Consider the following 70,376-nt stretch of genomic DNA (forward strand, 5'->3'; position numbering starts at 1 on the left):
CTGCTCTGGGCTGTTGTGGGCTGAACCGTCCCTTCCCCCAGCCCTTCACTCATCCGGCCACTCAGCCACGTCTCGCTGCTTCCCCACCCCTGATGACATATGCCAAGTCCAATACAGCTTCTTCTACGAAATTCAAACAAACTCTATGAATTTGACCTTTTCTAGGCCAAAAAAAACACCAACCCCGGAATAGACAGTCCCTGGTCTGTTGAGAGAAGCAGTATTCACAGACAAAATAGATGTGGTAAAGCAGAATAGAGTTGGCTGGACACCTTTTGACACAGTGATTTCATCCAAAAAAATGCTATTCTGTGAAAATCTTCCAGAGGAAGATGTGAATTTGGGTATAATCTCACTCCAGAAGAAAGAAACACATACCCTACAAAGCTCCCCATCTCCCTGTTTGTCCCTTTTAGAGCGGAGTGTTTTCCTCCTTCTCGGTGGCGTTCCCTTTATACTTTAGCAAACCCCAGTACAAGCAGGCAAAAAACCCCATTGTGCAAACTGGTGGGGGCTGGAGGGGGAGCGGGTGTGCCTGCGAAGGAGGCAGGATAAAGCAGGGCAGGAGAATCCGCAGAGGGCTCGGGAAGAAATGGAGGTCTGGGGTCCAGAGCATCCCCCAGCCATGCCCAGAAGCCCTCATGGGCTCTCCATAATCCCCAAATTTCCCAAGCAGGGAACATTCAGGCACATCCCAGCCTCTTGTCTCCTTCATTCTTGGGTGGGATGGCGCGGAGGATGGATGGGTGGTGCGATCTGGACTTCTCTAAGGCTAAAATTGAGCTTTCGGGGCCTGAGCTTAGGTGGGACACTGTCAAATATCTAATTAGGGTCAAAATTCAGATTTCTGCTTTCTAAATGAAATCTATCTCTGTGTACTTTGCCAAATCTTTGACTCATTTTTTTTTCCCCAGAGGCTTTTCTGGGGGGAAACCATGTAAAAATACAAACTATATTCTGTTTCATTCCAGTTTCACAAAGTTTGACTGATGCAAAATGACTTTTTTTTGGGGGGTGGAGGAGGGAAGGGCAATGATTTGCTTCATTCCCCCATATTGCTGACAAAATCCAAGTTATTTCTATTGGATGCAGACCAAAATGAGTTTCGCCTGGATTTTTCAGAAAACCCCTCTGCAGGTCAAGCCTTCCTTGCTTGAGTTTCCCATCACCGTGTGCTGCTCAGCTCCCTGATAAAGAATTGCAGGAGGCTGGGCATCTAGCTGTAGAAATCGATAGGAAATTCATCTTTGCAGGCAACTCTTCCCTGACATGGAGTGCACAACCTCTGCAACACCATCCCACCTCCCGACCCCACGGGGGCAAAATAAACCTGGAAGAAGCCTCACCCGGGACTGTCCTGCCCCAAAATAGCCCACGTCGGCTATTTTGCTGCAGATTATTTTGTCAGAAATCACCTGGTGCTGGGGTCGGATGGGCATGACACCAGGGGGATGGGCTGGGGGTGGGGGGTGAGGTGACCAGCAGCCCAGCAGCCAGCCTGAGCACCCCATCCAGCACACCCGATTTGGAGGTTTTTATAGTTTTTCCCCTTTCTGATGGATCGCTGGGTGATTTTTCTTTCCTTTGGAACGAGATGCAGAAAGCTTGACGAATGGCGAGGAGAAAAATTTCTCCCGCCAGAATAATTCCATTTTATTGTAATTCTTTGCCTCTTGCCACATTCCCCCGAACTTGCTGGGATGAAAATCACTTGACGGAGAGTATAACATGCGGAAAGCCTCTGAAAGCTCTCTGGAGGTGGCTGTGTTCTCATCCTCCCCTGCTCCCAGCTCCGACTGCACCCTCAGGGTGGGAAACGCAAAGGCAAAGGGGCTCTGGGTGGCATGAGGTTGGTGTCTGCTCCCTAAAATCCTGGGCCGGGTGCTGGACCCCAAAGGGAGCCCCACACCTTTCCGACACGTGTGTGGTTTCCTGGGCAAACTCCTCACTCTACAGCTCCAGCCATGGAGCTTCTGTGCAACAGCATTTTCTTCTTCAAATTTCTGCTGGAATTTCTGGCAAAGGAAAAAATTTCCCAGTCCTCCCAGTTTGGGCTCTAGCATTTTTTTTTTTTCATTTTATTTTTTTTACCTTGGGCAGTTTATCACTAGAACATCCCAGGGAACGCTCCAGGCAATCAGAGAAGGATAAAAACTGCTTGGAAAGAGAAGCCAGCCCACCGTTTACCTCGTGTGATTATTTTCATCCCTTTGGACCTAAAAATCAATGCTGGAGTGCGGAGGACGATGGCGTGTGAGCTGAGCAGAGGCACCCCCAGTTCGTGGGGATGCTGTGTCCCCCCGAGGGCTCCTGGTGTTGGGGACAGCAGACCACCTCTGGGGTGCCCCACAACCCATCCTGGCTCCCCAGGGCCAGCTGGCATCGCCCACGCGTAGCTCTGCCCCACGGGGCTTCTCCTTTCGGAAGGGATTTGGCATCTCTCACTTTTTTTTTTGGAAAGAAGAGGCGCCGGTGCCCGCTTGCTGCAGGGGACTTGTCTCTTTGAAGGTCTCTCCGTGCCGCTGCGCTTTTAAGAGCCTTATGGGTTTATGCCGCTGGAGACGAGGAGAAGGAGCGGGGAGGATAAATTAGAGCCGTGAAATTGGAAGCACCTGGGAGAGCTTCATTAGCAGGACTTGCACAAAGACGGGCAGGAGGGACGGGTGGTGGGACGGGCAGCAAGGAACAGGAGAGCACGAGAGCTCTCCTTCAGTGCCCTGGAGCGAAGACGTGGCCCCGTCCACTCGAGCATCCCTGCGTGTGTGTGCCAGGGCCTGTGCGTGCCTGCAGGACTGCTCCTGGCTGCAGGGCATCGCTGCCTGCCCACGCCGTGGGACAGCCCGGAGGCCTCCCCGGTCGATGGCGGCAGCCATGGGTGATGGCAATTCCCAGCCCAGCCAATTTTTCTGCCTTTTAACTTACGCTTTATTGATGTTAGGCAGCGCTACTTTTTTTAAAATCGAAATGTCACGTAATGCTCAAATCAAGTGCCTTACAAAAACTTGAAAGGCTAAATACAGTTGATTTGCACAGTAACCTTCGCCCGCCAAGGCAATGTAAGCCGGCAGGAGAGCCACAGCCACAACTTCGCTTGACAGGCAAGATGGATTTTTGGCTCCTTGATGTATAAAGTCATTCACAGAGCTGGGAGCGGCCAGAGAAACCAGGGGGCAGTTTGGCAGGAGGTGGCCAGTACGGGCAGTCCCCAGCTGGGACAGTGGGTACCACGGATGCTGCGCAGTTTTGGAAGGATGCAGGCTGCATCGGGTCAGCTGGCCGGGGGGAGAAGAGACCATCAGGCTTGCCGGTGTGCCGAGGTGTGCGGGAAGGTGATGCTGCCCTTCCCTGCCTGTCACAGCTGGATGCTGTCTTGCCTCAGGCCATTCGCAGCAGTCCCTTCCCTTTCCACTAATAGGATTTGGGAGCTTAGCTACTTTTGTGCGATAATGACAGCTCACCCCAGAGCCTTTCAGGCATGGCTGCTTGGCTGCCTAAAAGCCTGGAAAAGTGCTAATGAAAACTAATTCTTGCCTGGAACCGCAGCACCCGGCGCACCTTGGGAGGGTGGTTCGGCTGCAGGTGCCATCACCCCTTCTGCTGCCCGGGGAGCGTGGGGTCCTTTGGGGACATCCCCCTTCCCACTCCACCTGTCCTGCTCCTCAAGGCTCTCCAGCGCAGCCCTCCAGGGAGCCGCAGAAGAGCAGGAGCACCCGTTACTGCTGCAGAACCCTGGCAAGGAGGGCATTTCTAGCAGCGGGGTGTGGTGTGTGGGGGTCTTAATCTCACAGAAAAGGCTTAACAAAATCCAGGGGCCAGGACATTAGCTGGACTCAGTACTGGAGCGCTGCATCCAGTTCTGGGCTCCCCAGTTCAAGGACAGGGAACTGCTGGAGAGGGGACAGCAAAGGGCTACCAAGATGATGAGGGGACTGGAACACCTCTCTCATGAAGAAAGGCTGAGGGATTTGGGTCTCTTCAGTCTGGGAAAAAGACGACTGAGGGGGGATCTTATCCATGCTTATCAATACTGAAAGGGTGGGTGTCAGGAGGATGGGGCCAGGCTCTTCTCAGTGGTGCCTGGCAACAGGACAAGGGGTAACGGGCACAAACTTGACCATAGGAAGTTCCATCTCAACGTGAGGAGGAACTTCTTTCCTTTGAGGGTGGCAGAGCCCTGGCACAGGCTGCCCAGAGAGGTGGTGGAGTCTCCGTCTCTGGAGACATTCCAAACCCGCCTGGACGCGTTCCTGTGCCACCTGCTCTGGGTGACCCTGCTCTGGCAGGGGCTTGGACGAGATGATCTCCAGAGGTCCCTTTGAACCCCCACCATTCTGTGATTCTGTGATATTTCTGTCTGGAAATGAGGAAGATGTGTGGGTGAAAAAGCCTTTGGCTTTCCTACACCCAGGGCCTGGCATCCATCCTGACCTCCTTGCAGATGCCCACAGAAAAGCTCATGTTTTGTTTAGCCTTCTTGGCTGGCTGAAGCAGTACATCCTCCCCCCGTCCCCAGCTCCCTTCCCACCTGGCTATTTCCCATCCCTCCACACAGCCCGGCGCTTCCCCCAGCCCCTGCCCTCAGTACACAGTCCCTCTGCCACAGGGACGCAGTGCTACGGACAGCCTGCCTCTGCCCTGCAAGTGCTGCTGAGTCTAGAGAACAGGGTGGGTTTTTTTTTATTTTTTTGCCAAAAGAGAAGATGAACTACGCAATTATTATCCTAATGGATGCGACATGTTCTCCACGTACTGACACATAACATATGGCGCAAGATTACATCCCTCTGAATGATTCATGCAGTTCATCACCACCGCGATTATCTGCTCCTTTCCAGAGCACTGTCTTCCATTGCAGCTACAATTCACGACCCTCCCCTCCTTTGGCTCTAGCTGCTGGGGGATTTGGGGAGGAATACAAAATTCTCCAGCTGCTGTGGCATTTTCAGTCTCAGGTGGATGCTGGGCAGCTTTTCCCGTCCTACAGGTTGTCTCCAGCCCAGCTATTTGTGCGATGCAGCCATCCCGCAGAGCATGGACAGCTTGTTTTCATTCCTCACCTTTTAATAGCATCCCTTCGGCCAGGCCAGAGTTTCCCTGCCAGTCCCTTCGCGATGAGGCCGCGAGGGTCGGGGACGCACATCCCGCCGGTGAGACAGTTGGAGCAGTTTACCCAGGGGAAGACTTTATTACTCCTACAGTGGAAAAATTCCTGCGAGGGAAAAGCATTCACGGAGATGCAAATTCACCATCCTCTCTGCCGAAAATAAACCTGTTTTCCCTGCACAAAGCTCCAGCAACCTATTTGTAAGAGCACCGCTCGACAGCGATATCTCCAGCTCCCTGGGAAAATTAGCACACATTAGCATGGAGCGGTGTATGGGAACAGAGAGCAGCATCCTGGGCTTGCTCATCCTTGGGACATTCGTGAAAGGATTAATACAATCTAACTTTTCTAATTCAGGCATTTTGCTGGGGAGCTTTAAATGGGTTTTTAATATAGAAGCCTGGTCTGCGGCATGTGAATCGAGAGAATCCTCTTGGGGCATTTACCAACCAACCCGCTCTTAATAGAAAAACCGAACCACGGTGACAGGCAAAGCCTTGCGTTAGGGGAGGCAAGGTAATGATGCTATATGCTTCTCACTTATAACCAAGAGCTAATTATCCAAAGAATTCTGTGGGAATGGAACTGATACCGAATTATTTAAGATACTACGGACAAAAAGCCCTGTTAGAAAAAAACAACAAAACATTGCTCAGGCGGCAAGTTAAGTACTCAAATGTCGGGAAAGGCCAGATTTGTGGCTCCTGCGCAACTTTAATTTTGCTCCATGTGCACTGGAATGAGAGAAAAGCCCCAGGAGGAAGGAGTAAGTGATCGTTTAACTAAACACTGCATCGTAATGTAAATGGGGGCAGAAGGAAGGTCAAACCACCTACCATAAAGCTAGCCTTGCCTAATTTCTGAAGCTGGGGCTTGCAGCCTTTTAACGGAGACTTTGGCTTTTTCTTTTTGGTTTGTTTTTTTTTTTAAGATTTTCTAATGGCTAAAATAAAACCCCCAGGGAATGATGTGCAGAGCCTTCCTGTGCCTTCGCCTCGCCAAGCTGGCTGACTGGCGGGGCGAGAAGCAAGGCCAGCAGCTCTGGTCCTTGATTGACTTGACAGTTTTCAGCTGGGGTTTTGGATTAATAAACCTCAGTTGATAGATCTACCTCATCAGACACAAGTTCTTGTTATCCAAATTGCTCCTCTGCAGCTCTGGGCCCGAATTATTTGTCTCTTTCTAAAACGCATTGAAAGGCCATCCGTTGCCTCCAAAGCCATTTCTGGGCGGTTCATCCTCCTGGGGCCGTGCTGCTGCCTGCCCACTGCCCTGCCTCCGATGGAGTACTGGAATCTTTACGGGCTGTGCGAGTCCCCCTTGCCCTGCCCTTCCTCCCACCTTGGGACCTCTCCTCTTCACTAAGCAAAGCAACCAGCATCACCCCAACTTCTCCTGAAAGGCCCAACAAAAGTCCTGCAAAGAGCCCTAGATGTACCCTGGGCTTTGTTCAGCCTTTGTTCAGTTGGGGTTGTTCAGCCTGGAGAAGAGAAAGCTCCGGGGAGACCTTAGAGCCCCTTCCAGTACCTGAAGGGGCTACAGGAGAGATGGGGAGGGGCTGTTTGCAAGGGCATATAGCGATAGGACGAGGGGCAATGGTTTGAAACTAGAGCAGGGCAGGTTTAGATGAGACATTAGGAAGAAGTTCTTTACACTGAGGGTGGTGAGACACTGGCCCAGGTTGCCCAGAGAGGTGGTGGAGGCCCCATCCCTGGAGACATTCAAGGCCAGGCTGGATGAGGCTCTGAACAACCTGATCTAGTTGAAGATGTCCCTGCTCACTGCAGGGGCGTTGGACTAGATGGCCTTTAGAGGTCCCTTCCAACCCAACACAGTCTATGATTCTGTGATTCTACCTCAACTGTACCCTTGTTAGCTCTTGGTCTGAAATCCTCCCAGAAATCAAACAGGAACCTTCAAAGCATTTGAAATTAAATATAAGCCAACTTTGCAGCTGCCTGGGCTTCTGCGGTAGCTGTTATCTCACCCGCGTGGCCTCCAGCTGGGCATTCCCTGTACAGCCATTCCGTCCCCAACCATAAATTGCACAGTGAGACCATGGCCTCGTCTCAGCTTTAGGTCTGAGGGAGTATTTCAGGGTATCACCGGCCTCTGGCAAGCCAAAGCACTCACCAGAAGCCTGTCCAGGCCCTCTCATTTAAAAATATTTATCCCTAGTAAATATTGTTTAACATCCTTAACATCAGTTAAAAATGAACTGGGAAGTATTTCTCCCCCCCTGCCCCGCCCCACAGAGGAGCAAGAAGAGTAATTGGCAATAAAAAGCAAAACCGACCAACAACCAGAGTGGGAAAACAGACAGCAATCAATGTGAAACGCGGCAAATTGATCTGGGAAGCAAAAGCGATGAGCAGAACAAATCCCTGGTCCAAGGGGGCAAGAAAACAGCACCGGGGATTTTTCAAGCTCTGTGGGAAGCGGAGTGATGGGGAGCTGGGGACCGCAACACAGAGCCATGCTGATGTGGAAAAGGCAGATTCCTGGTTTTCCTATGGAGCCTAGCCAGCCAGGCACTCAGGCATGCCCTGGCCCCGGCAGGAGCAGCCTTGCCCCCCCAGCCCCCCATGAGCTCCCAGACCCCCATCCCACCGCTTCCCACGGGTGACCATTCCAGCACAGCCAGCAGCCTGCCAGCTCCTCTACACCAGCTCCCTATAATTGCTCTTGCAGCTATAAATAATCTTTATCTCCCTCTCCTCTCTTCCCGTGACGTTCCCTGGGATGCAGAGGCATCACTTCCCTGTGACTCAGCCCCTCGGCGATGCTCAGCCCCTGCCACCGGGACTCTGCCTGTCCCTGGGGTGCTGGCACGTCTCTGGCAGGTGGCCGAGTGGCCAGGACAGGCTGGGGACGACAGGGAGGTGGCTTTACCCTGTCTCTGCAGCTGTGCAGAGCTGTGTATGGGCCACAAGCCACATCTGCAGGGATGCATTTGGAGGAGGGGGAAGGAATTTCAGGGGGAGGGAGGCTCTTTTTTTTTACTGAGTTTTGTTTGCAAAGGGAAGAAAAGAAAGAAATAAAGGAGAAAAAGAAGACCAATGAGCATTTTCTTTTCCCTCCTACTGATGGAAGCCAGGAGGGCTGGCGGTGATTTGTCTCCACGTTTTGCTTGTCTGGAAGGCAAGAGCTAAGGAACTGCTGTGTTTTCACCAAATGCTTCCCTCTGCCCCCGCTCCCTTTCCCGTAAGAAGACGCCACTTGACTCAAATGGCTAGTGTCCCTCTGAGGGCAGTGCCTGCCCTCCCCTGTCACCAGCAGCAGCAGGAGACACCGTGGTGGGGGGTGTCCGGGGGGGCGAGCAGAGGAAGGTGCCCGGCGAGGGAGGCAGCAAGCGATGCCTCCTGGCAGCAGGAGCTGGGCACCATCCCTGCACTCCTTTTCCCAAGGCATGCCAGGTCTTGGCATCTCGGGGGCATTTCTCGGCCATGGCCAGGAGGAAGGTGTGTCACCATCATGAGCTCGGCCACCTCCTCGCCCCAGCCCTTGCCTGGGGCAGATTTGGGCAGGGATGCACCCCAGGAAGCCTGCAGGGACAGGCAGCCGCTCGCAGGCATGAAGAAACCTCTCAGTGGAAACATTGCCCTCTGGAGAACCACTTTTTTCAGCAGCAGCTGTGAGCTTCAGAGTCATTTTTTTCCCCTTCCATTTAAGGAGATACCAATAAAACACAGGCACAAAACCACATTGTGGTCCCATTTTTCAGTTTATAGGAAGGAGGGAATTACACCATTTTCTAGGAAAGTCACAATCCAAATGCCCAGGCTTTGAAAAAGAATTTTTGCCCTGAAAACAACCACTTTCGTCTTTATCAACTGGGGAAAAAAACCCACAAGGCTTTCCACAGGCAATTTCCTGGCTCTTTGGGAGCATCAGCCCCCGTTGGCTGCCCAAAGGTGCTCGGTGTCACCCCACTCGAGGACACTGCCCGGTGTGCCCTCTCCCTGGGCACCCAGCCCTGGCCACCGCCCACCCACCAAGAGCAGCCCAAAACGTTTGGTAATTGGGAGCTAATTGAATCCGTTCGCAATTACCTTTTCCCTGCTTCTGTTTCCACCCTGGAAGGCTGTGCTGCTTCGGGTTGAGAGCAGCATCTGAAATGATCAGGGCTAATTCCCTATGGCTCCGTTTATTAGGCCAGAGGACTTCCCCAGGGTAATCAAACCCAGCCAGAAATCGCATTAAACCCACAAAACAAACACTGGTGTTTGCAGCACAAAGCCCTTCCTGTCTCATTAAGATCAATTAGGTTGTCTTGAGCAAACTTTCCCCCTTCTTTCTTCGAAGCCTGGACCATTAAGCCCATCCTCCACCTAAACAAGCTCAACAGCAAACCTGAAGGTGAAAAAATACCCGTGCATCGCGGCTGTGCATCACCGCCACTGCTTCCAGGCAGGCTGTCTCCAAAGCTGGTTGCAAAGATAATGGCACGGAGGTAAGGTGGGTATCTGGGATGTCCCTCTCACTGCCCGTTTTTCCCCATGAAGGGATGTGCGCACATGAAACATCTCCTCTCCGTTGCTCCGAGGACCATCCTGGCTCACCCAAGCCAGGCACAGGCTGCAGGAGCCCCGTGGGGTGGCAGGCAGCTCTGCGTGGGCTAACGCCATGCCGCCCTGGGCTAGCGCCGCATGGTATTTATTGGAGGCTGTTATGGTTTGAGAAAACCTGTAACTGTTTATTGTCATTTAGACAATTATTCTGTCACCCCATGACCCCCTCCCCACCTGGAAAGGGGAATCAGGGAAAGCAGGGAAACACAAGGGTTGAAATATAAATAGATTTAGTAGGATAAGACTAATTAATTAACAAAAATACTAAAGAACCAGTATTAATCCCGATTACTAATATAAGATATACAAGAACTATACTCAGCCGATTATATCAGTAGGAAGCCGTGCACTCCCAGCAGGGGACAGCAAATGTGGGACACTGCGAGCCCTGCGGCTTCGGGAGGAAGGGGAGGGCTCAGGGGTCCGGCACCGGGGCAAGGAGTTCTCTGGACCACCACCATCAACGGAGAGAGAGACTACGCAGCAAACTTTCCCATTTATATCGAATGTGACGTTCACGGTATGAAATAATCCTGTTGGCCAGCCTGGGTCAAATGCCCAGGCCTCGCTCCTCCTCATCCCTGCACCTGGCAAGGCTCGGAAACACTGAGACCTTGAATCCCACACAGCCCAGCTGGCTATAAAGTAAATATTTTCACAAATTCAGACACTAGAGTCTCCCGAAAGTGGAGTTTTCCCCAGCATTAGAAGGGAAATTAGTCCTGTGTCGCTCAGCCCAGGACATAGGCCATGATGGAGCCTTCCAGGGCCAAAAGCCCCAGCTGGTGTAGAGCAGCACGGCTCATCTGCGGCGCTGATTTACACGGAGCATCTGCTACAAGGAGAAGGGAGGAATACATTAAAGCACCGTAAATTCAGGTGGCGGAGCAGTGCTGGCAGCCCCAGCTCCCCAGCAGCCAGGTTTAGCCCTCCCTGGCGGCATGCAGAGTCCCGGAGAGAGGGACAGAAGGAAGAAGAAGGGGTGTCGGATGGCTGCCCGGCACCAGCTGTGAGTGGCCTGGAAGAGCTGCCATCCCGGGCTGCATCCTGACCCTCATGGGCCGCACGCACCAACAGCGATGCCGCAGCCCGGGGCGGGGGGATGCTCCGAGGCACCGGGGGGTCCCAGACCCAGAGGACCGCTCATATTCCCTCACTCTGGGCCGTAAGGACCCCGTGCAAATTCCCAGCCTGGCGTCAGTGACCGGCAGCCAGAGGTAAGCACCCAAAGCGGGGAATGCCACTGCAAACCCTTGGATCTGCAGCCTCCCGTCCCCCACCTCCCCGCTGTGCGACAAGCCCCCTTTCTCGCAGGCGTGAGCATCACGCAGAGCAGAGCAGAGCAGAGCGGAGCAGAGGTGGCTTTCGCTGAGAGCCAGCTAGAAGAGGAAAGACATAATTAAACTCCTGACTCTGGCAACGAACATTGCATAATGAAATTAGCCCTCTGGTCCCAGGCTGCGAACTTCCTGCAGAGCCGGGGAACGCAGAAAGTGGCGGCGGCAGCTCTCCCAGGCTACAGCAGCAGCGCCAGCTCACGTTCGGGGGCATTCACTGGCTCCACACAAGGCTGGGCACCCTCTGAGATCTCCACAAAATCACTCGAGGCTTGCGGATGCCGGCACAAACTCGTGGGGTTCCCACAGGGAGGGAGTTCTCTGCACTCGAACAGGGACATCAGGCTCATGCGCTCAGACAAGTGTCCTATTTCCATTAAACTTAAACACAGTAGGACTTCCATAGGGGTTTCTGAATCACCTCAGGTTCAACTGGAAGAGGATATTCTCATTCCCAAATGAGAGCAGCCTGACACGTGCCAGGCAGCTCCTGGATCCTGCTGCTCCGTGTCCCCAGCCACAAAGAGAACAAATTTGCGACTGCCTGTGAGCCCGGGAAGTCACTCAGAGGATGCTGCAGGGCAAAGATGTTGTTAATTCAAGGGGGGAGGGTGCCTGTGTGTTGCTTGGGGGTGGAAAAGGAGGAGGGAGGGGAGCTGCCCCTGCCAGATCGGGGAACCACAGGAGAATCTGACAGGATTTCTGCTAGAAGGCAAACAACATCAACCAGCCTCCAGAGATTGTTTGTTTTCTCAGAAATCTTAACATGCAAGAACTGGAAAATAAATAGCAGTCCTATAGAAACCCCAAGGTATCTTTTTTCCTTTTCTTTTTTTTTTTTTTTGGGAACCCAGAGGAGGTGGCTGTGCTTTCTGCATGAGGTGCTGCAAGGGATGCCTGCGAAGGGAGGACCAGGAGTCGTACAGATGCAGGAAAAAACAGACAGGCTTATGCAGCCTGCTTAAAGGTTTAAACTTAAAACCAGAATCGGAGCCTGGTTCTTGGCATGTCTGGAAGCTGGCGTGGGATATTCCTCCTCCGCTGTGCTCTGCTCCGTCCCTTCACCAGCCCCGCCATGCAGAAAGGGGCAGCATCTCCACCCTGAAGGCTGGATGCACAGGTGCCTTTATGGGACTAAACAAACATAGCAAAGTTGTCACCTGAAAATAGTCAGGAGCAGATGGTGTCCCGCACATACGCGCTTGCATTTTGCCCTTCCACCAGCAAACCGCTAAACACCTTAGTGCCGCATGGAGGATCTGTGCGGAATCCTACTTGGAAAGTTCGGTGCAACCCAGAGGGCTGCAAGGACACCGGGAGGAAGGGGAAGCTTTGCGATGCGAGGATGAAGGAGAAAAGAGCTCCTGCCAGTGGCACATGGAACCATGGATGGTGCAGAAGAGCCATGGTGAAGGGCTCAGGCCCCTGCGCCGGGACCAGGAGAAATCCGTGGGGAGCCACGCTGGGAGGCGAGAAGCATGAGGCACATTTGCAAACGGACAAAGCCACCGGATGAAAAATGGAGTGTTTGCAACTAATTATTTTCAGTAACTGACCAGCTTTATGGATGGTTGAGTAATATTCGTCAGATAAATTATTCATGATTTCTTTCCACTGATCAGCAAATCAATTAGCCACAAACCTCTCTTCAATTATTCATCCAGCTCCGGCAGGATAAATGGGGAGATTTATGACACAGACAACCAACTAACATGTATTTCCAAACAGGGACCCTTAAAATCCTTAAACCTTGTTCTGAACTGGCTCAAATGACCCAGTGCTTCGACTCACAGTTAACCTCTCCCAGCTCGTGTCCTGTATGCTGCCCGCTCCGTAATGTCTCCTGCCCCCCAGCACACCTGGGAGGTAAGGCAGCGTGGACCTGCAGGCACAGGACACGGGGAGACACAGTTTCAGGAGGTTCAGGAGGGCTCACGAGTGATCTGGAAACACAGACGTGCTCCAACGCTGAAGAAAGGGGTAGATACAGCCAAGGCAAATACGAGGACTGGTGCCAAAGTAGCTGGGTAAGCAGCCTGCGGTGTGCGTGAGGCCAGGTGCGATGGCGTACAAATCTCTGCGGCGATAAACTCCATGGATACGGGCCTGTTGGAGAGTTGTGTTTCTGCAAATTAACCTCTACTGTTATAATTCACTGTAAAAGCACTCTCACACCGAAATTAAGGAGTGTTGACAATATTAAGCTGCACAGTAAATGCAAGGAACAGTTATTAAACTAACAAATAGCCACATTAGCATAAGAGCTGGCTTTGCCTCACTGGAGTAGCAACCTTAGAGGTTGTGTAAGTGAAGCATAATTCAGCATAAATGTGATAAGTGGCCAGGAATACACAGAGAGATCTCTAAATCGCCCTGCTTTTCAAGGCTTCACATCCCAACTATGTTATTGGTGGTCCGACTCCAAGCGAGGCCATCCTGCCGTACCTGGCACGGCCACAGGTCCCTCATAGCAATCTACGGTATTGCTCGTTAATATAGTTGGAAATTAGGGTCATGGCTGGCCTGCATAGATAAAGCAGGTCCAGATGCAGGAGGGCAGCTGCTGAGCTTGTCTTCCTGCAGCCATGTAGAACAGGCACAGGAGCAGCAAGGCACTCCAGGGGAAAAGCATCACTTGCAGCTTTGATTGATCTGGTGAGTGGATTAAGCTCATATTCATATAAACACACTCACTGCCTTAATCTGCTTCCATTCAGCTGCCAGAGAGGGCCCCCCTCTCACGCAGTCCCATCCGTAATTGCCGAGTGTTCGTTCATTTGGAGCGGCTTTGGCTAAAGGCAAGAGGCTGTGAAGACACCCCGCCTCTGCTGGCACTCACAGCCCCCCCCGGGGATGCATGCCCAGCCCGGCATTCCAGAGCAGCCTCCAGCCTTTTCCTTGAGAAGCTGTTGGCCACGGGTTCGATAATTTTCCAGTAGTTAGCATCCCAGTGTGGAGGAATGGTAGCCACATCAGGGAGCTGAGCCAGTCAGCCCTGTCAGGGGTAACTGCTGCTTGAGAGGCAGCGGGAGACTCTGGGCCAGCCAATTCTGCATCTCACAAGGGTCCCCCATTCATGCCACAAAGGGACAGCAATTTCCTTTGCAAAGAGTGCGATGGTTCCCTCTTGGCAAAGCGCTGCAAGCCTGTGGGTAGGAGGGGTGTGAGCAGGGCCGCAGGCTGGCCTCCCTCTGCCCTTCACCTTTCGGTGCTGAACATCCTCAGTGACAAAGACAAACTCACCGAGGAGCCACTTCTCCTGGGCCACTGGTTCTGCAGCCCAGGAAACACGCAAACTGAGGCTGGATGTCTAGGAAAGGGCTCAGCGCACCTAAGCCGCTGCTGTTAAAAGTCTGTGGAGTGAGAGAGATTTCTTGTGTCATCAGTTCCCATCCCTGTCACCCACCCACGAACACAAAGCCCACCTATGGCAGGGTGCCGTTGGGGTCAGAGCTGCCACAGCAATTCCCCCGCTGAAGCATCGTGTCCGTGGCTGGGCAGGGCTGGAGAGGTAGGAAGGCATGGCAGGGGCAGGAGCGGGACTGGGAAAGTGACACTGAGGGCACACGCCTGGCCTGGGCTCCCCATGGCATGGTGTAGGACCTCTGCTACGGGGGACAGGCCACAGGGTGGGGGAAAAGACTGGACAGCCCCCTCCCCATTTTCCAGGGGAGCAGGTGAGCCACCTTGGGCTCACAGCCAGAAGAAGGGCTTGAGGACAGTGTTCCGGACTCTGGGACTCGTCACAGCTCCCCAGGATGGTCACAGGGAGTCCTGGGCTCTGGCACTGAGACCAGATCCAAGGGCTGGGGCTGAGGACTCCTAGGACCCCAGGCTCCAGGACCTCCTAGGCTGGGGACCACAACCCCCAGGGATGGGGATGGAGATGGGGCGGGGGGGCGATGGAGGCAGAGGTTCTGGTGGACTCTGGTGTTTCTCTTAGGTCCCAGGGCCGGGGACAGGCGTCCCGAGCTCTGCGACCAGTCCCAGCCCCCCGCGGCATATAGGGACGGGATCCCGGATGACGGGTCGCTCTCGGCTGCCAGGAACGGAGATGGGGGTCCCGCACCGCAGGATGGCGGTGGAGGAAACCCCAGTCCCGGGGAGGGGGGGGTCCCGGGGGACGGGACTGCGCCCGGCTCCTGCAGAGAGGGTGGCGGGCTCGGGGGAGGGGGGGGGGTCGCAGATGTCCCCCTCCCGGCGGCGCGGGGCGGAGGGGGCGGTGGGCACGGCCCCCCCCCTCCTCTCCCCGCCGCACCGTCGCGCCGCCCCGCCGCCCGCCCCCAGCGCGCCTCCCGCGGACGGCGGAGCGAGGCGCGGGGCCGCGGGGCCGGCGGCGAGCGGCGGCGGCGGCGGCGAGCGGCGAGCGGCGGCGGTGGCGGGGCGGCCCGCAGCCCCCGACGGCAGCGGCGGCGATGCGGACAGGCGGGGCGGCGGGCGGGCAGGAGGGGCGGCGGGGGCGCCGGGCGCCGCGGGGCTGAGCGGCGGGGGCGGACGGGGCTCCGCGGCCCCGGGGCGGCGGCGGCGGGGCGGGGGGGGGGGCGGGGGGGGCGGGGTGGGGGGCACCCGCCCGCCTGCCCGCCCGCCCGGCGCCGCACCCGGCACACGGATTTACGGCGCGGACTGCAGCCCCCGGAGAGCCCCCCGCAGGTAAGGCATCGCCGGCAGCACCGGGAGTCCCTCGCCGCCCCGGCGGCGCCGCTCCGGCGGCGCCGCTCCGAGCATCCCCCCCCTCCCCCCCCCCCCCTCCCCCCCCCCCGCCTCCTGCCGGGCTCTGGACGCGGCACAAGTTTACCCCGTTGCGATCCCACCGGGCACCGTCTTCCCCTCCCTCCCCCCCCCCCCCCGCCGCTCCGCCATCGGATGCTGCAGGGATGGGGCTGCCCCCCCTCACCCCCCCCTTCGCCAGCCGCTCGCCCTCCGCTCCCCGCTGTGCCGCCGGCTCCCCCGAGCCCCCTCCCCGGCGGGGGAACGGCATCGGCCGGGGTCCCCTCGGGCAGCGCCGCGCAGCGTCCGTCCGCAGCGGGGGGGATGCCGGGGGGCTGCGGCCAACGCGCCCCCCCCCCCCCCGCCAGAAGGAGGGTCGGCGGGGGGAGAGCGGAGCCGGCTGCTTGGGCTGACGCGGGAGAAGCCTCTGTTGCTTTTGAACCAAAGTTGGCTGCGGGAAAACGAAGGCTCAGCCCGGGAGCCCCGGGGTGGGACCCGCGGGACAGGGGGGGGTCCTCGCAGGGCTGGGGGCGCCGGGTGCCTCGCCTCGGCGGGTGGCCATCCCGGTCTCAGGGATGCTCTCCGGGATGCTCTCCGGTTAGGCCTCAGCTGGAGGATGCGAGAGCCGCGGTTGATCTCCGTCCTCTCCAGGGAACGTGAACTCCCTCCAGCCCTCCTCGCAGCGGGGCTGAGTGCCGGGGGGGGGCTCACCTTGCGGGTAGGGGATGCTCCCGGTGTCCGCACTACCCCTTCCCCTTTGTGGTAGACCTCGGAAAGCCAGCGTGGGAGAGGTGGCAGAAGAGGTGGCAGAGTCCGTGGGAGAGGTGGCAGAGTCCGTGGGAGAGGTGACACAGCCCGGGGGAGAGGTGGCACAGCCCGGCGTGTCACCCCAGGGCACGGGGAGGGGGGTCAACCCTCCTCTGGGGTGGTGAACGCGTTCTGAGTGGGACCTTCCCCTCTCCTACCCGGCTAGCAGAGGTGCTGCCCACCCGCAGACCTGATGTGCACGGGAGGACGTGGGTGCTGCCGGGGCTCCTGCCTTGCTGGCACTGTGGGGCGTGGATTTTACTTGGTGGGTGGGTGGGGGGAAGCTTTCCCGTGCCTGGAAGATCCCCGTTTGCAGCCTTTCCCCCCTCTTTCCTGCGCGGTGGCAGACTGTCACCATCCAGCGGGCAGACGGGCTGTGCAGCTGAGCCGTGACTTCCCGTGGGTGCGGGGTATCGATCCCCGCGGAAGTTGTGCTCAGCCCGGCGTGTCGTCTGGGGAGCCTCATCTGATGCTCCTGAGCCAGAGGGGGGGTCAGATCCAGAGTCCTCACTCCAGACACTCCGCTGTCATACTACTCGTCAGGCAGCAGGGCCGCTGGCACGAGGGTTTAGGTGTCCCATGGTGGTTTTTGCTAGGAATCTGGATGCCTCTTTAGCTGTGAGCCGCCATCACCTGAGCCCACCCTAATGCCCAGTCCCGCTACCATCCCCTCCCCATCTCCCCAGCCTGCTGAGCCCTGTGGGTCCTGGGTAGCTGCTTGATCCACCGTTGTGCCAGGCTCCATTCAGGCTGCGGGATATCCACCCCCCGCAGCCACACATTGCAGGTGGCACTCGTCCTCTCCCCCAGGTGCCTGTCGGGTGCAGAGGTTCACCTGCAGGACTGGAAGTGAGTGCAGAGAGTCTGATCGCTGCATGCAGAATCCTGCTCCAGAAATCCTCTTCTCCTGAGCATCACCAATGTAAGGTGAAATAAGCACGGATCCTGCAGTTTTAGGGCTCTCTACAGGTTTTGCTGCAACCAACAGTAGCCCAGGCTGAATATAAAATGGTTTTTTTCTCTGGTTCCCGATGCAAAGCTTTTGCCGTCAGAATGAAAACAGATGCTTGGCTGCCTGTTTAAGCCAGTTTTACAGAAAATCGCCTCTGGTTAAGACACTAGCAGTACTAGGAGCTCCAGCCCTGTCCCGTTTACCTCTGTGGCTTCAAAGGCTGCCTGAGCATAACTGTTCTTAAACTCCCCTGGACCTGGCAGAGCCAGGGTTGCTGCCAGAGAGCAGTATCCCCCGGCTCCCTTTAAAAAAATAATAAGGGAAATAAATACAAAGCACCGTGCAAATGCTGGAGGAGGGTTTCAGAGTGGTGAGCTGGGGAAGCCAGCATGGTTTGGCACAGCGTTGCAGTTTGGAGCTCCAGTCTGGAGCTGGAGTCCCTGCTGCCGCGTCCCCGTGTCCCCACCTGGCTGCAGGCGCCCTGCTGCGTGCTGCAGGCACTCCGAGCAGCTCTTCAAAGAAAACCCAGCAGAGCATCTGGGCCCTGGCTCCTCTGCCGCCTCGCCGTGGAAAGGCAGCGGCATCAGTGGGATGTCCCCCAGGAGTGCCGTGTACAGGCACACACCGACCCAGGAGACAGCCCTGCGTATTTAGCACAGAGATCCAGAGAGAGAGGGTTTTCCTGCGCCTGTTTCACTGCTTTAACAAATTCATAGGTTGCCACTGGTATTTCACTATGGGCCGCATAAAAAGCACAGCCCAGGCGCTGTGGTGGAGCTCATCGTCTGGCTGGGTTTCATTCGGTGACTGGGACGGCGGCAGGAGGGAGGTGTGGGTCCTGCCGCAGGCTCGGGGTGTCCCGCTTTGTGCATAGGGGGGACCGGAGCTTGCTCGTGCTGGCCCCGAAAGCCACGGCTGGGCTCTGCTGGACCACGGCTACCTGGGGGGCTACCTCTGCCTCTCACTTTGCTGGTGCTGTGAGAAGTAGCTTTGTGTATAAATAGGGATTTCTTCAAACTCCTGGGAGGAGCAGCTGGCAACGGAATAGCTCTGTGGCAAAAATGTGTGTGTGTGTGTGAACTCCAGTCTAAAAGGGAGAGGGAAAACATCCAGAGTTACGGAACTAATGCAAATGGAGTTGGCTTTCATCTCTCCCTGCAGCATCCTTTGTGGAAGGCATTTGCATTTCCCCTAAGTCAGTTCCTCCCTACCTGTCCCTCAAGCAAATCCAGAGCTGTAGAGCAGAGGGAAGCCTTTTCACAAGGTGAGGGGTGGCTCCCCAGATCTGGAGAGGGAGGTGAACTCAAAATATTTGGGAAGGAAAGCTCTTCTTTTAAGGCAGCAACTCTAGCCACGGCAACGGATTGCACCATTCCTGAGCTCCCACCAGGCACCACATGCGGGTGACCCATCTTGGGCGGCAGGGTGGGGACAGGGTGGGTTACACATACCACTGTCCTCACCCTGGCACAACTCCGGGATGCCACCAGGACGTGCTCCTGCGAGCGGGTGCTCGGAGCGGTCCGGCATCCCCCCCATTTAGATGTGCTGGGAGATCCCTGTGGCTCCCATCTAACAGCCACCACCCTGGGGGACCCAGGTGTCCTCTTCCCCCACCCCCAGTGGGGGCTGCTGGGGCTGGGGGCGGCAGGCAGCTCCAGGTTGGACTGCTGCCTCCAGCTCAGCAGAGACACAAACAAACCAGGATTTCCTGAGCACTCTAGCAACAGCTATTAGCTATGCTAAAAGGATTAACAGCTCTGCAGGACTCATCAAGTGTTTAAAACATAACTCGAGCATCAAAGGCGGCTCTTATGGGCTCGCATTTTCACATCAAGTAATTCTGAAAATTCCTATCCAACTTAATTAAAACATCCGCTAGGCTCGTTAAAAGCGAAAAAAAAAATAACCAACACAAAGGCCTTTTTTTCCTTAAGCACCAAGCCATTTTGAAGAGAGGAGTTTACAGAAAAGTATGCAGACTTCTTTGTTAAAGAATCACCTTTGTGAAAGTCTCCTTTTCCCAGACCACTGTGTCTGATTAATCTCGAGCTTTCCAAAAAGGAAATAAATATGGGTTTTTGTTGTTGTTTTTTTTTTTTTTTTTTCCCCTCTGGCTAGGGACCACAGAAGAAAGATGAAAAAGTGAGAAAAGCTTTGTAGAGAAAGTTAGATAAGAGGGTGGGGGAGTGTCAAAACCAGACCTATAATAGGAAACAAGCCACTGAAGTGCTGGTGAAAGTACCTTTCATCTTTAAGGCTCCAAAGTGCTGTGCGGCGCATGAATACACCCAAGGGCTGGAAGATAATTGGTGACAACAAGCGTCATGAGATGAAGTCACCACCTTGGCTGGCGGCAGAGTCATCACAGGCAGGTTCGCCGGCCATCAGTCCCCGACTGCCTCTCTGCCCGCTGGGTTTGTCACCGGTGGTGTGAGCTGGCTCACCCAGCCAAGCTGTTCTGCAAGAGCCCAGGCCAAAGTTTTAGGTGCCACACTTGTGTGACGCTTACACGAGGACGCGTGGTCACGAGCTGGCCCGGCATGGCCAAGGCGTGATGGTACTAATGAGCCCCTTCCCAAGCTCCTTCCCCCCTTTGGGTGCTTGGTCCTGGGCAGCATCGCCATCATCTCCCGTAGGCCTGTGATTTAATTCTCCTTCCCTGTGGTATGCCCAGTCGCGGTGATGTTGGGTCATCCCCAGGCTTCAGCGTTATGTCCTCCCCGACCGGTCTCACCATCCTCTGTCTGCCTCAAAGGCCTTAGTTATTTCGCGTGCCCTGGAGGGACTTAAATTGGGAAGAGAGGCTCCCGCTGTACAAGGTACAGCTGGGGTGGTGCCACTGGAGCGATGGCTGCATTGAACACAATATTTAAACTTTTTTGACGTCCGTAGAGGCCTTGAATGTTTTAGGATTCCATCCCATTATGTTAATTTTGTTGGTTTTGATCAATAACAATTTAGCGTCCTCCAAAAAGAAAAAAGGATTAAATAGCTCCTCTCTTTCCTCTTGTTTACGGGTGAGTTTGATTTCTTCCTCTTCACGCTGCCCTGTGTGGTCAGAGGGTGCCTGGCAGGGCAGTGCTGAGAAATGCCACCCGGAGCAGAGCTGCTCCTGCTGCATCTCCTGGAGAAGGTTTGCAGCACGCTCTTTGCTTCCCACGTGGCAGTTTGCTTGAGGCAGATTGCAGGACTTGAGCGAACGGCCCCCTGCCCCTGGGGACCCCCTGGGCTGCCCCTGGGGACCTGCCATGCTCCGATGCCGGGGACAACAGGCTGCAGTTCTGGTGGCACAGGAACCAGTCTGCGAGCACAGACTTTACACCCCTGCACTTGGTGCACGGTCGGGATGTGAAATGCAGGAATTAGGAGGTAGACAGGGTTTTAACGTCAAGTGTTTATAGCGCCTTCCTCGCTTTGTGTCTAGACATAGCTATAAATGAGGGAGAGGGCTATTACCTAGGAATAAAACTACCGAAACCAGCCCTGGAGAGCTTGTTGCTGTATTTCCAAGGAATGGGGAGATTCCTTATGATTAATGTAACAATATCGAAGGCTATAAACTCGCCGCAGTTGGGTACTGAGTCCAGGGACACACTTACAACGTACCTGCCACTTGCAGCTTAGACTAAGCATTAACTATGGGCTCTCACCAGCCCGTGGCCATTCCTGGGGCTGCCGCTTGCTTACAGATCCTGGGTTCGGTTCGACGGACTCCACCAACTGCAATGGCCTCATAAAACAGCCCAGCGATCGCTGAGGTGTAATTTCTCATTGCGGTGTGGACCGGCGGTGGAGTGGAGCCGAGCAGGGGTTGCGGGCAGAGCCCGGACTGCGCAGCTCACTGGGAAGCTCTGCTTTCATGCCAGGGAAAAGGCAGGGAAAAGCAGGAGCACATGTGTGGACAGCCCGTGCCACCGCTGAGCGCTCTGAGCGGTGCCGCGGTAGTGTGGTTGGGGGCATCAAGCGCCGGCGCGGATGGGGAACGCCTGGGATCTAAACCCAGAAACCCATCCCAGGCCTGACTTGCAAGATCATGCCCGGTAAATACTGGTGGGAGAAGTTAGGCTGCAGGGATCTCATTTTCTTGAATGCAAATTCTTCTCTCTGATCTCTGCTTCTGCCACGTCCAGCACAGTGGGGTCTCGGTCTCTGCCTAAGGCTTTTTGCAATACTATTACAGCATCAGCAAAAGTAATGAAGAAGAGAATGGATTCCCTGGAAAAATACCATGAAGCAAACCACTGACGTGCTCTTGACAGTCTCCACAGCTGGAGCACAAAGATTTATTTTTTCATGTAAGAGGAACCTACCTACGCTGGGTCTGAATGATGGAGCGGAGTGGCAGGGGATGTCTCTTCTGAGACCTGGGTCAATGGGCTGTCATTAGAGGGTGAAAAAGGGGATGGAAAGGGTCACGCGGCAGTTGGGACCTGCCGTCTGCGGGGGGAAGGATGGGAAGGAGCAGCAGCGCGAGCGGTGGGGAATTTGGGTCAGCACCTTTTGTGCCTGCAGGAGATGCTCCCCAAATTAGGTTTCCTCCCCCAGGTTACATTTCCTCCTCCAAATTAGGTTTCCTTCCCAGACTGTGGGACCGAGTCCAGGCTTTGTCATCCCCAGGAGTTTTCTTGTGCCACGCATTCAAGATTAGGAGGCGCTTGGGTAATACAGGCCTCCTAAGTACCCAAAATCGATTAAAAGCTGCTCTCATTTGCCTCCATAAAGGATGCCATTGGGAATACAGCGACGCTTCTTGGATGTGAGTAAATATTGGCCTTGAATGAAGTCGCTGATAATGGGAGATAAGTTATCAACAGCTGTTTAACCTAATATTACTTCCATACAAGATAACAGTGAGCTTTTGCAAGAGGTTAATAACTAGATGCAGAATCCATCACCGCATACAAAACCACCTGACAAACTGCAGCCTTAATTTTCCCCCTGGAGCTTTATTAGAGCTGAAGGAACACGTAGCAGGGAAACGTGCTGGTGGGTCAGGCCCAGCTCCGGCAGCAGCCGAAGGTGAAACTGTTGAGTACGTGGCTCTGTGCAGTGACCAGGGGAATAAACGTGTTTCCCTGGGGGTGTAGCTCCTCCGGATCAGAGGGGCCGGGATGGCATCGTTATAAGGTTATTTTAGCAGAGGTTTTGCTGCTGCTCATCAGGCTTGATTCCTTGTGCCGGGCGATGCCTGCATCGCACATGGAGCACAGTGGCCATGGAGCAAAGAGTGAAGGAAGGCAGGTTATACCTGGCATTGATACAAATACTTGGGAAGCAGTGTTGAAACACAAAGCGATGGGGCCAGGCTCTTCTCAGTGGTGCCCAGGGACAGGACAAGGGGTAACGGGCACAAACTTGACCATAGGGAGTTCCATCTCAACGTGAGGAGGAACTTCTTTCCTGTGAGGGTGGCAGAGCCCTGGCAGAGGCTGCCCAGAGAGGTGCTGGAGTCTCCGTCTCTGGAGACATTCCAAACCCGCCTGGACGCGTTCCTGTGCCACCTGCTCTGGGTGACCCTGCTCTGGCAGGGGGGTTGGACGAGGTGATCTCCAGAGGTCCCTTCCAATCCTATGGTTCCATGATTCTATGATCCCCACAAAAGGGAATGTGGCTGATCCTAGATAAGATTTTCGCCCACAGTTACACGTATATTTTCCACATTGTCTTAGACAGCTACTGGTATGCCTGTTACAGTCTGCTGTTGAACCTGCAATTCCACCAGGTTTTTAGAAAGAAGAGGTTGGCAAGGGCCAGGAGCACTCGTGGAGATGGGGAGGGCTCTGCTAGCAAGTGGCGCTGGGCTCTGCAGCCAGCGGCACACACTGGACTTCCCCAGAGAGGGGCTTCTCCCCCAGCGTTACCCAAAGCCCAGAGCTGAAGCTGAGGAGATTTTTCCAGACACCTCCCCAGCGCCGCAATGTAGGACTACGCCGGCTATTTTAATTAGGTTCCTCTCACTCGATCCTGGCCACAGGTACTGTAGCCTTTCGGCGTTCAGCTTCACAAGTCCGAGCCATCTGCTAAGGGAAGGTCCAGGGGTGGGATGCGGAGGGTGCAGACCACCACCTGGCCTCCTCCCCCTGCAGGCTTCTCCATGCTTTCCCTGAGCATCAGACGGAGACGAGGTCACCGGTGTTAATGCCCGGCTGGGACATGCCTTGGATGTCTCCAAAGACACTGCTCAGCTCAACCGAGCCCTTGGCGGAGGCTGCCGGTAGGAGCTGGGCCGGCTTTCAGTGCTCCTGGCTCCCAGTCCCTTCTTTCTCCAGCAGACCACACTGCTGCTCAGCAAAGCTGGCTGCAGATGCTAGGACGGCAGCTGCAGTCCTATTGATCCCTGTGGGGATGATGAGCCCAAATGAAGACCCTTGGGAAATCAGCAGAGAATATAAAAATCTGGCTGCAAAGCAGCGGCTGGGGCTGTGACAGCTCTGCGGATAAACCCGTGTGAGAGCCCAGCTGTGCGGGGCATCCAAGAGAGCCTGCTTTGAAAGGCGGGTTTGGTGCTCAAGGATACGTAGGGAAATCTTCATCCCTTCCCATGAGCCTATCGCACCTCTCCCTTCTCCCGTAGGAAGCGGATCCAGGTCCCTGCAGCCACAGAGGGGACGAGTCCTCGGTTCCCCTGGGGCCAAGCGGTTCTTCCTCAGGTTGTGAGGCTGAAGGGAGCAAACAGACGAGCGCCGTGGAAACATGCTCTCTCCAAACCTCCCATGCTCTCAGGGCTGGGAGGGTCTGAGAAACACTGCGGCCCCCCCCAAGTGAAAGGAATCTCCATTTCCTACCACTGCAGCAGCTGTTGCACAATTGTCGGGGGGGAGATGTGCATTTGCAGGCCCTGCTGCACTCCTGGCATTTAAATCTTGTCTCCTGAAGTAGCTGGGCACGCGTGGGGTGCTGTGTGTGCCTGAGGGCGCTTTGGCCTTGCTCAGGTGGGTGGTAGAAAGCTGCTACGCTGCCCCAGCACGTTGGCAGCTCTGGGCAGTCGTTGTTGGGCTAGCCCCATTAAACGGCTCGTAGCGCTACCTGCGTAGGCAAGCGCATCTCTGGGGACTTGCTAGTGACTCCGGTTAAGAAGAAAACCGCTATTAATCCCTGTGTGTGGCTGCTTTTTCCCCAACTCAGGTATTTCAGCTGAGCTTTCCTATAGCCACCCCCTGCCCTTGCCCGCCATTTACACTGCGAGGTTGAAGCGTAGTCTGGTGGAAACGTAATTATTAAAGATCCCAAGTTCTTGCGTTATTAAAGCCGGGACAGCCCGGGTTGACCCCTGTGGACTTGTATTGCCTGTGTTTAAAAAGGACAAGAAATTCCTGTCGATCTGCTGGCAGCACGTAAGCGAGTTCCTCGCGCAGAGGCTCAGCAGGTTCTGCATCCAAGCAGCTGCTGCTGTTTGCAACCTTGCCATTCTCTTCCAGAGCTGGATTTTAAGCTCCTGCTGCCGATTCCCTCTGCGAGCAAGATGCTGGCTGGTGGTGGCTCTCCTGCATTTCCAGAAGAACCTGCTACACAGAAGTTCTGCCCATCAACACCTCCCCTTGCTCCACCCATTTCGGCTTCCCAATGTGCTGGTACCGCACACCAGTGGGGCTAATGAAGCTTTCATTGCGGCCACACATCCTTTTCCTGGGCAGCTTCCACGTAATTAATTTACCTGTGGAGCCATTGGCTCCTATTCTAAGGCTTTCTTTTAATCCCTGTGCAAAATACCCAGCTTCTGGTTTGCTGCTGTTGGAATTCCCCTGATGGATCTTAAATTCCAGTGAGCGTGACTGTACGGCTCCACGGGAAGGGGACCCTCTTCCTTCCGCCCTTCCCCATCCCTTCTGCAGTTACAGCAGTACACTCACTGCTTTCTTCAGTTCTTATTTCCCTGGTAGAACTCAATCTCGTGTTTTCTTTGGTTTCTCCTTCGATTTCGTAGCTTTTCCAATCTTCCCGCATTTTCTGTGGCTACGCAGCTCATCCCACCTCATAGCCAGCAGGATTTTTTCGCCTTGCGTCACATCGCGTGCCCTTAGACTTTGGGCAGCGCTTGTGCCTCCGGTGGAGGTCACGGTAGGGCTTAATCACCACTTAATTAATTCCGCTCTGCCCTCCTGTGTAACCAGGCTTTGGCAGCAAAGCCTCACGGTCCCACACGGATCTTGCCTCAAATTCACAGGAAGCAAGGAGCGTGGCTTTGAACCCCCTCTTCCCACCCAAACCTAGCAAGGGGAGCATAGGACATTTATAGTTGCGAAAGATCTTTGGGAAGCTGTTGCCGCGCTCGATTTTCTTTGGCAAAAGGCAAAATAAAGCCATCCGGGGGAGAGGGAAGAAAGAGTAGAGGAAAACGCAGCAGACGTCAAAGGAGAAAACGCTGAAGGGGAAGGGAGAACCAGCACCCTTAATGTGAATTTGGGGGGAATTTATAAAGCTGAAGTCAAATACTTGCAGAGCTCGCGTAGTTTAGATCGCATTATTGAGACTCATTGCTTTTCATTAACTTTCCAGCCACCCGGGTTCAGGTGTCAGCTCAACATCAAACCCGCAGCCGATCAAAACTTTTCTCCGTTTGAAAAATTGCTGGAAAAATCGGGTTCTCAGGTGAATGACTGATTTTATGAGGCACCTGCCTTCCTCGATGCTGTTAAATCATTCAAGATCAAAAAATCTGAAAACGGATATTTGGGCCTGAAATCCAGTACTGAGCTGCAGCTGGAAAAAGCAGAAAAAATGGTGTTGCATTTATTTATAAGTGAGGGGCCTGTATTTCCCCCCTCCCAGGTGCTATGGGGTCTTCCTTCTCCCTGCCTCTCCGAAGAGGTGGGGCAGGATCCAGGGCACTGCCTTCCCCAGAGAACAACACAGAAAGCAATTTTGATTATTTCCACGATGAATAACATCATTTCTCAGCTCTCCCTGCCAAGGATGCTCTCCCCTGGCTTGGCAGGACAGGAAAAGATGCTGTCGAGCTGGGAAGGACAGCTGGCTCAAGCAGCTCCAGGATGAGGGTTGTCCATCACTGCTGTTGATTTTGTCGGGAGGAAAAGTGGAAGTGGGTCTAGGGAGTGAAAGAGGCTTTCCCAGAATAGCTAGGATTTACTGGGGGCTGAGACACACACGTCGCGGAAGCTCCGGGTCTGCTGTTTTATTTCTGCCTCACCCCTCTGAAATATAGGGATTACTGCCGGAATGACAGAGATATCGGGTGAAAACGGCCAAGTGAGATGTTACTTATGGTGGGTGCTGTGTGAGGAGTGCACGTCTTGGAAGATGTGGTGGAAGCCCAGGTGAGCAGCCCGGCTGCAGGCAAAGGGACCGAATTTGGATCGGCAGTGGGTACCGATGCCACCGAGGCACCCCCGATCAAGGGTTTTTAGTTCCACAGGGGCCTCCTACAAAATTCAAAGCCGCTGTAAAGCTCGGGGTGTCTGACCACACTTTTGCACTACATTCACAGCAGAGCGACCTCCTCAGCTTGAGTTGTAGCCAAAACGTCTGCAATCCGGTGTGGGATGTTATTGTAGCATCCCAGAAACTCTCTGGGACCCTGTAACGGAATGCATGCCCCACGCACCCAGCGGGGAAGTTCAGGATCCCTCATAAAACTTACTTGGGAGTTCAGGATCCCTCATAAAAACACAGCCTGGTGCTTCTCGGCGTGGAACATGGTGAGCTCTGCCTGCCTCCTGCAGCATGGTGGTCCTTTAGTTGCTGTCTCCAGTGGTATCAGCAAGCACATGTGCGAAATCCCACTGGTAGCTTCTACTGGTCTTCTGCATCACATCGTCAGGTTTAATGCAAAGTGTCTGCAAGCCGTCGCTGGGCAGGAATTCATCGTCAGCCGGCTGTCAAGCTTAATTGGGTTGTCCTGTAAAATATCTTGCATATAAGTAAATCAAAAAGAGTGGGGCCCATGAAAGGGCCAGCGTGTAGCACATTCATGTTATTTATAGGCTCCTCTGTGATGCTCATCACCATGAAAGCTATGAAGGTCAATGCTGACAGTTGTAAAGAAATGCCATGTGTGTTTAAAAAAAATAATAAAAAAGCAGCACATGTATGAAATAAAGCGGGGTTAACAGGTTCCAGTGGAGCTGGGAGGGAAGAGTGCAGTGTCCTGCAGGGAGCCCTTGGCCCCACAACAGCAAGATGCATGGGGAAGGCAATAGTAGGTCTGTAGGACTTCTAAGGCTATAGAGACCAGAACCCTGGTGCCCCAGGTCCTGCCATCTCCTTGGAAAAATTGGGAATAAACCCCGACTCCCATTCTCGGTGTCCTCTGCACCAGGGCTGGCCCAAAGCTCCATACTTCCTTCTTCCAGCCCAAGTTGATCCATCGCCAGTTTATCCTCTTCTGTTCCTGCGACAACCCAGTCCTTTGGCTTAAATAGCAGCCGTCCTGGTGCTTGCGGCCCCGCTGCATTCATCTGCACTGCCTCTGCCTTGCCAGGCTGGTTGGGAGGGTTTGTGCCAGGTGGGCACCCCGTGCAGCGTGTCACGGCATGGGACAGTGGCTCTGCAACCCCAGCCAGGTCCATTCCTGACCTGGATGGGGCTGCCAACAGCCCCTGCTGAAGCTGAGGCCAAACAACCCAAAAGTACCCACATGGAGGAGGCTGGAGATCCCTTCAACCAGTTTCTCCTCTTCAGGATGGAGCCCTCATTTACCAGCCCATTTTTCATACCTTTCTGTTTTAATTACACTGAAGCCAGTGGCAATTGCTCACCCCAAGCTTACTTTCTCTAGCTGGCTCTTTTATAGTGTTCTTTCTACTTCCAAAGCCAACAAAAGCAACATCTCCTCATGTCGGTTCTGTAATTGGCAGGTAAAAGGCCTGCTCCAGCCACATCCAAACAGAATTGGTTTGAGCACCTGCACCTCAGTCTCTGCCTGGAAAGTATTGCAAAACAGTATCAGACCCAGCAGCACTACTCCAAAATGACTCCCAGGGAGAGGTATAGCAAACCCTCGCCGTGTTCCTTTTAATTCTAAAACTACCTGGCCTCTCAGCAGGTGCCAATGATCCTAATTCCTCCATGTAGCTTGGTCAGGTTCTTTCTCTCAGTGGATACACCTGCATCTTCTTGCTTGTGTCAGGTTGTGTCTTTCCCTCAGAGTGTCACATCTCAGTTTTGACCCTAGAAACCCAGGTCCTTCATGCATCTCTCTCTCTCTCCTTGTGAGAAAACCTTTCCATAAACCCAAATCTTCCTTCTCCTTAGCTAGCTGTGGCTCTTCCATCTCTTGTCAGGAGTTTTTTTCTCTAAGGACCGGTGGAGGTCTCTTGAACAAGGCTGTTTCTCAGCAGCTTCCCTGGTGCGTGCAGTGCCTTTCCCGTCATCCTTGCTTCTCTGCAGCAGAAATCAACCCCTGGTTTTCCCTCACATGGGGATAAGTGGGTGCTTTTTCCCCTTGTGTTTGTGTCTCCTCTCCTCGCTCTCCGCGGGCAGTCTTAGTTCCTTGGCTCCTGTTGATGACAGGCCTTTTGTTTCCATGAAATAAATGCCATATTCCCACGACAGCCACCCCTGGACTCAAGTAACTGCTCCCAGCCCTGCACCTGAGCCGCAGCGAGGACACGTTCCTCACCGTGTCGGGAAAGCTCCAGGGGACATAAAAGTCGTTATTAAAATCACTATTTCTGCCTGTTGATGGTAACCATATTTCCATTCCTGCATGAGCGTGGGGGTTCACACATATATGTTCGTAAGGGTTCAATTTATGCTTTCTTAATAACAGTGAAGCGCCTTTGCCAAAGGCATTTGGTTAAAGAACTGAAGTAAATAAATGAACTGGGAATTTGGTCTGGGGAAAGGGAAGTCAGGGGCTGTCCCAGAGTTTATACACGTGCTCCACTAACATTTACTGCCCTGTCACCCACTGTTAGTCCCATGGACACGATGGGTCCTGCTCTTAGAAACGAGCCCACGTGGGTAATGAATGCTGCGCAGCTGGTGTAACGCTTCCTATGGCTCCTGCAGCTCCGTTCAAGAGCTCTTCTTGCAGAGCAAATACACAGGGGCTTTTTTTGCTCTAAGACTTACATGCTTATTAAGCTTTTTGCGGCAGAAAGGATTGCAAGGCAATTCAGCTTGCGAGCTCCGTCATGAATCCACGTATATGTTATGAGTGGCAACGATATGCATGTGCCCTGGGCTTTACCCAATCATATCAAGCAGTAATACAAGTCAGGGTGAAAATAAATCTTAACACTAACTGCCCTACATGAGGCGAATACTTGCTTTACATAAAACCTAATTTTAGAACGGCAAGACTGCGTCCGATCCACTTTGTCTCACCATGACTTAGCATAATGACATACATATAGATAAGCGTATATATAAAAATATATATATATGTAAATGCGCTCTTTTTTTCCCCTATTTTTGTGATGAATGTACGTGCCCCAAGAGCTGGCACTTGCTCTCCCGGTGGGGAATCTCTTGCACGCTGGCAATCCTTCTGGTCCTGGCCTGGGCACGGGGAAGGCAGCGCGGGCTCCCAGCCCTGCCGCGTTAACACGCAGTCAGCGTGATTTCTTTGGGCAGCAGCAGCTGGGGAATGCCAAAGCGTGGCTTGAACGCTGACTTCCAGCATCGCTGGGCTCAACACATCACCCTGGGGAAAAGGAAACGCTGACGGCGAGGGGGGGTGTCAGGCCCTGGGGATGCTGGCAGGGGATGCTGCCTGCAGCCCTGCCTCCCTTGCCTGCCGCAGCTGGCCTCCGCCGTGGTGGTTTCAGCGCCGGCAAAACAGCGGTGTCAAAACGCGCTGTAGTGTGGGATTAAATGGTTTGCATGCCCTTTGCCTGATAGCCATGGAGGGCGTTCAGGGAATGCCAGAGGTTTCCAGGGAATGCCCCGAGGGAGTCAGGATGTGCTCAGGTTTTCAAGTGCTCTGGAAAAAGCAGAGAGCTTTGCTTTTCAGAAAAAAAAAAAAAAAAGCACTTTTCAGCATTATGCTTTCCTGCCTCCTCCCTGTGCCGAGTGTCTGAGTTCATTTATGCAGCTATATTAACTTTCACTTCACCTTTCAGTCATCTTTCCTTCCCCTGCGCGCTTTTTCCCTACGCACAGCCCAGCCACCTCCAACAGGGCTGGGTTTATAGGAAAGGTTTGGATGTTTCCGCTCTGGTGAGACCCCACCTGGAGTACTGCATCCAGCTCTGGAGCCCTCAGCACAAGAAGGACATGGACCTGTTGGAGCGGGGCCAGAGGAGGCCACGAAGTGATCCGAGGGCTGGAGCCCCTCTGCCGTGAGGACAGGCTGAGAGAGTTGGGGGTGTTCAGCCTGGAGAAGAGAAGGCTCCGGGGAGACCTTAGAGACCCTTCCAGGGGGGCTACAGGAAGGATGGGGGAAGGTGCTGTCCTACGTCTCCGCTGGAGGAGCAGAGCAGGTACAGGAGATTAAATGACCTGCCGCTCTCTGCTCCTTAAAAGAAAATGGTGTTTCCTGGCAGCACTACAGACCTGCCATCGTGATCCATTGAAACGCTCTCAAGATATCAATCAGGAGGCAGCGATCGGAGCCTCCGGGCACCGGGAGAAGTTCTCCTCCCTCCCGCTGCCCTCCCCCAGGGTGGGAGAGCCCCGGTGCCCCACGGTGGGGTGGGTGAGGACAGGGGCTCCCACCACGGCATCAGTTTGTGGGGAGGTTTGGCTGGGCGATGCATCGCTGAGCCCGTCCCTCCTGGCTCAGCCCGGGCAGGTCTGGAAGGAGAAACTGATTGTGATTTAAAGATGTCAGAACAAGGGAATCCATCATGTCCCTCGCTCATCTGCTGCTGTGATTAATTACCCTCACCATTAATGGCCCATTGCAAATAATACACCTTATTTTGAGCTGAGATTAGTCCCTGGGCATGGCAGCGCCGCACGATGATGCATGGAGGAGCGTGGAGGGGCTGAGAGTGCCACGGACACCCACTGCCACCCGTGCACGGCCACTGCCAGCACACGCGGGCCAGCAGCAGGGGGGACAGGAGTCCCGCCCCCGTGACAGGCACCCCCAGAGTGGCTCTTCGAGGGGGATGGGAGCCTGCCGAAGGGCTCGGGGGTGTTGCAGGGGAGGAGGGGGACCGGGAGTGGTACCCTGCCCCAGCCCCCCACGGGAGCATCCTTGGGACCCGCTCACGGGGTAGTATATCACGTCCCTGTCCCCTTCCCTCGCAGAAGGATCCTCTAGCAAAGGCGCAGGAAGAGCCTTGTTCTGGTTCTGAACTAAATTTTGCAGTAAATTAAGCCTGATCGGCATGAAGTTTCCCCTGCACGTACGTTGCAGGGTGAACCTGGAAACAGGTTCTATCCAAATTCTCCTGTCTTTTGTGTTTAATTTAAAAAGTTTGAATCTCCTGTAATTGCCTCTGTGCTCGTGGAGAATTGGGGAATACTAAGAAACCCTCCTGTGGCTAATTGAATGCCTTATAAATGTTCCGACTGTAAGCAAAGTTCTCTGTCTTACATTATAAAGATATTTAGGTCCAATTCTGGGCTAGGGTGATAATTTTATGAGGGATTTTCATATCTTTTGGACGCAATATGGAATGGATCATTACCTTTTTTTTTTTACACTTAATTGCTTTTATCATCCAAGAAGTATTCCGCATTTAATGATAATAAAGCACTTCTGCTAAGGAGGCCAAACACCGTATGCATTATTGCTTCATGGCGCTATAGTGCGCAGCTCCTGGGGATGGCATTTCTGTGTGGCATCCTCCCCCCTTGGAGGAGGGGGATGCTGAGGCCAGGGGAGCAGCAGCTCACCCCAAATCACCCTTTGGCCGGCAGGGAAGAGCATTTTGACGTCCAGAGGCATCATAAAATCGGGAATTTTCTCCTTGGTTTTCCTAGCATCCGTGTTTCCTGGCTTCCTGGTGCCTGCCTCGTGGCTGCCAGCGTGTGGAGGATGCTCCTGCAGCTGCTGGGGACGAGGTGGCATCCCGCTGCCCAGCTCAAAGAGGGGATCAGGGCTGGTCTGCCTTGCTCCAGCCCGTGGCGGGCACAGAGTTTCTCTTGAGTCAGCTGGATTGCCTTGAACAAAGGAGATTTGCTGCTTTTTGGGGAGCCGGGTTGCCCACCGGGCTGGGCTGACAGCTCTCCGCCAGCTTTGCTGCTCGGAGGCAGGGATTCAAACCCAAGTACGGATGTTTGCTCACTGTGTCGCCCATAGCTTTCCAAGAATGCGTTTTTCCCGTGGCCTTCTACAGCTCTTAATTAAGAGCACTCGCATCATTTATTAATTATTTATTAACTCTTTATAGATGCGACCAGCCCATTGCAGACATCAGTGGAGTCCTACCGCTGCTTATAAGCTCATCAGCAGACATTGTAATTGATGGCTATAAGCAGTCTGCTGACCTGTTGGGCCCTGCAACAATTGATTAACTCTTCATTAAAACATCTAGAAATCACTTATGAACCTTTTATAAACTGTTTATAAGTGAGCAGGGACAGATTTATTCGTTACTGTTCATGGGCTTTAGAGCGGAGGGACGAAGGGAGCGGCGAGCCGAGGCTCTGGACTGCACTATGTCCGCAGGAAACACGCCCAATGTCACACAAAAGCCTTCATCTCTCCATCCATTTTCCCAAATTACACTGGCTTCCTGTGAGCCCGAAGGGTCAAGTTCCCTGATGAATGTGGGTCATTCTCCCAAGGATCAGAAATGGCACAGAACGGAGAATTTTCTGCTATTTTGCAGAGTCAGGTAGTTTAGCTAAGTAGGGGCTGGCGAGAATCCAGCGGCAGCTCTTTAATACGCTGTTGGGCTAAACGTAGAGAAGAGGACGAGCGGGCTGGTGCGTTGCTTTGCTTCTAGCGGGATGGGATTAAATTACCCATCCCGTTTTCCTTCCTGTTAGTCTGCAGGGGTGAAGTGAGCCAAAGGCAGCAGCTGCCAGCAAAACCCCGCTGGCTGCTGGGCGCGCTCAGGCGATGAGCTGATTCCTGGTTAAATTGGGGATGGAGCACGAGGCTCAGGATCAGGGCTGGCGTTCAAGCATGAGCCTAGCATGGATAATTCAGTTTCGGGTTTTTTGTTGGTTTTTTTTTTCCCCCAACTAGATGAATTTCTAAGCGGATAACGAAAAAAAAAAAAAAAACTGCTTTCTACTACGTTCAGTGCAGTAGGGGAAGGGAAGGTGGGATGGCCTCGCTCAGCTTAGGCTTCACAAATCTTTTCCATGTTCCTGATATGTAGCATTTGCACCCAAAAAATGTAGATTTTCCCAGGGATTTTCCCTGGTGAGCACTGCCCAAACCAAACAGTGCTAACCCAAAACACTTACTGCCGCGATGGCTTGTCTCCAGCCCATGGAAACGTGTATCGCCTGACACCGAGGAGCCTCCTCGTCTCTGGGAGCTCACCATCACCGACCAGAAGTTGCAGTTATAAACTCCCCATGTGTTGACAGAAGAAATGACGCCTGTAATGGGATCTTAGCATCTACTATCACTTCCAACAGTCCATCTATAATCTCGCCTGCAGTGGATGCTGTCTGGCAAGACAGGGGGATAAGTGATGACTTCCTAGGAGCTGCTGTTCGGTGTAGCGTGTCTGTCCGCTAGCAGAGAGGGGACAGATGTGCCCTGTGTTTGTTTGAAGAGGTTCGTTCTTTTCCTTCCTCCTTACCCGTGTTGTTTTCTTACCGAAGATGCTCAGCCGAGCACTGTAGGCCAAACTGCGCGTGAACCGGAGGGATGGCTCCTTGCTCAACGGAGAAGGGGACGCCAGCATCAGTGGCAGATTTGTATGGCGACGAATTGTTAATTGTGTTTCAAGACCTTGTTTAAATTTCCAAAAGGGGTGTGTATATATATGTACATGTAACCCATTCACTGGAAAGCAGTGTGTAGTTATTATTTAGTCATAAATCCTACCAATTCAGGATTTGCACTGGGTGTGCCCTAATTCGTTTCAAGCTGACCTGAGGTCAAATTAGTGCGAGCCTGAATCCAGCTGGGCTCTCCCAGTCCTGCCCCTGCTCAGGGCCAGCGGCTCATAGGGTGTGCTGGAGGCTGTAGCTCACATAACCATCGTGCAGAATGGCACTCGTATTCCAGCTCAGGGGAAAGAAAAGCCAGCTCTCCACAGTCTCTCCCACAAGTACACTCGAGCTATTTTGGAGTACGGCGCAAAGAAATCAGCTTTCCATGGGAAGGGAACACAAAGACGCACCCGAAAAGCCACAGATGGCTCAGCAGACACTCAGATTGGTGTGCTCCTCATCCAGCTCTGTCCCAGGACCAGGGGAGGTTTGGAGGGTGAGAGGACCTGCCACCCCAGCCGGGAGGCAGGGCTGAGCACACAGGAGGTGTTGCACCCCCCCAGCTCACACTGCCGCCTGGAGATGCCCTTATTTCGGGGGGATGGCGGGGGGGAGGGGGCAAAGAAGTACAGGAGTTGAGGAGCATGTCCTGCCCGGGCCAGCTCGCTCCATTCCTGCAACAGGACATCAGGGTTTAGCTGCGTGGTTAGAAACACCTGACTGTCACTAAAGGCGAGGTGGCCAGCCCCAGCATGTCACACAGGATTAGGGTGATGGCTGTGACACGCCAAAGGGGGCTGGGAAGAGGGGTTTGCAGAGAAGGGAGGTCACAGAAGGGCTGTGGGGCTCCCGAGGTGGGAAGAACCCGCCCCCCCCAAAACTGACCTAAAGTAAGATGCTGGGGGAAACAGCCCAAAGAGCATCTCACAGAAGCAGGGATACATCCCTGCTGGCCAAGAGCTCCTCTGAGTGATGTGATGTCCCCTCCCTGGGCCAGCACTCATCAGGGAGAGCAGCAGAGCGGGACAGAGCTAATGGCGCTAATGGCTGTCCCCAGGGAAGGAAGCACGAGTGCTGCGGTGTCAGCCAAGAGCAGCCAGTCCCTCCTTTGGCAGGAGCCCACAGCTGAGTAAGCAGAAAGCTGAGCTAAGTGATGAACAGCTCAAGCCATGCTCTTACCCGGTGTGGGTCGAGGCTCTGTAGGACGCAGCACAAGGTGAACGGAGGGTCCCACCATCTCCCGTGTCCTACAACAACGTGCTGGTGGTGGGTGCTGCTTGTCTGGGCGGCTCCATCCCAAAAGCACAGCTCCCCTTGGCAGAGCACCCAAGCCCCAGCCGTGGCAGGGAAGGTGGCTCCCCCCAGCACCCCAGAAGGGAGCACCGTCACCCCCAGACCAGCGTGCCCTCCCAGTGCGCTGCAGGAGCAAACACAGCCCAGCGTCTTGCACTCACTTCGTTCACCAAAGCCTGAAATAGCAGAAATGGGATTGAAATCAGCCCCCAGAGTGCTAGAGGTGCTCCATGCCTAGAGAGAGTGGGAAGCTGCTGCTGTTTCCCCTGGAAAAGCTCAGCTGCAGTGGCTTTTATGTCTGAAAGCCATCCCCAGCTGCACAGACTCGGGTCCTTAGTGCCTTATATTGTCATAGGATCATAGAATGTGTTGGGTTGGAAGGGACCTCTAAAGGCCATCTAGTCCAACCGCCCTGCAGTGAGCAGGGACATCTTCAACTAGATCAGGTCGCTCAGAACCTCATCAAGCCTGGCCTTGAATGTCTCCAGGGATGGGGCCTCCACCACCTCTCTGGGCAACCTGGGCCAGTGTCTCACCACCTTCACCGTAAAGAATTTCTTCCTAATGTCTAAATCTCCCCTCTTTCAGTTTAAAACTGTTACCCCTTGTCCTATCGCTTCACTTCCTGATAAAGAGTCTCTCCCATCTTTCCTGTAGCCCCCTTTAGGGACTGGAAGGGGCTCTAATGTCTCCCTGGAGCCTTCTCTTCTCCAGGCTGTTTACAGCCCCAGCTCTCTCAGCCTGTCCTCATAGGAGAGATGCTCCAGCCCTCTGAGCATCTTCATGGCCTCCTCTGGACCTGTTCCAACAGGTCCATGTCCTTCTTGTGCTGAGGGCTTCAGAGCTGGACACATTTTCAGGGTGGGAAGGCTTTGCCACTGGTTTTGTGCTGAGCTAAGTCTTTGCCTGGTGCTCTGATCCCTTCCACCCTGCCTTGGGTTGCAGTGGCAGAGGGTCCCCTCAGTCCCCCTGCACTGGGCTGCCAGGAATCTTAATGAGAAATGGCTGCCTAATGAGGCAAATCAGGCAGGAGGGGTCCTCAGGGGACCCTGTGGGAGGGTGGTGGTGTGCCCAGCTGGAGGGTGGCCAAGGGTAAAGCTGAGCAAAGGTGGGAGAGGGAAAATGGTGGTGCAAAAATCAGTGCGAAGTGTTCACGCAGGGCTTAGGGAGGCGGGGAGGGCCTCCAGAAGCAGGTTTCAGAATGCAAATTAAAACAAAAGCTGATGCCAAGTACAGCCACAGCAACCCCCCCCAGTCTCAGGTCTTCATCGTCGCCTCTTTTGTACCAGAAGGATGCCTGTTGCTCTGCGAACACCAATTTCCCCATGCCTCTTACGGTTGAAAATTCAGTGAGAAATACCTGCCAGAAAGACATTTACTACATTTTATGTACTTTCTCTGAAAAACTGGGAAACATCTGATCCATTTCACACTTTATTACTGCTTCCCCAGGGATGAGCTTCCCTCCCGCCGGGTGGAAAAGGGAGGCAAAGATGCGTCAGTGATGGCTCTGTGGCCATTAGTGGATAGAAAGAGGTTTTATTGCTCTTCCTTTGACAAACTTGGGAATGGGGTTTGAATCCTCTTCCCCTGGAACTGTGTTTTCAAGCAAACCACACAACGTGGTGTTTATCTGCCTGAAAAATCCAGAGAGTTTGCTACTTTAAAGTCAATCTAAAGTTAGAGGAGGGGAGGAGGAGGAGACGGGTAAAATAACCCCAGAGAGAAAGGACATCTTTCTGGGGCTGAACAAAGCATCTCACGTTGGCTCCTAACCATTCTTTGCACTTTTTCTTATTTTTCTCAAAAACCCGAGTGAAAAATAATTAAATGGCGGTCAGACAGAAATAATTTATATTGGGTTTTCAGCCTGTCCGCTGCACCAAAACCGACTTGTCATTCAGACACCCTTAACGGAGATGTGGCCCCGAGGAGGAGAGCTGCTCTCCCTGCCCTGGGGATGCCCCGCATCCCACCCACGCTCCCCTGCCTCCATCTTCCCCGGTGGGACACCGCCATCTGCAGCTGCCACAGTTTTTGGGTGCTTTGGGACTGCGTGGGATGGGGAGAGCCACACTCCCGAGCACGGCAAGCCTGGCAGTGATTGCGTGATGGTGACTCACGGCTGTGACCCTCTGAGGTCAATGTTGTGACGTGGAGCTGCTCGACGGAGTCCCTGCCATGGGCGGATGTGGTTGTCCCCATGGCCCACGGACGAGATGTGGCGTTAGCCGCCGCATGTTCGCTTGGCCGCGATCAGCAGCCAGAGAGCCCTCCGTACGCATTGTGATTTAAAGTGTGAGAAAAGAGAATGAAAAATTAGTCGGGTCTGAGCACAGTTAGAAAGAAGCGACTGCTGGCAAGCCCTAGCCCACGGCCAGCTGGCCCGTGGGACACCACTGACACTCTCAGGTGGGGGTTACTTAAGCCCTAGCAAGGTGTAAGGGCAATGCAGGGGCTGCTTCCAGGGATGCTGCGCCCGAGTGCTTCAGCCTGCTTTCTTCCCATGTCCAAGCACAGGCTTTTAAGCCTACCAGCCCCCCGCCCCCCCCCCCCCGCTTCTGCAGGGGACCCAACCCGGCCGTGTTCCTCCTGGCAGGAGCTAAATTGCTCGTTTTACGATAGCGATTAACTCCAGTCGCCTCCTCTGGTTGCCCTGTCCCATGTGTGGCGTGGCTGGGAATGCCAGCCCCATGGATGGCACCCTCCACTGCTGGGCAAGCCACGGCCTCAGCCTGGGGGCCTTTAATGCCAGCGCAGGTGTCGGCCACACAGGCCACGCGGACCCAGCAAGTCATTTCTGTGGCCAAAGCACATTCATCGTGTACCCTCTCCCCTCCTTCCCTCCCTCCGCGGAGATGCCCGAATACCAAGAGGCTGCTTTTGAGGTTGGAAGTCAGGTTTAGAATTTTAATGATATCCTGTATCCCACAGCCTTTCATTTGGGGACAAACTGCTCTAAATGACCCATTTTTCTTAGTATAATGATAATCATTACCAAGAGGAAAATGAGCGCTGAAGCTGGGGACAAATGCAGGCACACAGTAGATGGGGTGGCTGATTCCGACTGGCAAAACGTTACATGGAGAAATAAACCTTTTGTAGTTAGAAGGAATGTAAAGATGTCTTTAAACATGCATGTGAATTTGTAACAAAGAAGTCACCGTGGCTTGAAACGGGAAGCAAGAGAGAGCAGCCATAAATATTTTATCTCCTTGGCAATGAGCTCCAGCACAGCAAATTGCCACATCCTCCTGGGGGAGAGGACGCCTGCTCGCGCTGTCGGACGGGGAAGCCACAGCCTCTCCTGATTTCCCTGCAGCCTCCGCGCCGTGCGCCCTCCTCACCTGGAACCCGGCAGCCGGGAGCTTCCCACCGCCAGGGATGGGGCTCCTGCCCCTTCCCCGCTCACACTGCTCCATGGGCCAGTGTGACACACGTGTCTTTCCGAGCATGGATCCTCAACAAGGATCAACGACTCGGCTATTTTTTTTTCTTTCTTTTTTTTTCATGAATTTTTTTTTTTCAGGGGTGGAAGAATTTCATTAGTGAAGAAAGCCTGAAAAACCAACGGCTCGTGCAAACGAACTGCTCAATCCAAACAGGCCCCCGGCCAAACAAGCAGCATGGACCTCCTGCATGATGGGGTGCTGCCTGACCTGCAGCTCGGACCCCCGCAGGGGCACCACGCGGGTGTTTTGGCTGGGACGCTGGTGGTCTGAGGTGGACAAGGCATATGGAAGTGTCCCCAGATGGCTGAGGTCGCAGGAGGGATGCAAAGGCGAGGGTACCAGAGACCCTGACCAAGAGATACAGGTTATTACTTCAGTTCCCCCGGTACCTGTCTGTCCTGGCCACCTCGACCCCTTCCCGGCTGATGTCCGTGCACGGGGCTGCAGCAGCTCCCAGCACATCGCGGGTCTGGCTCCCGGGTGGCTTGGAGCGATGGAGCATCGCTGTGTTGCTGCCTGGGAGGCAGGTGGAGGACCTTCGTCAGGGCAGCACTGCGGAAACACAAATCCTTCCCACTGGGAGCTGTGCAGTAGGTCATTAGCAGTATGTGACCCAGCACAGGTGATCCTCCTTGTGAAGATGATGAGACGAAAAGCCTTTGTGGGTCACGTTCCTGGGAGCTCAGGAGAGTGCAGATGGGTCTGTCTGAGCATTGGCTGCCTCTGTGCTCATTGTCCCAGGAGCAGAAAGTGCCTCTCTCAGAGGAGGCAAAGCCTCCAAAGATCAGGTCAGGGCATTTGCAGCTCTGGCTCTGTGAACCTCCCAAGTTCTCCTGGAATGTGAGCCTGTGGCCACCGGGGCCATGGACCAGAAGATGCTCCATGGAGCAGAGCCACCTTCCTGCCCCCATGCTTCCAGATGCTGGAGCAAGTCTGGGGAACTAGGCTTGGTCGTGGCTCTCCATGTGACCTTGGAAGCCCTTTGCCTTTAGAGCAGGAGTCAAAGCCCAGCTGCTCGCTGGAGGTGGCATTAGGCTGAACACACTGCAGATTACCGAGTGCTGCGTGAGGGTATCAACAGGAGGTGCTGTGGAGAGTTGTCCTCGAGGTGAAAGGCAAGGCTCCTCACTTAGTGCCCAGGCTTCAGTCTAGAAGTCTCCAGCTGCTTCTGGCCATTGTGTTCAAGCATCTAAATAATTCAATTAGGTGTGACCCAAGGAAAACCTATAAACATGTTATTGATTGGGAGAGCGAGCTCTGATCCCAGGTAATTGCTCTCTTCTGGAGAAGCCTGTAGCAGCCCCTTGGCCTGGCTCATATGCCAAGGATGTAGCCAGTTATGTCTGTGAGTGATATAAGAAGTCTGGTCTCTGGATGCTGGAATTGAATTAGACACCAGCAAGACGGATTTTATTAGATGGCTGGTAGAAGGAAGGCTGGAAACCAGAGGAAGAGAAATGTCTCCCTGGCGACCTCTGGGCTGGCATTATTTTTCTTGCAGTGCCCGGAGATGGGTGCAATGTTTATCTCCCAGGTGATGTCAGAGCAGCAGACGCCAGCATTGCCCCAACCCCAGAGGCTGGGGCATGCAAGCACAGGGAGGGTGACCCTGAGGCTTGGTGTCTATGTGGGGGGCCAACAGTGTCTGCCTTGCTGTCCTCCCAAGCCTGACAAGCATCACAACCCACCGGCACGCTGTCCTGCAGAGCGCCTGTTCCAGGGTGATCTGGCGGTGGCACGGAGCTAAATGATGGAGTACAAGCATAGAGCAGAATCCACTGAGGCCTATCTCCAGCTCTGTGGCACCACCAGCCCCCTACCATGACTCAACCGTGATTTAAGAGCAGACAAGTTAATAGCTGTCTGCCAGAGGATGTGCCACTGGGAATTCTCGTCCTGCTAAGATTTCACGACAACCAGTGGTGAGCTATTGCCATCAATAATTAATGTTGGACCAGCCTTGCCAAAATAAATCCACCAAGTGTGTGGCAAGGCAAAGGTCCCTTGATTTTGTAAGCCACCCACCCATTGTCTCTTGCTTGCGGTCCCTGCGTCGCTGAGGCCTGAGGTGAGCTTTGCTGCACTTGAACTCAGCAAAGACGTGATGTTCTTGGTGAAGCTTTTTACTGGGGTACACCCATGCCACGCTCCTTGCTCCCAAGTCACTGGTGAGCGAAAGTAGCTGAGGTGCCTTCTTGTCTTGTGGTTAACAGGCTCAGCTGCAAATGCAAGAGGCTGAGCAGCTTCACGCCTGTTCCTCAGGAGAGCCTGTCCCCCTGCGCAGGGCAGGTGGCTGCCGTAGACCTGGGTGAGCAGCAACATGCCAGGTGTCACCGGAGGACAAGACCTGTTGTCACAGGAGAGGCTCTGTCTCGGGAAGGCCTCCTCTGAGGAGCAGATGGGGAATAAACCCTGTGGAAGCCAGCCAGGCATTGTCAGCAACACCATCTCAGGGGGGTTTGGGAGAACAGACAGCGGCAAAATCACCCCGAGGATTAACTGAAGCCCCCATCTCTGCCAGCAGTTCACACAGCGGCTGAATCCCAGCATCGCAGGAGAGGGAGAGGTCCCTGGCGAGGTTCAGAGAGGGCATCGCATGCAGCCCGCATGTGCGGCAGAGGAGAGGGCAGCTTTGCCAGGCTCAGCGGGAGCCAGCAGACACGCTCGCCTTTTATCCCTATCACTGGGCTCCGCTTCTCCATCCCACCAGAGTGGCCATCAGCTGCCTCGTGTTAATTAACAGGAGCACAATCACTCTTAATCAAAGGCCAGACTGATGGCGGCAGCAGCAGACTGCCCGGCTCATGCTCTGCATACTGCTCATCCCACCTCCACTAACCCTGTGCTCCGGGCAGAGAGGGAATAACAGCGGCATAATTCTTTCTCTCCGATTGCTGCCCGGCTGCAACGTGCCACCACAGCAGGGATGATCCCAAGGCAGGTCCCAGGGAGAGCAGAGATGCCCCCTTGCTTTGTCCAGGAGGCTAGTGGGTGGGCTGGTTGGCCTCCAGAGGTGCCTCCCCACCTACACGACACTGAAGCGAACTCCTCTCCTTGAGCACCCAGGCCCTCTGCTCACTTGGGGAGACAAGGGGGAAGCGTTCTCCTGGCAGCACGACACACACCGTCATTCTTGCTGTCCTTGCACTCTAGCACAGAGCTTTCTATGGGAGCTGGCAGTCCAGAAGGTGCTCAGTACCTTCAGCATGAAATAGCAGGGGTCTCCAGGACTGCAGTTTGAGACTCAGACCCTTCTGCTCTCCCAGCTCGTCCCTTTTGAGCTTGCCCTGGCTTAAATGCATCAGGCACTCGCTGCCCACAACCTTTCCTTGCATTGTGTGGGCAAGGGACAAAGTAAGAGGATAAGCCCCTCATCTACTGCCTTTCATCTGGCTTCAGGTCAGAGAAACCGTCGGATGCCTCCCTGCCTGTGTCTCTAGAAGGGGAGAGACTGCAAGCCAGCCCCTCACACCTTCAGCCATCTTCTGCAAAACCATCCGCACCTAAACGCTGTCTTGCGTAGGCAGGAGATGCCTGTTGAGCTCAGATTCGTCTTCCCTGGGAGCTTTCTGGAGTTCTGCCCCCAAGCCCAGAGCTCCCAGCAGCCCCCTCCCCTGCAAGCACACTTCCAGCAGCCGGAAACTCCCCGCGCGCTCCTATTTATAGCTTCACACACCACCTTCCATTTGCTGTTAATTAGCTCACTCCCTCTCAATCATGCCTAGATGAGATGAGGGGCGGCCAGGGCCGCTTGGCTTTCGGGTACCTGACGCTGCCGAGAGCGGTGCTGGGAGCATCCCGGTGTGTTTGGTGAGCGTGCTGGGAGCATCCCAGGAAAATCTGTGCCTCCCTGCCAGCGCCCAGGAGAGTGAGGACAAGGCTGAGCTAAGAGCAGGGAGCTTTACCATCCTCCATCAATGGAGGTTTATAGCAGGTAGTGAGGAAAGCCTCTGTGTGAGGGCTGTGTGCTGGCTCTGTATTTTCCTTTCCCCTAATACTGACAATGTGAGGTTATTTGAGGACTTGGCAGTGATTCACACAGCAAAGTACAGCCTCAAGCTACTGAAATCGGATCCAAGTTTTATGCTCCTGGGCTAGCTTGGTCCCCGGTGTTTGCATTTATGCCTAGTTGTAGCACAGAGAAAATCAAAGCTCCAGGCTTTGCTTGCAGGTGGAACGTGGTGACCAGTTGGGGTAGGTCCATCTATCCAGGAAAGTACCAGCAGAGGTCAAAATTGGTGGCGTATCGCTGTATTTTAGTTAGGTGACTTGTGCAAATGCAAGTTGCTGGGGCACTGTTGACCCTGTGGCACCTGTGTGACGTGCTTCCTCCCCCAGTGTTGCACCAAAACTCGTGGGATTGTTTACCCAAGCATGCAAGCCAATACCACGCAGTCGAGGTATTAGCTATTTATTAGCGGTTGTGCACAGAAATGGGTGCTAGGGGGTATCTCTGCAAAGCTAGCACACACAGCATTGAAACAGCCGTTCATTTGTACATCGTAACTTAACGTAATTAACATATTCATTGTTTATCAGCATTTTACTGGTGCTCATAATTCCTTATCTTGAAGGTGAGTGGTGTAAAATGTCCTCGTCTCCAATTAAAGGTACAGCGTCTCTCAGTTTTACTGTGCAGGCTCAGTGGGTGAGGGTCTTCAAGTGGAGATGCGCATCCTAACTTCTAGAGGAGCGGTTTTCATATTATAATTAGTCACGTTCACCTGAAGGGCACATTTCCTGCAGGTATAGCCCAGTTTCTTGGGCAATCAGCCCACTAAAGTTTCCGCCACCTGGTTTTAGGTCCGGTTGTTCCTTCTATCCCATCGTCTTGTCAAGAATCGTTTACCCAAATGAGTTACACTTATAGAGGTTTTGAGATCACCAGCACAAAGATGGCATGGCTCCTTCAGCCGAAAGCAAAAGATTTTCCCAAGCAGGGGAGGGGTCCTGCTTGGGGAACTGGTGCTGTCACCCGTGACCTGGCTGAGGGGACCAGCGAAGGTGGTGGTTACATCTAACTGGCGGCACACTGTGGGATGGGCTGGGATTGTGCTGGAGAAAAACGCTTAAAAGCCAACAGCATCTCGAAAAAGTGGAGAAACAGCCTGGAAAACAAACAAAAAAAAAGAGAGGCAGGGATATAGTTGGGTCATATTCCCCTGGCAGGGGCAGGTTGTGTCCCGGCTGGGAGAGCCAATGCCGGGCGCGGTGTTTGCAGCATCTCCAGGGCAGGAGGGAAGCTGGCAGGACAGGGGGACAGGGAAGATGCTGATGGGAGCGGAGTGAGGGTGAGGCAGGCTCCGAGGGACCCCTGCAGTAGCGGAGAGAGGAAAAGCCCCAGGAGCGGTGGGGAAAGCTCTGCTAAGGAGTGAGCAGAGGGTGCAGGGAGCCTGCAGGAGGGAGAAGAGGATGGGGACACCTCCGTGAGCAGGACCGGCACGCCGCGGGCACCGAGCCCCACGTGCATCTCCCACAGCAGCAAACGCACGCGCAGCCAGAGGTTTGCCTGATGCCCGCCCTGGTTTGCGTGCCCAAAGCAACAAACCATGGGGGGTTTTGACACTCAAGTCTGGGGTTTGGTCCAGATCGGAATGAAACCTTGATGATCCACCCGCCTTGGAAACACCAAGCAATTCCTCTACAGAAACGGCATGTTTTTCTGGGAAAACGGTAAATTGTTTTGGTAGTGTCAAAACATAGCATTATAATTTAACGTTTTATGTACAAGTCAAAATGAATCACTTACCTTCTCTAAACACTATGTTTAAACACCCAAAAATATCTGAAAAGCCTTTTCTTCTTTTTTTTTTTTTTTTGACACGACCGTCAAATCTCATCAAACCCAGCATGTTTGTGAATGGGGAGGTGTTCCCAGCAGCTCCGGCCACCCACATCGGCGGGAGAGCCCCAGCCAGGACGGCCACAGGGGGACAGGACTGCCGACACAAAAGGCCATCCGTCCCGCACAGGGCTCTGTTCCCCACCCCATCGCAAAGATGATGGGATCCAAGAGGGTGGTTTTATTTTTTTCCTACTCAGGCAGCAGGTCTGATGCTTTCCCCTTGGGTGTCTTTTTGGGAAAGGGGGGAGAAATGAAACCCCCCTGAGGGAATCAAAAGCAGTGTGGCCAGCAGGTCGAGGAAGGTGGTTCTGCCCCTCTACTCTGATCTGGTGAGACCCCCACCTGCAGTACTGCGTGCAGCTCTGGAGCCCTCAGCACAAGAAGGACATGGACCTGTTGGAGTGGGTCCAGAGGAGGCCACGAAGATGATCCGAGGGCTGGAGCCCCTCTGCTGTGAGGACAGGCTGAGAGAGTTGGGGTTGTTCAGCCTGGAGAAGAGAAGGCTCCGGGGAGACCTTAGAGCCCCTTCCAGTCCCTAAAGGGGGCTACAGGAAGGATGGGGAGGGACTGTTTGCAAGGGCAGGTAGCGATGGGATGAGGGGCAATGGTTTGAAACTAGAGCAGGGCAGGTTTAGATGAGACGTTAAGAAGAAGTTCTTTACACTGAGGGTGGTGAGACACTCGCCCAGGTTGCCAAGAGAAGTTGTAGATGCGCTGTCCCTAGAAGTGTTCAAGGCCAGGCTTGATGAGGCTCTGAGCAATCGGATCTAGTTAAAGATGTCCTTTACTGCAGTCCAACCCCTTACTGCAGGGGGGTTGGACTAGATGGCCTTTAGATGTCCCTTCCAACACAAGACACTCGATGACTCTCTAAATCCAGGGGTTTGCAGCGGGGGAGCGCAGTGGGTGCCCTCACTGGTGTAAGCAGGAGCTGGTTTGCTCTGCCAGCCCTGCTGCACTGTTTATTTTGGGCAGGTTCTGGGAACAGTTTGCAGCTCTTTCCCTATTTCTCGATGTGCCTACGTGGTAAATTATCTGTAATCATTAGCAAGTGGGCTGTTTCCTCCTTCAGACACAATTAGTGGGCAGGGTCCGGAAAAAATCTTCCTCAGTCTCATTTCCTTCACAGGATGCACTTGAGATGCCAGTACTGCCTGGGAGGAGGCAGGGCGCAGCCGCTGCCCGGGAGCGATTTTCCCCATTCCCCGGGGTACGAGCATCCCCACCTCTGTCAATCCCCAGGGATTGCCCTGGCGAGGGCAGGGGGGCAGGTGAAATCCCAGCCTGCAGCTCGGTGAGGCTGAATGAGACCCCCACCAGCACCGATTTTCAGTGCGGTGACATGGGGCATTGGCACTGCCAGCCGGGGAGAGGGCTTTGTGGGGCAGCAGCTCTTCGGAGGGCTGAAGGACTAAGTGAAGGGGAGCTTTGGATTTGCACCCGGGAAAGCTGGAATAAATCAAAGCAATTAAAGTGCAAATGAAGCTTTAAGCAATGCGGCATCCTAACTACCTGGGAAGCACGTTGTGTATGCTTTTGCCTCGCTCGCTCCCTCTTTTATTTATAGACAGAGTTCAAATCGCTTAAATAATTTAAACTAATTTGCCAGGTAGAGCCGGGGTTTGGGAAACACCCGCTGGCATTAATGAGGCTGTGTTTTGACAGTGGCTCCACAAGCCCTCTAGGCTTGCCTGTGCCCGCTTGCTCTCTCACACACTCACAGAATGGCCGGGGTTGGAAGGGACCTCTGGAGATCATCCAGTCCAACCCCCTGCCAGAGCAGGGTCACCCAGAGCAGGTGGCACAGGAACGCGTCCAGGCGGGTTTGGAATGTCTCCAGAGACGGAGACTCCACCACCTCTCTGGGCAGCCTGTGCCAGGGCTCTGCCACCCTCAAAGGAAAGAAGTTCCTCCTCACGTTGAGATGGAACTTCCTATGGTCAAGTTTGTGCCCGTTACCCCTTGTCCTGTCCCTGGGCACCACTGAGAAGAGCCTGGCCCCATCCTCCTGACACCCACCCTTTCAGTATTGATAAGCATTGATAAGATCCCCCCTCAGCCGTCTTTTTTCCAGACTGAAAAGACCCAAATCCCTCAGCCTTTCTTCATAAGAGAGATGTTCCAGTCCCCTCATCATCTTGGTAGCCTTTTGCTGTCCCGTCTCCAGCAGTTCCCTGTCCTTCTTGAACCGGGGAGCCCAGAACTGGACACAGTACTCCAGATGTGGCCTCACAGGGCAGAGTAGAGGGGGAGGATGACCTCCCTCCACCTGCTGGCCACATTCTTCTTGATGCACCCCAGGAGACCATTGCCCTTCTTCGCCACAAGGGCACATTGCTGGCTCATGGGCATCCTGTTGTCCACCTGGGAGATGGGGTTTGTGTGGGTGCGCAGGGTGTTGGCAGCTCCCTGCACCCACATGGCGCTTGGATGCGGTGCCTGGTGCTATCCCAGGTGATGCCGGGCTCAAGCAGCAAGCGGAGGCGGGAGAGGATGCAGGAGGGCACTGCTGATGGGTGGCCGTGGGTTGCAGATGCTGGTAATGGCAGAGCAGGCGGTAATTAATCACACTGCAATGAGCCGCCAGCGTCACGGTGGAAAGCACAGTTTAATTTTCTTCCAAACTGCCTGGTGTAGCAAGGCTGTGACTGCACGTCCTCGGGTAACCACAGGTGCTTTATAGCAGCCGGCAGAGCTGGGAAAAACAGGTACAAGACCGCGAAATAACTCCACAGCCAGCGCAGAGGCACCAGGGCAATAAGGGCAGGGGCTGGCTGCATCTCTGCCGCTTGTTTTCCCTTGGTGCCGAGGGAATTAGGACAGAGATGAGAGTGCGAACCCTGCACTTCAGTTGGGTCTGGACCCACCTGCAGGACCACTGAGCCTCTCCAGGAAATCACAGCCCCCCGCTCCCCCCATTCCCACTGTGGCCTCTCCCACCCTGCAGGAACACTGGGAAAGGCAACTGGGAAACGGGGTGTCCCCAGGGAAGCCCCGGTGATGGAGAGGGGACAGGGTGCTGCTGCGTGTCCCCGGGCCGTGCTGCCAGCCTTCACTGGTGTCTCGCCAGGTGACCACCAGCTGCTGCTGTGGGTGTCGTTGAGCGCGCTCGCCCGCCCCGGTGCAAGCCAGGGAGCTGTTTGCGTAGGATAAGGGGTGGAAGAGAATATGCGATTATGGATTGAATTTTATCCCAGTAAGGAGCCCCATAGTTGCCAAGACCGAGGCATCGCTGCAATTTCTGCTGTGGGAGCCCTGGCACTGAGCGGGATGCAAAGGCTGCTAGATCCCTTCCCGTAGGAAGCCGCCAGCCCAGCTCGCTGGCATCCCTAACACTGTGAGCTCATTATGTTCAGGTGAGCTGCCTTTTATTTACAAGAATCCCTGCAGGACGAGGAATTTTGTGAATACTCGCCAAAACAAATATTTGCCTCAGATATGCTCTCGTGGCTATCTGATGCGCTCATTTTCTTGTTTATCCAGCGCATTTCTCAAGCGATTGCTGAAAGCACTGTCAAATGCAGTCATTTAAAAATTATGAATCAGGATTTCCCAGAGTAATGGGTGTTTAAAAACTACCTGCTTTTTTTTTAATAGTCCTCTGAGGAGAGTTTTACATCCCCCCTCCTTGGTAGGATGGTCACACATCACTCCAGCTGCCAGGCTCTGCTCCACGCATCGGCAGAGACCTCCCGGTTTCCATGTAACACCGGGGCTGCAAGAGGTGGGGAAAATACCAGCTATCGCACAGCTGGAAAATAAGAAGAAGAGCTTCCACTGCAGCAAACGCTTGGAAACTATTTGCAAAAGGCAAGAGAAGGGCTCACCCTGGGTAATATCAGATTTAACTCGAGAGAAAGCAGCACTCGAACCCCGTGATTCAGCTCGGCCCCGCAATCCCCTTTCTCCGCTCCGAAAGGTCACCGTAACGAATGAACATGTTTATCAATCCCATCCCGAGCTGCTGCAAATTGTTCAGGGGCGGATGGGAGGGAAGAATCCACTGTTCGAGCATATTTATTTTTTTTTTCTGAAAACAACCTGCTGGGCACCGGTGGCAAAAGGCTTGTTTGCTGCTGTTGTAAACGCCGTGAATTAATATTGCCCGGTGCCCTGGGTATTCGCCAGGAGGCAGGGGAGGGTTTTTCTGGGTGTTTTCGTGTAGGGATGAGGGTAGCTTGGGCTGGGAGCCTTCCCCCAGCTTCCCAGACCACAAAGGGACATGATTTACCAGCGAGCTGCTTCCTAACCTTAACGTGCTGGGATGCACCCACTGCCCTTTAAATAACCGCTGTCTTTTGAAGGCGTAAATACTCAAGGGGGAAAGAAGAAAGCCCACCATTCTCTCCTGAAAGACCTAATTTATCTGGAATTATCCATCCTTGGCTGTAAATCCCCTGTAAAACTTGGCATGATTTTAAAAGCAGTTACAGCAATGACTGTATATTTTCATCCGAAACCTCAAGAAAGAACAAATTGAAGTGCTAAACGGCAGCTACAAGGCGTCACGGAGAGCCGAGAGCGGGGCTGCGGTGAGTGCCTTGCCTGGGGAGCACCGTTTAGGGACACTCGCGAATGCCCCCGGGCTCTTTGGCTTCTTTCTGAGCAATTCCCACCTGAGAAATGATTTTAATGTGCCAATTTTCTCAACTTTGCACGTGCGGGTCCCGGCGGGAGCAGCAGGTTTTAAGTCCCCTGCTAACATTTGCTGAGCGTCACGTCCTCGCCTGCCATGTCCTTTGGGAAGCAGGGCACAGGTACACGCGTCCCTGGTGTCTGTCTACTCGGGCACACGGCAGGGCTGGCTCTGACTCATCTGGCTTCCCACTTTTTCTTTGTTCTTCTCTCCCTGAAGCAGGAGAAAATCCAGCTTTTATTTAAATGAGGCCCCATAAACATAAGCAGCTGCAGTGTTCTTCCCCGTGCGAAGTAGGGCAGGTGTTTAATGGTTTCCTTTCCTAATTCCTTGGGCTTGGCTTCTTCCCTTCAGCCTCCACCCCCGCCTCACTCCCTGAAAGATGAGGGAGCCCAGGTTTGCACGCGTCCTTGTTGAGCCAGCTGATGGGGAACAGAAGCGGTGCCGGCAAGTCCTGGCGCTGAGTCCCTCTGACAGCTCCCAGGGCTCTCATCGGGTCCTGGTCCCCCTTCTGCAAGCGGGGATGTGCCCCAGCCCCAAGGGACGGGCAGCCAGGCTGCATGCACTGCAGGGGTTCAGCTCAGCCCTCCACATCCAGGTCTAGGCTCAGCCTAAGCCCGGCGGGATGGGGAAGGAGTATTCCCCGACCCCAGCAGCCTGGCTGCATCACCCTGGAGATAGCATCCAGGGTGGATGTTGGAGGTCATTCTTCTGCTCTACTCTGCTCTGGTGAGGCCGCATCTGGAGTACTGTGTCCAGTTGTGGCCTCTCCGGTTCAAGAAGGACAGGGAACTGCTGGAGAGGGGAAAGCAAAGGGCTACCAAGATGATGAGGGGACTGGAACATCTCTCTTATGAAGAAAGGCTGAGGGATTTGGGTCTTTTCAGTCTGGAGAAAAGACGACTGAGGGGGGATCTTATCAACGCTTATCAATACTGAAAGGGTGGGCATCAGGAGGATGGGGCCAGGCTCTTCTCGGTGGTGCCCAGGGACAGGACAAGGGGTAACAGGCACAAACTTGACCATAGGAAGTTCCATCTCAACGTGAGGAGGAACTTGGCTTTCCTTTGAGGGTGGCAGAGCCCTGGCACAGGCTGCCCAGGGAGGTGGTGGAGTCTCCGTCTCTGGAGACATTCCAAACCCGCCTGGATGCGTTCCTGTGCCACCTGCTCTGGGTGACCCTGCTCTGGCAGGGGCTTGGATGAGATGATCTCCAGAGGTCCCTTCCAACCCCCACTGTTCTGTGATTTTGTGGATAACATACAGATAATATCTACAGGGTGGTCTTTTCCACCGCAGCAGGGTGGTGGGTGCCCTGGCAGTGGGACAGTACCTGGCGGGAGCCCAGCTCCTGCTGCAGTGTGGTGGGAGCTGAGGGGGGCTGTCGTTCTTGCCATCCCATGGCTGGCGTGTGGAGGGACCCTAACGCTCATCCTCTGCTCTCTTTACAGGGATGGAAGGATGCGGGTACAGCTGGGAGTGGCAGGAGCATGGCACAGCCCCACAGGGATAGGTGTGAAGGTGGTTCCCCGTGAGGACACAGCGGGACCCCTCCAGACCCCGGAGGAGCGTGGGGTCTCACTAGGAAGAGCAGAGCTCCCCTTCCTACCCTGCCGGCCAGGCCTGCCTCTGCGTTTCCAGAGATCTGTACCAGGATTTGGGGCTCGGAACCCGGAGGTGCATTAGTGCTGTAGGATCGCTGGAAAAGCCCGTCAATGATGGGGGACCCACCACGGAGGAGGGACGTCCCTCCAGGAGGCCCTGCACCTCTGTGAGCCCTGGCTGCTGGTGGCAGAGGGTGGCTGGGGCTGGGGACAGAGCCGCAGTGCTTGCAGGGCACGGCCACTGAAGGGCGAAGACCTGGGGACAGGGTCTGCAGGGACAGCCTGGAGCCCCGGGAGAGCGGGGCTGCCAGCTGAGCCGCTACTCCTCCAGGGACCTCTTCCTGGGGCTGGGGGACAGAGCAGCCCTTGGTCCCTGGGCTCGCTACGGATGCCACCCTGTGCCCCACCGGTGGGACGGCTGCCCTAGCGCCAGCGTGGAAGGAGGACTGCTCATCTCACCATGGTGCTGCCACCGCCTGACAAGCGCCATGTCTGTCTGACCACCATCGTCATCATGACCAGCATGGCCTTCATGGATGCCTACCTGGTGGAGCAGAACCAGGGGCCCCGCAAGATCGGTGTCTGCATCATCGTCCTGGTGGGGGACATCTGCTTCCTCATTGTGCTGCGCTACGTGGCGGTGTGGGTGGGTGCGGAGGTGAAGACAGCCAAGAGGGGCTACGCCATGATCCTGTGGTTCCTCTACATCTTTGTGCTGGAAATCAAGCTGTATTTCATCTTTCAGAATTACAAAGCGGACAAAAAGAACCTGGAGACAGTGGCCAGGAAAGCCCTGACCCTGCTCCTCTCCATCTGCGTGCCGGGGCTCTACCTGGTGCTGGTGGCCTTGGACAGCATGGAGTACATACGGACCTTTCGTAAGAAAGAGGACTTGCGGGGACGCCTCTTCTGGGTGGCCCTCGACCTGCTGGATATCTTGGACATCCAGGCCAACCTGTGGGAGCCACACAGGACTGGCCTGCCCATCTGGGCAGAGGGGCTCATGTTCTTCTACTGCTACATACTCCTCCTGATCCTGCCTTGCGTGTCCCTCAGTGAGATCAGCATGCAAGGGGAGCACATTGCCCCACAGAAAATGATGCTCTACCCTGTCCTCAGCCTGGTCACCATTAACATCGTCACCATCTTCATCCGGGCCATCAACATGGTCTTGTTCCAGGACAGCAGGGTCTCCACCATCTTTATTGGCAAGAACATCATCGCGATAGCTACCAAGGCGTGCACCTTCCTTGAGTACAAGCGGCAGGTGAAGGAGTTCCCCCAGAACGCCATTGCCCTGGAGCTCCAGCAGAACTCCCTCTCCCACAATCAGACCATCCACAGCGTACAGGGCATCCCCCACGAGCCATCGCCCACCAGCGAGATCCTCGACACATGAGGGTTCACCCCCAGCCGAGCGTTGGTTCAGATAGTCCCGTGCCGAGCAGAGGAGGGATGCTGCGCTCTTGCTGCGTGGGGCGAGCGCAACGGACAAATCCCAGCAGCGAGGGCTCTTCTAGGCACAAAACACCAACCATGTTTTAATTGAGCTATGGAGTGTCCCCTAGATATCTTCATCTCAGGTATAACCCTAGGAGTCCTCCAGACAAACCAAATGAACTTGCGAAGGACCTGAACCAGCTAACACCCCCCGCCGCCGCCAACTTCTCCCCTCCCCAGCAAAGACCACTGAGGTTGCAATGTCCCTTTTTACTCCTCGAGCACCGCACCTTTACTCCAAGCCTGGAACGAAGATTTTGTTACCGGAGACCTTTTTATGGAGTGGGGACAGGGGCATAGGTGTAGGGGTTGGGGGGGGGAGGGGGGGACGTTTGAAGCAGTAAACCCTGTGATCGTAGATGTCTCTTATCTCCAATGGTTGTGTTTACAGTTTCCTATTTATAACGGCTCCCGGGCTGCACCGGAGGCCGGTGTCCTTGCAGTCAGCGGTGGGTGAGAGCAGCAAGCCCTGTGGTGGAGAGCGGGGCCAGCATGGTCCCCCCACCCCAGGAGGAGGAGGACTGTGCCTCGACTAGCGCACTATGCCAACTCTGCTGGGAGCAATATTTGATGAGCTAAAACTAACCCGATGCCGGTGTTTTACGCATTTCATTCGCTCCAAACAACTCAGCACAATATTTCTATTTTTAGGAGGGTCTCTCCCTGTCTGTCTCCCCACCGTTGCAAGCCTCCCTGCCTGCAGCAGCCCCCCCGGCACTACCGCAGGCAGGCACAGGCCCCCAGGAGGGCTTAAGTAATAAGGATGGCGACAATGCATTTCACTCTGGCATCGAGCGTTTATAAAGAGGGCTGCTTTCCACAGCTACTATATTTTTAAAATAAAAGATTTCGGAAAAAAATAAATATATATAAAAAAATCCCAACCCAAAAAATAAAGAGCCGGGAAGGATGTGCTGCCCCGGGCAGGGGGGGTGGGCTCAGGGCTGGGCACGGGTCTCCTCCGCCAGCGTAGGTGGTGGCGAGGGGCTTGGCTGGCTGTGGGCAGCAGGGTGGGAGACGAGGGCCAGCTGGACAATAAAAGCCCCATGAGAGCAATGGCTTCTGGTGGTCTGTTTTCTGGAGGGGGGCAGCTTGGGGAGCAGCTCCTGTATGGTCCGAATCATTTGTCTCCTCCTATGTCCACCTCCCTAGAAGTCCGTCCCGAGGTGCTGTGCCCTTTACTCATCGAGCGGTGGGCGCAGAAAGCAAATACATCATTTTTCCAGCTGAAATGCTGCCCCAGAGGTTGGGCACCTCTCAGCTGCCTTCACCTGGCAGAAGGGGCACAAGGGAGAAAAGCAGAAAAGCTGCATCTCAAACATGCTGAAATAGGGCATCTTTTGCATTTTCTAAACCAAACATTTCATTTTGAGGAGATAGAATAAAATGCCTGATGCCGCTTACATTTCTGTTCCACCTTTTCCTCCTGGCTCCGCTTACCAAATTTGACCTAAATCCGCAAATCATTTTAGTCTCCCATCTTTTCAGCCCATCATGATCTGTCCAAAGCATTCCACTCAGTGCCGAGCCAGCCTTCCAAATTTAGGAGCAGCCCATCGTCACAGCCCTGCCAAACTCTCCTTGCCCCCGCTGTCACCCAGGGATGACTTTGGGGGGGGGTGGGAGGGGGGGCCGGGTAGGGGGATGGTTCTCTACCAGGAATAAATCCGCTGAGAAACACAATATCTTTGCCAACAAAAGTGAGTTTGCACTAGATTTTGCCAACTGGAAAAGTTTCTTCCTCCTTTCCCCTCAGAGAACGGGAGAGGAAGAGGGCAGGTGATTTAGAAGGTATTAGCAGAAATTATAATTAAATTGCTAAATTGTTCTGGAATACCTATGGAATTACATATTACATCTCTACTGGTCCCATTAAAATACATGCGATTAACATCAGTACAATTAACTCCCAAGTATCTAATAATGTTCTGCCGCTCTTTCAGGTAATTAATTTATGAGCCTTTGTTTTACAGCTCTTCCCCAGAAGGGAGCCGAGGGAAACCTGCAGGTGCGGGAAGCGCGGTGCGGGGCTGGGATGCGCCAGACCCCAGCATCAGGCTCCATCTCCACAGGGGTATTTTATCCTGGGGATAAAATAAATTCCCCAGGGCTTACTCTGATGGGTCGTTTTGTGTACTTTTTGTTCTGTCTCAGCCTGCTGCCCAGCTCTCCAGCCATGCCTTATATTGGAATGAGTTAATATTCTCTTGAGCCTTATCTGCTGCTAAGGTCGCCTGGGGGGATGGCTGTGCTCCCTGGATGGAGGGGAGGTCCCGGAGGTCTGGCTGTGCTCCCTGGATGGAGGGGAGGTCCCGGAGGTGATGCTCACCTGGCATGCGGTGCACTGCATCGCTCCTGCACGGCACCTGAGCTCACTGCTGCTCAAAGCCTGTTTTGTGGCAAAGGGAGGGAGGAGAGGCTTTTCTCGTCCTCTGCTGCTCAACATTCCCCAGGGGCTCTGTCTGCATCATGTTTCTCGCTCGGCAACACAACCCTTTCTTTTCAAAGCCACCTTGAAAGCAAGTGTTAGGAGCTGGCCCCTCCACCGCAGCTGCCGGAGGAAGGCTGGGAAGCAGGGGGAGAGGAGGAATAGCCGGGAAAGGCAGCTCAGCAAGTGTCTGAGCAGAGGGGAGAGACAGCACAGCAATGGGAGCACTGCAACTGTTCCTCACCCCGTGCTCGCTGAGGGCAGCGCAAGCTGCCGCATCCTCCCCAAAATCCAGCCCTGCCCAGCAGAGACAAGACCCCTGGAAGCCATGGGACCAGCAGGAGGGACAGCACGGTGGTCTTGGTGGCAGTGGCTGGGCAGGGTGACCAGCTCCCAGCCCAGCTGTTTGTTAGGGGAAGGTGATATTTAGCTGCGGGCAATGAGAACTAAAGGAAACAATTAAAACTAAATAGGCTGGAACAGAGCCATTTTTCAGCTCTCTGCTGAGAAGGTGTGTGGGCAAAAGGCTGCTCTGTGCAACATGAAGTTGTCCTGGCAAGCTATAGACTCCTACCTGCTGAAGCGACAGCAGCATGAAAATAATGCAGAAGAAGGGATGCAAATTCCCAGCCCTCCAGTGGAAAACCCACTCACTGCCATTCGAAAGAGGGCCACGGGCACAAGGGAGCCCTCGGCAGGGAGAGGCTGGTGGTGCTTTGTGAGCCCAACTGGTGCTGTCCTACCAGTTACCGACTCGCTGGGCAGCACTGAGGTGAACACCTCCTTCCAAACCAAGCGACAGCCTCTGGAGGAGACAGGTCCACCCTGTAGCTTGCAGGGGACACCAGAGCAATGGCACCTTCTGGAGATGCAAAACCCAAACCTCTCTTGAGCCTTCCTCTCAGGCTGGTCCTGAAGGGCAGCAAGTTGTCCCAGCTCTGGACATCCACAGACGATCTGTGATCACCCCCCAGGGCAGCAGGGGTGGGCTGACCGAACCTATCTACTTCCCAAGCGTTGCGGACCAGCAAAACAAGAGCTCACAAGTAAGCGAAGCAAAGCAAGCCATGCCAGGCTGTGGCGAAGCATCAAGCCCAGACAAATCCATCTGGGTCCTGTCCCCCTGTCAAACATTTGGATGGAGAGGCAGCGACGGGCTGGAGCTGCTGCCCACCTGACATTGCCTGTGAGAAGAGCCTGGGCCCCAGCTCTTGCATCCCAACAGCCTCATGGTACCTGAGGTACTTCCACCCTTCTCGCCACCTCAAGCTGAATTTTACCCTCCTAGGAGCTCGCATCCAGCGAGCAGCAGCATGGTGACCCGGGCTCCGGCATGCTCTGCCACCAAGGGCACCAGGAAGGCGAGTGGGGTGCGAGCTGTAGCTTTTTTTTTTTCCCCCCAGAGTCCTGGCAGCTCTTATGTGTCCTGCTTGTCCTCTAATGGTCTCCTTTTGGCAGGTGAAAATGTCTGATGCTGCAGCGGCTGTGCACGGTTGGGAGGAGGGCAGCTGGTATCAGGCATCGAGCCGAAAGCGTCTTGCAGTCCTGCAGCCAGATTCTCTGCACGATGACGCCTTTCAGGGTCCGAAAGTGTTTGGGAGAAGACAGGCACCCACCTGGGTGTCCCTGTGGCGGGAGACTTTGCAAACCAAGAGCAGGGGACGGGCTGCTCTCCCAACCCAGCATCTGCCTCTTTTTCCTGGGTACCCGAGAGCATCGCATCCTAAAGTAACTCCGGGAAGGCGCCGGGGGCAGAAGCCGCGGTGGGCTGCAGGGAGATGCTGTCCCGCAGACAGTGTCCTCCCCGTATGGCGGTGAGGGATCGAGGCTGTCAGGTCCTATTTAACCAGGCAGGGTAAAACAACTCTCTGTTCCCTCCTTTGCAAAACCTGTACACCCTCCCCATGGGGTGCCGTGCATCCCGGTGCCACCCTGCACAGCCCCGTGCCATCACAATGCCATATGCAAACACATACATTTTTTTGTTTGTTTGTTTTCTTTTGTTCAACCTGGGTTGATTCGTTGAGCAGAAGGAGACTGGATCGTCATGCCAATAACTATTTTCCTCTCGCCTGCCCCAGATTCACAGCATTTCTTTAGCTCAGGCCAACGCTGCGATAATTACAACGATGGAGAGATGTCCAGAGCACCGTAACAGCAATTCCCCTCCACCTAAATTCCTCCTGCCCAGGCTCTGTGGCAAAAGTCCGAGTTTCTCATTAATTTAATCCTAACTTTGAGTGCCCTGGATTTTTCAGCTGTGTCTGTCTTTTAGGTCTGGCATCCTTGAGGGATAATATCTGTTTGAGGGATAATATCAGGCTTCCTCGTTTAATTTCACCCTAATAAAGATTTTATGTGGTTTTGACATGTTCAGTGTCTCAAATGTATTGACACGACAGCCTGAAGAAACATTATGACCATAATGGCTCAGGAAAGCATTAAAAAGACCCTGGCAAGGTGTATTGATTGCCCTCTTTTACAGTTGTTTGAAGACAAAGACCAGTCAAAGGGAAGAGTGAGTCCTGCAGTTCATTTTTATGTGAGCTTCCCTGATGTTACAGCATTTCACGTGTGCTAAAGGCATTTGCAAACATACCTCTGCAAGTTCTTCGTCGGGATGTGAAGAAGCGGCGATCCTTTTGCTGGGATGCTGTAAAGAGGGGGATTTTGAAGGAGCAACACTGCAGGTAGCAGAAAAGTCACCTCCAAGGAATAAATAAGTGAAGAAGATGCCCAGATCCTTCTCACTGGTGTATCCCAGTGGAAAAGGCCTCAAGCTGCCCATGGCTTATGGGGGACTCCCTGTACCATGCCGAGGGAAATGGTAAGTCTTCTGAAATCTGTCCTTACAGCTGCGAGCTTCCCCATCCACTCTTCCCAGCTAATGTACCTTCAACATCTATGTTAAAAGCCAGAGCCATTATGGGCACGGTACACTGAGTGCAACAGAGAGAAAAATTAGTAGAATGGTCCATGGGCACGGGTAGGAATGTGCTTGAGAGGGGAGAGGAGCATAATTAGCACCTCGTGGCCAGTATTTGCATACAGAGACCCCTCTGCAGCCAGCTGCCCAATTGCTAATGGAAGGATTTTTTGAAAAGACAATTTACTAATTGCCACCTCCAACTAATTTTCCTCCAACCCAGTCACCATCAATGGCGACTTCTGTTCAGAGGAGCCATGCACCAAGGAAGAAAATGGTCTGCAGCAAAACAGCATCCTCTCTAATGGTACAGCCATGCTTTATTTTGCCAGGCTGTGCTGGCACGGGCTCTTCCCAGCCTGAGTGTGCAGGAGTCAGTCATGGGCTCCTGCCTGGGTTTTGGGTAGGGGGTTGTCCCAAAAAGCTGGGCAACAAGACATATGCAATGAGGGGACTGGCTGAGCTGAACCTCCATCCTTCACCCTTAAAGCATAACATGGCAAAAGAGATGTTACCGTGAAACCAGACCGACGTTTCGGGCCATGAGTCAGCAGACATGAGGTCTGCAGGGCACTGTAGCCACAAACCCATTTCCTAGTGCCATTACATTGCCTTAGCTGAGTGATCACCCTTGCCTTGGTCTCCAGGGCTCCCTCGCTTCTCCAGATCTGCCGTGAAATAATAACCCGTGGCTGACGGGGCTGAGGATGCCGAGAAGCAGAACACGGGGCCTTGAGCATGCCAGGCGCGTCCTCCCACACCCCGGCTGGGCCATGCCAGCAGGCTTCTAACAACCCGGCATCCCAGCTCCCAGGGCTTTGCGCACAAAGCCTGCTCTGCCCAGCAGAATAAATACCTCCAGCAGAAAAAGGCACTGTTTCCCCTTTTTTTTTTTTGCGCTAGTGCCAGGGAGAACTTAGTATTCAAAAACTGTTTTGAGATGTTTCACTTCACAGCTGGTGAATGAACTCAGAGAACTCAATAAACCTCTTTGTAAGAAATTATCTCTCATTAATCTCTGGTGAGGCTGGCACCTGGAATAGCATAAATCTTTACCTGCAGATACTAGGAGACAGGGGAATGGGCCATAGGCAGTAAGCGTGTTATACTGGGAGAGTCCCAAACACCAAATAAAGCATAAATCCTCATAAAATTTTCCTCCTGGGAAGAAGACATCAGCACTTGGAGGAGATGGATCCTTGGTGGAAGGACTTCCAGCGGGATAGGGTAGCACAAGAGCCTCCAGCAATCTGCAGGCATTCTGGGGGAAACCTCCACCTCCTTTCCATCAGACATTTCAGGACATGTCCAAAAGTTGTCCAAATGGTGCTGCTTGCTCAGGAACAAACTGCTCCACGAGTACTGCCAGCTCAAAGACCATCTGTTTTGGAGACCGTGTGGTTTCTGCACAATAAGCTGGGCTGGCTGCGCTGGAGCACACCGTGCACCTCTGTCGCGTACAATCACACTCCTACAAGCCTCACAGCTACCAAACCCACCTCCCCGAGGCAGGACAGCTCTGAAAAACGCTACGTTTGGAAAGGAGAAAGATGACTCCAGCAAGCCTTGAACAGCTCACCATAGAAGTAGCATCCAGAGTTTTCTCCCTCGCAGGGGATTTTGAAGTTTATTTCGGTGTCCTTTGCTTTGGTGCAACAGATGGCTGGGAGACATGGTGGCCCAGAATATTAATGCTTCCCTCCTGCATCCGTGTCCTCAGAGCAATTGGCATCTCCATGCTCTCGCCGAGCATCATGAAGCCTCATCTCCTGTCTCAGTGCTGTACTCTTCCCACGTCAGCTAGGAATTAAAATGTCAGGCTCTGTTGGCAGTGGCTCCCTCGGGGATGGGGCATCTTGCATCAGGAAAGCTGGAGGGCAGAGGCCGGGGCTGAGAAGCAGGGACATGGTGATGGCAGAGGTATCGGCCACTTTGCTCAAAATAGAAACAAATGAAAAAATAAAAAGGCAGTGAAGCAAATCTCTTCTGCGACCATAACCACCACACTGCACTGGAAAAAGTACTCGGCCCATATTTTAAGAATGGTCTTTTATTGATGCCTAATGTCCCATGACCAGTGTCCAACGAGGAGCAATTAAGCATTTGCTTAGATAAAATGTATGTCTTCAAGCCATAACTGGGTAAAAGATCTTCCACCATATGTCAATATAGGGTTTTGTACCATGGAAATAAAAACCGCTCTGCTCCAGCATAAAGGCTGCTGTCTCCCTGTTCCACCACGTCGGCAGCAGCTCACTGTGTGCCAGGGCTACGAAACATTGCATGGCTCCACTTCCCAGCTCGCTGGTAACCAGAGCCAAGCTCTGCCTGCCGTGGTCCTTCAGACATCTCGGGCTGACAGGCTGTGGCAAAGGACTGTAAGTCATTCAGAAAGGATAAAATTATATAGCTCCAAATTTTAGTAATACGAGCCCCAGCAATCACACAGATAAATTTAACGGTGGCCACTTAGAGACCTGCTGGTTGAACTGTAATATTTGATGAGGCTGCTGAATAACGTGCCAGTCTTTCTCACACCCAGGGAGGCCTGTAAAACCATCAGGATGGAGACCGGCGTTTCAGCCCTCTCCAGCTCTGAGTAGGAAGGAGATGGCACTATGCTGAAAAAAAAAAAGAAAAACCCAAAAACTGAAAGAGGGGAGATTTAGATTAGATATTAGGATGAAATTCTTTCCTGTGAGGGTGGTGAGGCACTGGAAGAGGTTGCCCAGAGAAGCTGTGGCTGCCCCATCCCTGGAGGTGTTCAAGGCCAGGCTGGATGGGGCTTTGAGCAGCCTGGTCTGGTGGGAGGTGGGGTTGGAGGTCTAGGGCAGGGGGGTTGGAACTAGATGATCTTTAAGGTCCCTTCCAATCCAAACCATTCTATGATTCTATACTGCCCATGAAACATGGATGACAAATCTTACACCACACACACAACGCTGTCAACAGGTCAGGCACTTTCTGCTGGGAACACGATGCCACCAGCTCAGTGGTACCCTGTAATCCCTGCCACTCACGCTTTGGGCTGTTGGGACTTCTGAGCATCACTTCCAGTTGCTGGCTGTGCCCTGTGAGATCCTCTCTCTGCCTCCCCACACCTCTACCAGGCACTTTTCCGGGGCTCTGCCTGATGGAGTTCTTCCTTTAATCATTTTCCTTAAAAGTAGGAAATTACATCCATACTATTATGTGCAAAGAAGATGAGTGCTGCGGGCTTCAGGATTTAAAAGGCGGCAAACGCTCATAGCAACTGTGTGTGTACCATCCTAACACAGACACCGTAAATGCTCTTTGATTTTCATTTTAGCAAGAGCAGTGTCATGTTCAGGGCACATGGACTTGCAAGGGAAGTGATGTCCTTTAACAGCCATCTCTGTTCTGCTTCCCCAGGTTCCTGTGGGATGCTGGAAAGGTTACCAATGCCCACAGTAGTGGTGCTGGGAATACCTTGGCTGCAGCAGGTCTCCTTGCCTACAAACCCAACCTTTCCAAAGCAACCTGGGCATTTGCTTCTGTCGGGATCAAGCTTACAACAGGTTTCGCCTTCATTCTCTTTTTCCCCAAACAACCCTCTGCAAAACCACCCAATGACCCATTTCAGATTTCCAGTCTGTCCCTGGAAGAAATCCTGCCCCCAGCCTGTTTAAGCCACGATGCCCATTCTAGCACTCCTTTACTGGTCCGAGCAGCTCGCCATACCCATCTCCTCCAACCCAGACCCTTCCAGGGCACGTTCCCAGTGGCATGCCAGCCCCAGGAGGGGTGAGATGCACCTAGCACAGTTCTCAGGAGCACGGTAGCAAGCGTCGCATTTAATCTGCCGCAGCAGCAGGTGGGATTTAGCAAAGGATCTATCTGTAATTGACAGTGCCTAAAGAACTTTTAAATACGTCCTTTAACTGGTTGCTGAAGGACTTGTACTCTTTTAATGAGCATCTCAGGAAAGAAGAGCTCTCTGTAGAGCATTAGCATTGAGAACCAAAAGCGATTTCGCCAACACACAATATCAAGTTTGATTGACAAGGCCAATGCCCATGAACCATGCTGATTGACATTAATTAGTCTGCCAGCCTTTAATTGCTTCTGATCATGTCCTACATCACTCTGATTAAAAGACAATTAGTCCCATGCAAAAAAAGAAAATAAAAATCAGCACAGCAGGGGGTGGCTTGAGGTGGTCTCAACCAGGGCCTGGGATTTCATGCTCGATGCCTTTGCTCATGGAGCATAGATAGATCATTTCAAAGGGACACCACAGAGCAGGGTCAGGCATTTCAGCCTAATAGTTACAATGAACCTCTCCTTCTTAGGGTATTTTTTTTTTTGTCTTCAGAGGAGCCCAAATCCTAGAAGGAGAGGAGAGCAGCTAGGCAGGCAAGGCGAGGCCATGCCAGCAGCCAGAGCTGCAGGGTTTTATGGAGCAGCAGGAGCAGGGATGCAGGCAGAACTGGCCAAGCAGCCAGCAGGATGCAGGCAACACTGCCCCTTGTCCCCCACAACCATGCACTGTCACAACCCCCATTTTGAGGCTGGGCCAGGTCTCTTGCTGCAGAAAGACAGTAACTCACCTGGCAGAGAAACTTTCCTTTCACCCCATCTGATCCCTCCAGGAATCCAGGTCCCTGCAGCCACCAAGCAGATGCATAGCCAAGATGCCAGTTTCTGACCTTTATAAGTGCTGATGAGCTGGGGAGTGGACGATGAGGCACAGGGGAGGCTAATTATGGCACAGAGGAGGCTAATTGCTGCTCCCTGTGGCACAGAGGGTCAGCTCACCTGGGCCCAGTTTAATGGCCAGCTTTCCCAGCTGGAGCCAGCTGGCTGGATGGATCTAGCTGAGATGTGCTCCAGCCCAGGGAAGTGCCACTGGCAGCCAGGACCAAGTTGTCTTTCTCTCTTCCCATCTCTCCTCCCTTTGCATTTGATGCTATTTGTGAATACACCCTGCTCTGCACCCTCTCTGCTGCACACAGGCAGGCTCCCTCTCCTCTCCCACCCCACCTCACCACTCAGCGTTTCAGGAACGTTGTGGGACCCGGGGAATGGCCTCTCCTGCCCTACTTCTCTCCCTCCCCTCAGAAGACTTTCAGGAAGCCTCCCCTTTTCACATCCCACAGAGGTGTGCTGCAGTGGGGTGGTCCCTGTCGGGGGTGTGGCTGGGGACAGAGGGGGTTTGTTCCTGGGGATAGCCCCAGTACGGGGCAAACACTGCTCCAGTCAGTGCTCACACACACTCCCTTTTCTCTCTGCTTCCCTTCTCCATCCCTCTTTGTTTCACCCGGCCCAGCCGCAGCAAGGGAGTCAGCAAGCTGGGGGGTAGCAGCCTGACAAGAGATGAAGTGTAATGCTGAAGAGCAGCCTCGGACAAGAATCAGGGGGTGAAAAAGTCCCAATGGATGAGTCTCTGGGGATGACAAGTCATCGGATCCTTGCAGAGCATGGAAATTTTGGGGGGTCATCACCTCTTCCCTTCCCTTCTTCTGATGCTAAGGAGCGATGTGAAATATGCAGTTCCCATGGCAGCCAGCAGCAGCTCCCAGACCAATAAAAGCCAGGATATGATCACACTCTATTAGTTTGATAATATCATTTATAGTTGACTTAGAACCGCGTCCCATCTAATTAAAAGGGAGCTGCTTGTGAAAAGCGCAAGAGCAGAAAAAGGCAGAGCAGCTCGTTGCCCTGAGCCCCGTGCCTGCGCAGCTGTCTTGTCGGTGAATGACTTTTTATTTCCCATTTCCCATTGGAGCTAATTTCATCCATCACCAGAACCAATGTGACTCATGCCCCCAGCAAGAGACCGATGCGATGCGAAAGGACCGAGAGGGAGGGGAAAGCACCGCTCCCCAGAGTCACTGTCATCTGGAGCTCCGCTTTTCCCTTAATTACACGGTTCTGTCTCCTGGGTGTTTCAAGGGATCATGTTTCTGCAACGCCAGGGGAAAGCCAGCAGCGGAAACGCAGAATCCAGCCCAAATCCTCCTCCTCTTCCTCATTGCAAGGAGGAAAGCAGAGGGAAGCGGGGATGGTGCCGAGATGGCTTGAGAGCACTGGTTAAAAGGGTTTGGGCTGGAGGTACAGGAGAGGGCAGGGGTTCCTCAGAGATAAACATCTTCTTGGCAAACTCTCAATTTTTGTGGAAAACAAAACGATGTGTTTTCGCTTACAGCCAAAATGTCAGAATTCCCCCGAATCAGGAGAGGAAAGGGAGTAGTTTTGCGCGCAAAGGGGTGAGAGCTGACCAGATCCTATTTTCTGCCTGGGCGGCTGCGTTCCCGAGGCAGCTCTCAGCCGCTGGAGCCATCTGGATGCTGCATTTGCTCCCTGAGCCATGCAGGTGCAGGCCAATGGACTCAGATACCGGTGGGTACAGCAGCCCGTGGGCTGGTAAATAGCCTCCCATTCCCCCAGGCTGCCGTGGGTCTCCTCTCGTGTCCTGCTGGAGCTGGCAAGGAGCTCCACCTGGGCAGATGATGGTCTCTGGCATTTCACAGCAGGGCTCTGCAAAGCTTTGCCGGCCTGGAGCAATCCATCTTCCCCACGAAGAAAGTCATCCTGGGCAGGGGAGTTGCTTCTTTCACAGGCAACTAATTGCCAGAGTCAGAGAGGTGCTGGAAAGCGTTTGGAGGTCATGCTGATGAAGAAAATGCAGACAGGCAGGTCCCTGGCATCTCATGGCCCCATGGAGCCGCAGCAGCTGCAGTGGCTGCTGCCTCGTCTTCCTCGCGAGGGGAAGAAGAAATGGCTCTGGAGCCTGCTTGGGTCCCCGGGCTCATCACCAGCACTCTGGGATGTTTGTACAACCGTGGGCATCACGAGGACTGCCAAGGGCGTGCAGGCTCCAGAGCTATTCAAGTGCTTTTGAAAGATGTGTCCTCTGTCCCTGAGCAAAGGCACCAAAAGTACGACCAGCCTGGAAGGATCCCGGAGCTGCTGCAGCAGCACTTCACCCCCGGGGATCTCCTGATGCTGCAGCACCAGCGAGGAGCTCCTCTCCCTGCTCCCACCTGCCAGCTGACCAGAAAATCACCCAGGCCCTGCTACAGCCGCCAGCATTTCCAGCGCAGGCTGCTTTCCCGACCTGCCCCGCAGGGTTTGCGAAGGCCCTAGCAGCACTAATCACAGCTCTTCAAGATCGAGGGGATACGAGCTGTTGCTTTCCTTAAAGACTTGTTAACTGGAGCACTCTCCAAGGAGAGAGCTGTGCAGGATGCAGAGCGTGGAGCGTGGGGAGAGGGGCAGCTTTTGCAGGGCTGGGGCTCAGGGGTGCACAGGAGAGGGGTGTTCACAGCAGGGGGAGACAGCAAAAGTCCTCATCTAATGGTCAGGGGACCCATGCAGATCACGGCCACCGCAGACTGCGCGCAAGCCCTTCCTCCCCCACCTCCACGCTGCCTCCTGGGGAAGGGTTTTTCTCTGATTTCTGGTGAATTATGAAGCGCACCATCCTGCTTTCCTTCAGGTTGATTCCCAGCATCTCATGGCATCGTCACCCGGCTGCTCCTGCTGCACCTACGCATACAGGTGAGATTTTCTGGGCCATCAAAGCACGCAGGGCTGGCCAGCAGTCCTCATTTGCTGAGCGGAGACCTGCTTGCCTTTCAGAGCGTGATAATAGAGCTGTGAAATTTCAGCAGCTTTATTCTGCAGGCAGCCTCCAGCACGCTGCTGTTTTCAGGGAGGTTGCCAAGTTGTCTGTTCTCACACCACATTAGATGCGGTCACCACCAGCTCTCACCTCTCGCACAAGTGCCAGCATCTCCCAGACGGATGCAGGGTCCTGGGCTGCAAGCCCACAGTGCTCAGCCTCTGGGCTTCACAAAAACTATCTCCCCAGCACCCTTTTTTTTGGGTGCTAGGTCTTAATCTCGCATGCTTTACATCCACCTGAAATTTACGGCCTGATGTGTGTCTCCCTGTCAGAAAGATGTTACCAGCAGCCCCTGGCTTGTCCTCCGCCAGGGAACTCGGGGACCAGCTGGCAGCACATCCCTCGGCACAGGGATGCTGGCGTGGGAACCTTCCCCCCTACCTGGGCTGGCGCTTCTCCCCGTAAACGCATAGCCTCTACGTTGCATTAAATTTTTTAATTTAACATTCCATCTAATCCACGTATATATTGAGCTCCAGGGCCATTTTCCATTGAAGCCATAGCCAGACTTCATCTCACAGCTACCAAACTCAGCCATTTATTCCCTCGATAAAACACCCCCCTTCCTGGGCTTTTAGCATCAGGAAGCAAAAACCTGAGCGGAGCCCCATCTCCTCCAAAGAAAGCTGTCTCCATGGGGCTGGCTGAACCCTCCGTGAGTCACACCTCGGACAGGCTGCAATTAGCAGGTAGGATGCTGTTCTCCACTGCCGCCTCCTCCCATCGGGCACTGACATGAGGAGTGCAGTCAATAATGGGAGGTGACGAGTTGTTTAGAGCTAAGACTCGGTCTCCGTGTTAACACACCCCGCCAGGATGAGGGAAAATTAAGCAAACTCCTGAAGCAGAAGCCGAATTAGCTCCAAATGGGTTTTCTTTCCAGCGTTGCCTAAGAGGTGTCAGTCACTTTTCAAATTATTTTCCCTAGCTGGGGATGATGAAGGGAGACGTCTGGGATAAAGGTGCCTTCTGCTGCCGTCACGCAGAGCTGCTGTGTGACAGCCTCTCCACCTGACAGGCCTGAAGAATCAGATCATTTCTCTGTAAAAGCAGCTTTCAGAGCAATGTCCCCAGGAGCTGGGGACGAGAGGCTGGCAAGGAGCAAGTAGCCGTGGCAGGACGAATGCCAGCGATGAGCAGAGCAGCTTGCAAGGCACATGAGACTGCCCCAGCTGGTGGTCTCTACACTTCAATGGCAAATTAATTCCAGTCTGTACACTTTAATGGAAAATGAATCCTGTCAAACCCTGCGTGTTGGGGGTTTTTTCCCCCATGTAGTTACAAGCTTGATTGATAAAAGTAAATGTGTTGGCATTACACGTAGGCACCTGCCACGGTATCACCCATCAGCCTGATTAATACACACGCGAGGTACAGATGTGTGCAGTTCAGAGGCTGAAAATTGGCTCACAGATAGATCTCAAAGTACCTGGAAATGGAAAGGCATCACCTGACAGTGGTAATTCTGGTGGCACCCCACAGGTACCAGTCTTCTGTTGTATTATTTTCTTATTGCGATGGTTCGAAATGAGCAGGAACACAATTTTAAATAATAAATGGGCAGCAGGGCAATCCCACTGAAGGCAGGAGGCAAAACTGCCCCATCCATGTTCATCCCCAGGGCTGGGAGCTGCTCTAAGAAACTCCAGGCTCATTCCGGGTGAGCCGCTGCCAGCAGCATCCACAGCTTCACAGGACGCCGCAGCAGGACGGGGAGCAGGTTGGGCTGTGCCACGGAACACTGCTCTTACCCTAAACCCCGTGTCCCTCCAGCCCTAGGGCTCTGATACAGCCCCTGCAGCGCAAATCAAAGCAACCGCGTTAAAGGAGACAATGGCGGAGGAGAAAGGAGCCTTCGAAGGCAGCTGGGCACGGGGCCAAGGAGAATTTATCTTTTATCATTTTCTCCTGAAAGGGAGAAAATCCTGCCTACCGCACTGGGCTCTCCCTGCCCAAGGCACAAAGCAAGTCAGGGAAACCTCTGCCATGACCAGAGCAAGCAAAGCAGGAGAGCAAGAGATGTCTCCCAGGGCCAAGGACACTGAGGAGGGGTTCAAACCCATTAAAATAAGGGACCTCTGAGCTTCCCCCATGCCGGAGAGCACAGGCGTTAGGCAGCCGGGCTGCTCCTGCCCATTTTAGCTGTACCCAGGACAAGGGCTCCTGCCCATGGTGGGATGCTCCCTGCAGCAGATGCCCAGTGCATCACCCTGCCCTTCTGAAGTGGAGGCGGATTTCCACCCGTCCCATCAGGAGGGGTTTCGGACCACGGAGTTTTCCCCTGGGGTTTATCCCCGACAGCCAGGTTCATTGCTTTTGCTGCTAACGTCCTGCTTCTGCTCCCAGTCCTGCCTCCCTGGCTCCAGCACCTGCGGTCTGCACCCATCCAGCGCCTGGACTTTATGGGCTGCTTCTAAGACATCGTCTCCCTCTGCCATAGATATTTAATTCCTTCAAAAAACCCCCTCAGGTCAAAACTCAGATGTGAGACCGAAGACACCCAAGACAGCAGTCAAGATGCTTTTGAACCGACCTACCCCGAGGAGCCTTCACCCTCATCAAACGGGGTGAACAAAATGAATGTATCAGCAATATTATTGCAAATGAACCTGTCTGCTTTGCCTTTTCAGTATTTATGATCCTTTTTATTTGTGGATGTTTAAGAGTATCAGCTTACGCTCACAAAATGTTGGTAGAAAGGAAATGCATCAAGTCTGCCTAAGAGCAGAAAATAGGGAAGGAATTTCCCTGCCATTTGGAAAAGCTCCTTTTATTATCTGTGTAATAGATGTACAGACTTCCAGCCTGCAGATAATTTGCGGAGGACAAGGTACTCTCGGCATGGGCAGAAACTCATCTAAAATAAACCTCTTTTGCCAGAAAAGTATTTAATTTGGATTTGGGTCAGGGTTTCAAGCTCATGCTAAGTGCCTTTGCAAATTGCACTCCATGCACACGGTACCGTCTTTCTGATGAGCACAATGAATGGGCCGTGAACGTCTGTATCTCGAGGGTTCAAAGGCATTTATAGCTTCCAACATTAAAAAAATTTCCTGATGATTTTTCAGCTGAAATGCACGGATTCCTTGTAAAAGCTTGATCTCTTGGAGCGCAAGGCCATACTGATAAGCCCTGCGGATTCTTTCTGAATGCTCACCATGCAAATTACGCCTGTGCATCCATGGGCCCACACCTGAAAACACAGCTGAGGATGATAATTGGTGGTGGCTTTACCAAGAAGGCAGCTCACAAGCTTAAAAGATGGAGAACGTGCAGTCTGATCATGTCCATCTTGGTGGAAAAACAGCTGGAAGCTGGTCTGTGTGCTAGGAGCTTGCTGGGCCAGCCTGGGCAATCCCAGCCTAATTGCCCTGTGTGTGAAACCTGTGCTCCTCAAAAAGCTCTTGCTGTCCCTTGGCTGCAGAGCTGGTGTCTTCTGGATGAGAGAGACGAGCCGATGGACATGTCCACCACTGCAGCCACAAACAACCCACGTTATGTCTGCTGTAATGCACTTATAACATGCAGGGTCACTTTTGAGAGAGTTGGGGTTGTTCAGCCTGGAGAAGAGAAGGCTCCAGGGAGACCTTAGAGCCCTTTCCTAAAGTATCTAAAGGGGCCTACAGGAAGGATGGGGAGGGACTCTGGATCAGGGAGTGTAGTGATAGGACGAGGGGTAACAGTTTTAAACTGAAAGAGGGGAGATTCAGATTAGATATCAGGAAGAAATTCTTTCCTGTGAGGGTGGTGAGGCACTGGAACAACTTGCCCAGAGAAGCTGTGGCTGCCCCATCCCTGGAGGTGTTCAAGGCCAGGCTGGATGGGGCTTTGAGCAGCCTGGTCTGGTGGGAGGTGTCCCTGCCCAGGGCAGGGGATTGGAACTGGGTGATCTTTAAGGTCCCTTCCAACCCAAACCATTCTGTGATTCTTAGCTGCTCTCTGTTTCATTTGCAGGTGGGTTTAAGGAGAACATAAGCAGGAGTTCATACAATGTCCTGACACCAGAACTGCTGTGTAAATCCAGTACCCAGGGCGAGCTCGGGCAAGGAGGGAGTCCTGCCATGGACACATGCTGCTCGCCTTGTGTCCTCCACCGCTCAGCTCCCATGAGTTTCCATCCCTGAAACCATCCCTGATTTCCCAATGGCCGGCACCAGCCAGCGGCTGTTTCCTTCCCTCTTCCCCCTCCCAAATCAGTGTGAAGCGGAAAGCAGCGGGAAAGATTTCCCTCTGAATGCTTCGAGGCTGATCACACTGGAAAAGCAACTGGGAATAGGGCAAACACAATCACAGGGAGCAGTGTTAGCATCACTAAATCCGGCTCTGGAAAAGCAGCACTCTTCTAAAAAACTTCATTTCTATTAATTATGGCATTTTTCTGGACTGCTGAGGTATTTATAGTGTCTTCTTCAGCGCAGCATTAAAATCCCAGCTCGGTGGAAGCAGATGCTGCCCGTGAAGCAGCACCCGGGCTTGGCGCCTGATTGCTCGCAGATTAATACCAACCCGTCACACGTCTAATCTCCCCAGCCATGGAGATGTAATCGCTCCACGGAGAGGACAGCGTCTTAAGAACTTCTCCCCCAGTGCTGTTATTTCGTTTATGTTTTCTCAATTATATGATGCATAAGGGAAATACTGAGGAGGCGATAAGCTTTCAAGGAGCACAAAGCGAGGACTTCCTTCATCGCAATGAGGAAAAGTCCTTATGTGCTAAAGTTGTCAGAAAGACAGCCTGAATTATTTAGGGGGAAATCTGTGATGCCTTCACAGAGTGCAGCAAACCGCCGTTATCTACAAGC

The 70,376-nt window shown here is 53.8% G+C and overlaps 1 protein-coding gene across 1 annotated transcript; it reads left to right on the forward strand.

The window, feature by feature from the left end:
- The first annotated feature begins 15,579 nt into the window (after positions 1 to 15,579).
- Positions 15,580 to 52,837, forward strand: TMEM121 (transmembrane protein 121). The gene is made up of 2 exons (XM_054210569.1): positions 15,580 to 15,662; positions 50,914 to 52,837. Exon 2 carries the CDS (start codon positions 51,527 to 51,529, stop codon positions 52,463 to 52,465), a length of 939 nt encoding a protein of 312 aa, XP_054066544.1. The 5' UTR covers positions 15,580 to 15,662; positions 50,914 to 51,526; the 3' UTR covers positions 52,466 to 52,837.
- Positions 52,838 to 70,376: the final 17,539 nt, after the last annotated feature.

Source organism: Rissa tridactyla, chromosome 8 (genome assembly GCF_028500815.1).
Source record: "Rissa tridactyla isolate bRisTri1 chromosome 8, bRisTri1.patW.cur.20221130, whole genome shotgun sequence".
NCBI classification, from domain to species: domain Eukaryota; kingdom Metazoa; phylum Chordata; class Aves; order Charadriiformes; family Laridae; genus Rissa; species Rissa tridactyla.

What these genes read in the sequence shown, in the direction of transcription:
- TMEM121 (XM_054210569.1), top strand. Translation starts at nt 51,527, where the DNA reads ATGGTGCTGCCACCGCCTGACAAGCGCCATGTCTGTCTGACCACCATC.